The sequence below is a fragment of the Zingiber officinale genome, chromosome 9A (genome assembly GCF_018446385.1).
Source record: "Zingiber officinale cultivar Zhangliang chromosome 9A, Zo_v1.1, whole genome shotgun sequence".
NCBI lineage: Eukaryota > Viridiplantae > Streptophyta > Magnoliopsida > Zingiberales > Zingiberaceae > Zingiber > Zingiber officinale.
In genome coordinates this window covers 59,925,786-59,997,874 of record NC_056002.1, presented here as the reverse complement: position 1 = coordinate 59,997,874, position 72,089 = coordinate 59,925,786, and the positions used below count along the sequence as shown (strand labels likewise).

At 38.2% G+C, this 72,089-nt stretch overlaps 1 non-coding gene across 1 annotated transcript; it reads left to right on the top strand.

Moving 5' to 3' along the window:
• Positions 1 to 38,499: 38,499 nt before the first annotated feature.
• LOC122022020 lies at positions 38,500 to 38,605 on the top strand. The gene has a single exon (XR_006122769.1). It is a non-coding gene; the product is annotated as a small nucleolar RNA R71 (small nucleolar RNA).
• The last annotated feature ends 33,484 nt before the right edge of the window (positions 38,606 to 72,089 follow it).

Below are 72,089 nucleotides of genomic sequence, written 5' to 3'. Positions count from 1 at the left end.
ACTAAACACATACGATCACCAACATAGGTATTATCGACATGATCCTCCAAAAGTACACATCAAACACATGTACACATAACAGAGATACAAACAATATGAAACCTCCAATAGATAAGACTGGACATGTGTACACAAACAATATATAAATGCACGGTCAACATGATAACTCCTATGACATAAACCAAATATGTGTACACATAACACCATTTGTATAATCAGCATGTTAACTCAGTCAACAAGACATATCCCACCATACATACTCTACATGTAAATATATAACAGAGTATAAATATTCAAAAGCTAAGACTGCATTTCAAATAAATAGATCATTTTAAAGGTCAAGCACAAGTATCAAGCAGGATAACAATACAGATAGATTTAAGGTAAAACAACCTAATCCATCAATCAAAATAACCATGCACTAAGTTTAAAGAACTAAAGAGACTAATGAAGAAATACCTGCCTTTAATGTGTAGCTCATGCCAAATAATTCCCAAGACGAGATACTCGTCCTAAATCAAAGTCTTGCGATCATTACATATGATTTAGCTAATTTAATATGGATTATATAACTAAATCAAATCCCCAAAACTAAGAAAAACCTTAATCTAATAATCATTAATTAACTGTAATTAATGATTAACTTTGATTAACCTAATTTATTGATCAAATTAGGGTTAACCCGATTCTTAACCCTAATTAATCTATCATATTGACTAAATTAGATTTAAGCCCTTGTTGACCCTAATTAATTATATACACCAATACATTAAGGTTTACAACAATTCATCACCCAAAACTCATCCAAGCTTAATTGCACAGTTGGTGGCTCATGACCGGAGTTATGGATCACCATCACATAGTAATTGTTGGAGTTGTGTTGGCTGGAACCCAACAATTGCACACCAATCTTCCACTGCCAATTGGAAAACAATCCCAAATCCAACCAATTAAGAATCCTAATAGTAGTTTACCTAAATCCACATCGTTGTTGAAGTTAACCAGGATCTTTACCTAACTTCCCTCTTCTCCGGTGATGATGGTAGCAAGTAAATAGAGGTTGATGGAGGCAGTAGGTCAAGAGATGCCAGCACACAGTGAGCTGGTGCCAGATTGGAAAGAGGAAGTGGCTAGGATATGAGAGATGGCTAATAGAGTGTGGCATCGAGCAGTGGGCGTTGGGGTAATGCGACACCAACAATGATCCTGTGGCACCGGCGAAATGAGCAACGACGTCACATAAAGATCTAGCATAATCAAGCAACCACGTTAAGCAGAGATCCGACGCCAGGGAATAGTGTTGGGCAGAGGAGAACTCTCGATCGATGGTGGAGCTAACAATGCCAATGAAATTAGGTGGTAGTGAGGTGAGATCACGAGGGAGGAGGGGCTGCATGGTGTCAGCCGAGTTGAAAGTGCACAACATCGTGAGAGGGAGAGGCAGCTAGTGTCGGCGATCGGGTGAGCTCAGTTGTTGGTGATGCACGATCAGTGGCGATACAGGGTGAGGATTCTTGGGCAATCGAGCGATGTAATCAGGAGCTTGCATCTGACGAAAGCTTGGTGTTTGCGGACAAAGGTGGGAAGGCGATGGCCGACATCAACGATTGGGTTCGGCAACGGTGACTGCGATGAGTTGGGGAGAAGAGACCAGCGGTGGAATTAGGGATCGAGGGGAGAGATAAGGGAGAATGGAAATAAAACCTAGGTTTTTAATAGGAAACTTAGGTTTATTAATTCAATCAACTCTCAGCTTAATTGGATAATCCAAACAGGTTTTCTCCTAACCCAGTATATTCATCCATTTAAAACGTATCATACGGACTTCATTTAAATTCCGAAAAATTTATAAAAATTCTAGAAAAATCCAATAAGATTATTTCTCAAATAATATTATTATTTAATTATTATTTAGGTGTCGTATTTTACAATTATTATCTTTTGTTACCTTTGAAGCATGGGGTTCATTATGAATTTAGACCAATTTATCCCAAAGCTCTTTGGCGTTGTTGGAATAGCCAACTCGATCAAATTTTTCATTTGATAGACCACATTGGAGGGTGTATGTGGCCCAAGCATTGAGTTGAGCTTTCCTTTTTATATTCAGATTTCATTTCTCCTAATCTAGTTGTTCTCCGAGTTTGTTCACTGGTGTTTTATACTCTTTCTTGATGGTGAACCATAAGTAGATGTCTGATTAAAGGTTAGCACTCCATTCTTCATTTCCAGTTGTTAAAATTTCTCTGTTGAAGATGTTGGGTTTTTCGGGTCGCAAAAACCGCTTTTTACGTTGCGGAAACCCCGAATCCCATGCCACCGGATCCGTGCGAAGTTTAAAATTTCATATACATGTTTTCTACTCCTAGATCTACACTAGATCTACAAGATCAAAATGTATACCTTTGAAGTGAAGCCCTTCGCGTAATCCCGCTCGTTCAAGGTTCGCCGGATCTCGAAAGTATCAAAGTAGATACTTCTTTATGTGTATCCACACGAACAAATGATGGAGAAACCTAACAAAAGGTGTGCTAGCACCCTTTGAAAGATTCGGCCAAAGAGGAGGAGAGGGAGAGAAGAAAGAGCTTAAGGAAGAAGAAGATGGAGTTACCACACAAAATGAAACTCCTCACACACTAAAGTGGCCGGCCACATTCAAGAAGGAGTTTTTAAACCCCATGGGATATCAAGAGTCACAACTCTTGATCTCCCTCATGATGTGGCACACACATGTGCTAATCTTGATGATGTGACACATCATCATTAGCCCACTTAATGTCAACTCACCAATGAGGTGGCAAATGGTCAAGTCAAACTTGACCCTTCATCTTCCTCTCAAGTCAAGTCAAACTTGATCACTTCTCTCCCATGGTTGATCTAATCTGACCATTGGTTCAAGTCAATTTTAATTTAATGAATCTCTATTCATTGAATTAAATTAATTAAATGAGTCTAAGTCCAAATTAGACTCACTTAACATATGAACCAAATTGAGTCCAACTCAATTAGCTCAATTTGGATTACTCTTAATCCAATTTGGTTCATCACATGAACCTAATCCTTTAGGTTCATCAAATGAGCCTAATCTCCATTTAATTGCCCTTTGTGTGTGACCCTATAGGTTCTTATAACGTTGGCAATGCTCCTAAACCCATTTAGAAGCATAAATAATGAGCGGTATCTAGCAACACATCATTACTACCCAAGTTAAAAGGATGTTGAGATCCAACATCACCTTGTGACTACTAATTGTGACTCCTCACAATATATGACATTGTCCTTCTATCCTAGACATCTAGATTGATCAATATGAGGCATAGACCGTGTCATCCTCTAATCAATCTAAATCTTGAACTCCAAGTAGACTCACTCAATCAAATGAGCTCAATATCTCATATTGACTCATTTGGGCATGGCCATGCACTTCGTGGTCTCACTCTATCAAGAATATCGATGTCACTCCCGTCATATAGGAGGGATAGATCCATCTACATCACTCACATCCCTCCGCATAATTTGTTACATACCCAGTAATCACCTTTATAGTCCACCCAATTACGGGAGACGTTTGACGAAGCCAAAGTACGTAACTCCTTATGTAGGGGACCATGGTGACTTCAGGTCCAAGGACTAGTAGTCATACTAATAGCCACATGAGAAAGTATATGACACTCATATAACGATTCATGATACATTCTCATGGCGGGCCTTTCAGTATACATTCTCCAATGCATACCCATGTGTCAACTTGATATCTCCATATCCATGACTTGTGAGATCAAGTCATCGAGTTGACTTACATGCTAGTCTCGTCGCATTAACATTGTCCTTGAATGTTAATACTCGACTAGGAATGATTATGAGTAGTGTTCCCTATATCATCTCACAATCGATTCAACCAATCGATTGATATAGGTAAGAACCTTCTACTCAAGGACGCTATTATACTTAGTTATTTGACACCAATACAAGTAAGTATAATAACTAAAAACAAATACCTTTATTTATATACAAGAATATGATACAACGAGTCTATACAATAATCATCAAATGATTAGCTCTAGGGCTCTAACTAACAATCTCCTACTAGCACTAGTGCCAATCAGTGTAGGCTCTAAGGCCTAATGACCTAGTGTGACCATCATGCTTTCTCTGTGCCTAAGCCTTGGTCAAGGGATCTGCGATGTTAGCCTCTGTGGGTACTCTGCAAATCTTCACATCTCCTCTCTCGATAATCTCTCGAATGAGATGGAAGCACCGTAGTATATGTTTGGTCCGTTGGTGTGAGCGAGGTTCCTTAGCTTGTGCTATTGCTCCATTGTTGTTACAATAGAGCTCTATGGGATCAGCTATGCTAGGAACCACCCCAAGCTCAGTAATGAACTTGCAGATCCAAACTGCCTCCTTTGCTGCTTCTGATGCAGCAATATAGTCGGCCTCTGTTGTAGAATCAGAAACTATGTCCTTCTTCGAACTCTTCCAGCTCACAGCACCACCATTTATGCAAAACACGAACCCTGACTGCGATTGATAATCATCCTGGTCGGTCTGGAAGCTGGCATCACTGTAACCCTTTACAGCTAGCTTGTCATCGCCTCCATATATCAAGAAATATTATTTAGTCCTTCTCAAGTACTTAAGAATATTCTTGACCGCTATCCAGTGACTTTCACCTGGATCTGACTGGTATATGCTCGTTATGCTCAAAACATACGAGACATCAGGTCGAGTACATAGCATGACGTACATGACAGATCCTATGACTGAGGCATAAGAGATCTGATCCATGCGGTCTCTTTCCTCTCTAGAAGAGGGATCTTGAGTCTTCAAAAGACTCACGCCATGTGACATCAGCAGAAATCCCTTCTTGGAGTTCTGCATGGCAAACCGAAGGAGTACCTTGTCAATATATGTACTCTGACTTAGGCCAAGCAATCTCTTAGATCTATCTCTATAGATCTATATCCCTAGAATGCAGAATGCTTCACCTAAGTCCTTCATTGAGAAACATGTCCCTAGCCAAGTCTTTACAGACTGTAGCAAAGGGATGTCTTTCCCAATGAGTAGTATGTCATCCACATACAATATGTGGAAGACAACTATGTCCCCTACAACCTTCTTGTAGACACAAGGTTCATCTTCATTCTTGATGAAACCAAACTATTTGATTGCATCATCGAATCGAAGATTCCAGCTCCGAGAAGCTTACTTTAGTCCATAAATGGACCTATGCAGCTTGCATACTCTACTAGTATGTTGTGGATCTACAAAACCCTCAGGGTGTGTCATGTACACATCCTCGAGCAGGTTTCCATTCAGAAACACGGTTTTGACATCCATCTGCCATATCTCATAGTCATGATATGCTGTAATAGCAAGCATGATCCGAATGGACTTAAACATCGCTACTGGAGAAAAGGTTTCATCATAGTCAATACCATGAATCTGCTTGAAACCTTTAGCTACCAAGCATCCATTAAAGATAAGTCCATCCATGTCAGTCTTTCTCTTAAAGAGCCACTTACACCCAATGGGTTTGACCCCTTCAGGTAGATCAACCAAAGTCTATACTTGGTTAGTGTACATGGATTCCATCTCGGATCTCATGGCCTCTAGCCATTTCTCGGAATCTGGTCTCATCACAGCTTCCTGATAGGAGGTAGGCTCATCCTCAATGAGCACAACGTCATTATGGTCAGACAAGAGAAATGAGTATCTTTTAGGCTGACGATGTACCCTATCAGATCTGCTAAGAGGTAGGTATACTTGAACTAGTTGTGGTTCCTCAACTCCTTGTGGAACAACATCATCCACAACACTTTGTGGTTCCAGTTCAACTTCCATCGAGGCTTCAGTGCTATAGTCCACATCTTGAACTTCTTCAAGATCGAACGTACTCCCACTAGTCTTTCTAGAAACAAAGTCCCTTTCTAGAAATACCCCAGTCTTAGCCACAACTACCTTGTGTTGATTGGGAACGTAGAAGTAATATCCCTTCGTTTCCTTGGGATATCCAATAAAATAGCACTTATCGGATTTGAGTCCCAGTTTGTCTGAGACTTGACGTCTAACGTAAGCCTCACAACCCCAAATCCTCATAAAAGATACCTGGGCATCTCTCCCAGTCCATATCCTATATGGTGTCTTTATTATAACCTTGGATGGAACTCGGTTGAGTATGAAGGCTGCTGTGTCTAGAGCATAGCCCCAAAGAGATGTAGGAAGATCTGTGTGACTCATCATAGACCGTACCATATCTAATAGGGTGTGATTCCTCCTTTCGGACACACCATTCCACTGTGGTATTCCAGGAGGAGTGAGTTGAGATAGAATCCCACACTCAGCTAGATAGTCATGAAACTCATGGCTAAGGTATTCACCACCTCGATCTGATCGAAGTATCTTAATACTCTTGCCAAGCTGGTTTTGTACTTCATTCTTGAATTCTTTGAACTTCTCAAAGGATTCTAACTTATGTGTCATCAGGTACACATAACCATATCTACTAAAGTCATCAGTAAATGTAATGAAGTACCTATAACCACCTCTAGCAGTGACATTGGAAGGGCCACATATATCACTATGTATAAGACCTAACAAGTCAGTCACTCTCTCACTGTGTCCACTAAAGGGAGTCTTGGTCATCTTGCCTAGAAGGCATGACTCGCATGTCTCATATGATTCAAAATCAAATGAGTCCAGCAAACCATCTTTATGGAACTGGGATAAGCATTTGTCATTTATATGACCTAAGCGACAGTGCCAGAGATAGGTTTGGTTCATGTCATTTGACTTGAACCTCTTGGTACTTATGTTATAGATAGGGTTCTCAAGGTCTAGAATATAGAGTCCGTTCATCAGAGGTGCACTACAATAGAACATATCATTCAAATAAATTGAACAACATTTGTTCTTTATTATAGATGAAAAACCTTTCTTGTTCAAACAAGAAACTGAAATTATGTTCTTAGTTAAAGCAGACACATAACAACATTCATCTAATTCTAGTACAAGCCCAGAGGGTAGAGATAGATAGTAAGTTCCTACAGCAACAGCAGCAACCCATGCTCCATTGCCTACTCGTAGGTCTATCTCGCCCTTCGTCAATGCTCTACTATTTCTCAACGCTTGTATATTAGTACAAATGTGAGAAGCACATCCGGTATCTAATACCCACAATGAAGAAATAGAGAGGTTGACTTCTATAACATTTATACCTGAAGTAGAAATCGTATTTCTCTTCTTCTTAAGATCTTCCAGGTATCCTGTGCAGTTCCTCTTCCAGTGCCCTGCTTGTCCTTGATACAGTTGACGAAGATGTTCAACCATATCATAAGCACCCATCAACTCGTGTTGTTTCTGAAGCTCAGAGTTCATGGTTGCGAGCATGAGACATGACACATCTAATGCGTCATCTTGATGCTTCTTGTAAGCATCTCGGTCAGCTCGCGTGGCAGTGGCAGGAGGTGCCTCCGGAATGGGCTGCTCCAGAACGTACAGTTTACGTTCCTGTGTGAGAACAATTCTCAGATTCCCGTACCAGTCCAAGAAATTAGCTCCGTTGAGCTTGTCCTTCTCAAGGACGGAACGCAAGGAGAAAGAGTTCGTATTTGACGTCATGGTAATCTACAACAGAAAATACAGAAAATAAATAAACATCATATTCTAGTAATCATTTAATTAGGCCTTTTAATTAAATGATGCTCCCACTAAATTCTATAATTCATGTGGGACAAGATCCACATCATACTATGCATTGAGTTAGCTTTGGCTAAATCACCCAAGACTTAGTATGATCGGTAGGTAACTAATTACCAATTACATCTCTATGCAACTCTTGTTTATAGGATCAAGATCCACATTTATATTAAAACTCGAGTTAGCTTTAGCTAATACACCCAAGAGTTAATATAAATGTGATTTTGACCTATCTACCAACCATTGGAAAATGCCTATAGTTAAACTCGATCTAATTGAGTTAACTAGTTACTCAATGTAATTGAGTTGTACTCACCCATACATTGATAGGCGGGACCAAGATTGTCCCTCCGCACCCTACCAAGATAGTATGCATTGCTCTGCTTTGGCAGATTCAACAACAACATGCGATCGAGGTAGTGATGGGTATCACAGCATGGTAGGCATTTCGAGTTGACGCGATTGAGATCTAATCTAATCGACGAGGTGTATTATATACGCGATTTAGATCTAATCTAATCGTTAGGGCGCATCATGTACATGATTTAGATCTAATCTAATTGTCAATGCGCATCATGTACTCAATTTAGATCTAATCTAATTGTCGAGGTGTATCATATACGCGATTGATCGAATTGAATCATTAAGGTGCTAATTAATTACTATTTTAGCATGCATCACATATACACACACAAGCAATTGATTAGATATATTTTTTTTGTGATTAGTCATGGCCCTACTACGATCTTCTTAAGCCAATGAGAAGATCGGATGGTCAACCTAAGGTCAACAGCTTCTCAAGCTCCTTCCTTTGACCACATTGTGTTGCTCGCGCCCTCCTCGTAACTCCGTCTTAAGTGGACCTTCCACCACTCTAATTTTGTACATTACAATTTTGAAGCTCGAGTTACATTCGAGTCTAAAAACTATTTTACAATAGGAATATAAAATAGAGGAAGGCACGACGCGCAGGTCGCGAATCAAGTACAACACGCACAAACACAAAATGGCACGCAGGCCATATTATGAATTACAACACAATTTTTTTTTTCAATCTAATTAGGTCTTTTGGACCATGACTATCACAAAATAATAAATAATTCTAAATTATGTTATTTCTATAAATTTCTGTAAATTTTCCATAATTTTTACAATTTTTATGAGTAAAAATTCTCGACGATCTCGTTTAGCGATTTTCGGGCGCAATCGCGGAATGAATCCCCTTGTGGGGTCAGGGGTAGCACCCCTACCCACGATACAACTATCGCGAGTATTCCTTAGTGATCCTACAACGCCTTAGCCCGCTGTCCCAAAATGATTTGGGGTGAAACCTTACCGTTTCGGAAAAATCTTCTCGGTAGTCGAAGCCTACAAGTGTCTAAACACTTGTGCTTCACTTCTATGAGAAAAATACCCATAAAAACTATAAAAATCATAAAATCACAGAAAGTTACAGATCTGTAATTTTCATAAAAATACAAATTAAAACATGTATACGCTTCGCACGTGGCTCTGATACCACTGTTGGGGTTTTCGGGCCGCAAAAATTACTTTTTGCGTTGCGAAAACCCCGAATCCCATGCCACCGGATCCGTGCGAAGTTTAAAATTTCATATACATGTTTTCTACTCCTAGATCTACACTAGATCTTCAAGGTTAGAAGGTATACCTTTGAAGTGAAGCCCTTCGCGTAATCCCACTCGTACAAGGTTCGCCGGATCTCGAAAGTATCAAAGTAGATACTTCTCTATGTGTATCCACACAAACAAATGATGGAGAAACCTAACAAAAGGTGTGCTAGCACCCTTTGAAAAATTCAGCCAAAGAGGAGGAGAGGGAGAGAAGAAAGAGCTTGAGGAAGAAGAAGATGGAGTTACCTCACAAAATGAAACTCCTCACACACTAAAGTGGCCGGCCACATCCAAGAACGGGTTTTTAAACCCCATGGGATATCAAGAGTCACAACTCTTGATCTCCCTCATGATGTGGCACACACATGTGCTAATCTTGATGATGTGGCACATCATCATTAGCCCACTTAATGTCAACTTACCAATGAGGTGGCAAATGGTCAAGACAAACTTGACCCTTCATCTTCCTCTCAAGTCAAGTCAAACTTGACAACTTCTCTCCCATGGCTGATCTAATCTAACCATTGGTTTAAGTTAATTTTAATTTAATAAATCTCTATTCATTGAATTAAATTAATTAAATGAGTCTAACTCCAAATTAGACTCACTTAACACATGAACCAAATTGAGTCCAACTCAATTAGCTCAATTTGGATTACTCTTAATCCAATTTGGTTCATCACATGAACCTAATCCTTTAGGTTCATCAAATGAACCTAATCTCCATCTAATTTCCCTTTGTGTGTGACCTTATAGGTTCTTATAATGTTGGCAATGCTTCTAAACTCATTTAGAAGTATAAGTAATGAGCGGTATCTAGCAACACATCATTACTACCGAAGTTATAAGAATGTTGAGATCCAACATCATATTGTGACTACTAATTGTGACTCCTCACAATATATGACATTGTCCTTCTATCCTAGACATCTAGATTTATCAATATGAGGCATAGACCGTTTCATCCTCTAATCAATCTAAATCTTGAACTCCAAGTAGACTCACTCAATCAAATGAGCTCAATTTCTCATATTGACTCATTTGGGCATGGCCATGCACTTCGTGGTCTCACTCTATCAAGAATATCGATGTCACTCCCGTCATATAGGAGGGATAGATCCCATCTACATTACTTACATCCCTCCGCATAATTTGTTACATACCCATTAATCGCTTTTATAGTCCACCCAGTTACGGGTAATGTTTGACGAAGCCAAAGTACGTAACTCCTTATATAGGGAACCATGGTGACTTTAGGTCCAAGGACTAGTAGTCATACTAATAGCCACATAAGAAAGTATATGACACTCATATAACGATCCATGATACTTTTTCATGGCGGGTCATTCAGTATACATTCTCCAATGCATACCCATGTGTCAACTTGATATCTCCATATCCATGACTTGTGAGATCAAGTCATCGAGTTGACCTACATGCTAGTCTCGTCGCATTAACATTGTTCCTGAATGTTAATACTCGACTAGGAATGATTAAGAGTAGTGTTCCCTATATCATCTCACTATCGATTCAACCAATCGATTGATATAGGTAAGAACCTTCTACTTAAGGACGCTATTATACTTAGTTATTTGGCACCAATACAAGTAAGTATAATAACCAAAAATAAATGCCTTTATTTATATACAAGAATATGATACAACGAGTCCATACAACAATCATCAAATGATTGGCTCTAGGGCTCTAACTAACAGAAGAGCCATGGACGGACAATATTATAAACTTCTTTATGGAACTCATCATTCTTACACAACAAGATAAACTAAAAAGAGATTTCCAAGACTTTGTCTTGGGATAAATAGTGAGAGATAAAGAATATGAAAACAAATAATGTAAAGAAAAGATTAAAAGAAAAAAAAGATAGAAAGACTATTAAGTCTTTTCAGAATAGCCTTACTCTGATACCAATTGTAGAATTGTAGAAGATGAAAGAGAGGAGGGGGGTGAGTCTCATTCATTTTAAATATTTTATTTGAAAACATAAATCAAAGTGCAATAGAAAAAAGAAACAAAAACAAGAACACTGATCCCTTTTTTACTTGGTTCGTAGCCCAACGGCTATTACTCTGAGGCCCGCGATCCTTGATCACATTCATTGGGTAATCCACTAAATGAATGAATCATACAAGTAAAAGATGAGCAGTTACAATATTATACAAGCATAATGAATTACCGATAACAAAGAATTGAATTTTAGGTATAGGTTGTCGAATGGACTCTCAGCGTAGTAGTAGAAGTAGTAGTAGTAGTAGTAGTAGTGGTAGTGGTAGTAGTAGTGGTAGTGGTAGTGGTAGTGGTAGTGGTAGTCGTAGTCGTAGTAGTGGTAGTAGTGGTAGTGGTAGTAGTAGTCGTAGTAGTGGTAGTAGTAGTAGTAGTAGTAGTGGTAGTGGTAGTGGTAGTGGTAGTGGTAGTGGTAGCGGCAGTAGCGGCGGTAGCGGCGACAGCGGCAGCTAGTAGCAGTAGTAGCAGTAGTAGCAGTAGTAGTAGTAGTAGTAGTAGTAGTAGTAGTAGTAGTAGTAGTAGGAACAGAATGAAGCACATTAGATAGTTCTTTTGAATATAGAAGTTCTATTGAGCTTGGACCCTAGGGCTTCTTTTATAGGCTATGTTCGGTCGACTGAACACCCGTTCTATTAACTGATCCTTTTGGTTGATCGAACATCCTATTTGTCGACTGAACCCCATGTCTTTCCTTGTTTGCTCTGATCTAATGAATTTGATCGCATGATTTTCACTGTTTAGTCGACTAATAAAGCTTATCGGTCAATGGAACCTAAAGACTTTCCTTCTCTGCTTAATTCGATCTAATTACCTGCTCTTTCCTTATTTTGATTGGTCGACTGATCCAACTTATTAGTCTACAGAACAAGGTGTATATCATATTTGCTGATCTTCAATCTGATCTTTGCCACACTAGCCTGATTGATCAACTGATCCTACTGATCGATAGACTAAAAACATTATGTACCATATTTGCTAGACTTCGATCTGATCTGTGCTAGGCTAGTTGGATCGGTTGACTAATCTAAACTATTGGTGGACTGAACCTTCAGTCAATTCCAAAATTTATTTAACTACAAAACAAAGTTAACATAGGCAATCTATAATAATAGAGGTCCTGCAAAACAGAGTTAGTAAAATAGATAGTAATGATGCATGAGTATGACAATTAGGACTTTCTTGATCTTAACTTAGAAACCTCTGTTGGTTTCTTCAATCAGATCAACACCTAAGGTTTGTCCCTATAGGGACACAACCTCACTGCACTCCCTCTAGGAGTTTGCCTCACTCACTTGCCAAACATTAGATCCTCCATACCTGTTTAGACTTAAACCAATCAGTATCAGATCGGCCTGCCAGGGTTTTCTCTCGATTTAATATTGGGGGGTTCCAGATCTATCAAATCCATTTTCTATATGTTAGGTCCACTTGACCCATCTAGACGTCCTGCCTGGTTTCCATTATTTATTGAGACTTTCCTTGTCTAGCTACAAGTAGGGGTTTCCCTTGCCTAGCCTCAACTAGGACTTTCCAAGTTGAGCATCCTGCACACTTGTTCAATTTATCATATAACAACAAAACTTAAATTGAACCTTGGACAACATCAAAATATATTTTGATTCTAGTGCACCCTTCACCAATAGTTATGACATCATACTTTGTATTCATATTATTATGAAAAATGTTATATATCATGTTATACTTACATCATTTAGCTAAGATAGTTTTTTTTGTGAAAAAAAATACTCATTTGATGTATGTCATAATCATGATTATGGATTGATTTAAATTTTTTGTGATTAAGGGTAATATCATAAATTGACATCCTAAGTAAGATGATCAAAGTTAAAATACCTAGATAGAGATGCATGATCCCTTAGTTTAGGGAAAACCTACTTTATATCTCACAAAAATTATAGAGTTGACTTGTATGTGTATTGAGACACATTAGATACATGTGAGATGTTAGGAGGATAAACAAGACTCAAGATGTTGATTTAGTCCATCTAACTGAGTTTCAGTTTCATCAAAATAAATGATTATGTAAAGTCCAAACATGGGGAAAGCTAATGTGCAAGTCATGTTTATTTACCCCAAAGATCGTAATTAGAAATTAATTTTGAAAATGATTTCAAAGATATTTTGAAAAACCTTGGTGAAGTCTATTTGTTGATAGAAATCACCATTGATTAATTAGATACAAAGTAGAGTGAAACATTGAAGTTTTTAATGATTTCTAATTTTGTGTCATTCTTTTAAAATGAGATCTATTTTCATAAAAAACTATTTTTCTATAGTAGCATATGACATAAGTAATATCCACGTGAATTTTCATAATTTTATGAAATTATAAAGTTATTTATGGATATCCAAAATTTGGTCTAAAATTTATTTTGGAAATCAGAAACCCCAATCAATCAGGCACTATTGTCAATCTATTAGGACATGCTATAATCCATTAGTAGTGGGTGTCAATCAATTCAGACAAAATATAATCAATTGGAAGCTGAAACCAATTGATTAACATGACTATTTTAGTTGAAATTGACTTATTTCAGTCCATTAAGTCATGTTTAATCAATTTAACTATTCCTAATCTTTTGAAGTGCTTAGGTGAATATATAAGGAAAATTTTCTTGATGAAAATGAGAAAGGAATGTTTAAAGGGGATCAAATTGGAGTTAAGAATGAGGTTTAGATTAAAGGTTGAATTTTTAACCTCATAACTTTAATTTTGAAATTTCCTAAGGTTTAGGAACTCTAAATCATGGTTGATGCAATGATAGGAGTTGGAGCATGTTTTGAGAGGGAGGACCACCTTAATGACATGACTTATGTATGGAAGGAGAAATCTTGAAGGATATTGGATGGATGATCAAAGTTGAGCATTAGAGACAATGGAAGGGTATGAGACCTTCATTGTAAAGTTTGAATGATAAGAGGGTGAATCTTGGGGAGAAATTTGTTAATGTGTGTTAAAGGTAGAGAAAAATGTAGGGTTCAAGTTAGAAAACCCTTATTTATACTTTAGTATGGGATGGAGAAGGGAGTTGGGTTAATATGGGTTAGTCTAACTTAAATATATTATCAAATATCTTAAAGGGGGAGATTATTGGTATAATCGTCCTTGGGTTAAGGTTGACCAGTTTGACTAAGTTCGAGTTGGCTCGAACTTGAGTTTCAATATTTGACAATATGTGAGAGAGAAGTCAAATATGTCAAGGGAGGACTAGATACTTATCTGGGGAGTCCTAACTAGAGGTTAGACAACAAAAAAAAAACTAGTAAGTGAAGCTAGGCAATAGAAGTTCTAACTGGAAGTTAAACAACAAAAAAATCCTAGTGAGTGAAGTTAAACAGTAGAAGTCTTAACTAGAGGTTAGGTAACAAAAAAATCCTAGTGAGTGAAGCTAGGAAGTGGAAGTCCTAGCAGGGTTAGACAGTGAAGACCTAGTTGGGAACTAGGTAGTAGAAGTCCTAGCGAGGATAGGTAGTGAAGACCTAGTTGGGAACTATTAAATGGAAGTCCTAGCAGGGCTAGGAAGTGAAGACCTAGTTGAGAATTATGCAATGGAAGTCCTAGCGGGGTTAGGTAAGGAAAAAGTTCAAATGGGTCAAAGGTTAACCGAACATTTGGTGATCGAAAGTCCAACAGGAAGTTGACATGAGATGAAAAGTTCAAGTGGGTCAAGGGTTGACTAGACACTTGGTGTAAAAGCCCTGACAGGTTAGGGTTGACCGGATACTAAGCAATGGAAAGTTCCAACGAGTCACAGGTGACTTAAGAGTTGGGCAAAATAACCCTAAACTTAGATTAAGGGAGTTAGGGTTAGGTAATCGATTAGGGCAATAGATTTGCCCAAAGCAATTTATTAGGATAATCGATTGAGAGAGTGTCTCACGAATAGAAGTTACTAAATCGATTAGGAAGATTACCTAATTGATTGGAAACTGTTCTAATCGATTAGGATGCTTATTTAATTGATTGGGGTTATTTTCATGGAGCATAAAAAGGTGTTGTATCGATTAGGCTAATCGATTTAGCATGACCCAATCAATTAGGATAATCAATTGGGAGATTTGTTGCGACAACACAGAAGGTGTTCGAATTGATTGGATAATCGATTAAGGCCAAATCAATTAATTAAAGTAATCGATTGAGAGCCTTTTCGTGACAGCAAAGAAAGCCTTGTGATCAATTGAAGCAATCAATTAGAGGCTTCTTAATCGATTGGTATGACTCATCAATCAATTATGATTCGAAAAAGAGTCGTTCCACATGTTTTTAAACAGTTGTCTAACGTGTTAATCGATTAGACGCAAGTCTAATCAATTAGGAGACGTCGAAGGAACCCTAAAAAAGGGGTTTCATAGAAATTTAAAGCAATAGTTGTTCAAGTCGGCTCTTGGTGATTCTAGAGCAAAGTGCTGCTGTATTTCTCAGTCAACAAGAGATATTTCCGAGCAACAAGAGATCAAGAGTAAAGTGTTCATTGTATTTCTATTTACTTCATTGTTCTCATTGTGTTCTCGTATTCTCTTTTTGTATTCTCATGCTTGACCTTGTATGAGACTTTTCCGTCTTCGGGAATGAGGTTTTCATAGTGTATATATGAGAGTGAGAAGTAAATCCTTAGATTAGTTACTTTGAGGAGGTGGATACCAAGTAAAACGAAGATGTTAACATTGTTTCAAGTTTTTCATTACAAATCAAATTCAAAGAAGTGAAAGAAACTATTCATCCCGCTCTAACTCTCTATATATCCTAACAAACGATATCTTGAATCGATTATTACACTGTACCAATCAATTGAGAACAGAAAGAAACAGAGGCAAAAATTAGTATTGGGTATATCATTTGATAATTTTGAAATTAGGATACCTAATTTAGATATTTTAAAAATTTGTGATTCGGTAATTTGCCAAAGAGAATAAGTTGTCATTCGATCGGATTGGATCGGTTTGGCGGGAATAGATCGGAATGATAATAGGCAGGTTTTATTTCATGCTGGGCTAATTGCCCACGAGGATATTCTGTTTTTCTCTGCCAAAAATATAGAAAAGAAGGGAAAAAAAAAAATTAAGTAGCGCATGGACTTATTTCTTGTTTAATAGTATTATTTTAATAAGCTGGTTATGTAAAAATAACGAGAAAATTTAATCTTGCTCCACATAATTCACTGCTGGCTACAAATGGTCCTACCTCTTTATTCATCATTTCTCCAAATGATTTTAAGAGGGCCAGCACAATATTGATTAAATCGATTTAATCAATCAAATCGATCTAATTCATTTATTTAAATTTTTTTATAAAAACTCTTGATTATTTTGATTTATTCGTTTCAATCTCATTTTAAAATTTAAAAATTGATTAAATCGAACCACCTCAATCGATTGTTATATGGTCAGAGTTGACTGATATTATTCAATCGGTGTTTAAAAAAAAAACTTTAAAATCTCAATTCTTGACTCTACTGTCCAACCGTAATCGACTCATATGCAACATCAATCGAATTAATTGATTTTTTTTTATCAACTTGTTCGATTTTCATAGCAAACTTTGATGGGCTCTAATTATCTTAACAAATTGATTTCAGTCAATTAATTTATTAACCGATTGCTCCCACTAGCCATTAGAGCCACGTATTTGAGCTTGTGGACTAACATCCATGACCAATTACTCTCATCTCCTACCTCTAACATATGAAGAGTTCTTATTCAATCAACGAAAGATGAGGATGAAGAATTACATCTTGAATGACTTCTAATGTTGGATTATCATCAAAACGGGACTTCAAGTACCAGAAGACAAAGAGGGGAAAGTGATTGAGAAAAAGAGGTAGAACAAGTAACAAACTCAAAATTTTGAGTGAGGAAAACGCAACAAAACTTTCGATCGACATTTTGTCTAATGAGATGTTATATAGAATAGGCAAATATCAAGACGTGATCGAAGGAGTTGTTGGACAAATTAACATTACTTCACGAAGATTAACTCCATGCATTTGCCAATTTAGTTTTGGTAAATTCCTTTTTAATGGTGTGAGATGGTGGTAGGGGACTGCTAATGTAGCGATACCACGATTTTAAAGAGGTGTTGCAAAATGAAAAAAAAAATAGTGAAGGTTTGACAAAGGATGAAGGACCATCAACTCTCTTATGCATACCTCTAAAGATGAAATTCAAGTCCTCACGTGGTGTCTAGTTGGTTAGAGGGTAAGTCTAGTTGGCTAGAGGGTAACAGATTTACTATAAAGGTAATGAATCAATTCTCGACAGGCGCATGTCCTTGGGAAAAAAAAATCTTTTCACCCCTTAATTACTTGACTAAAAAAATAGGACTTCAAAGACAGAATATTTCATCTAAAAAAAATCATTAGTGAAAGTCTCGTGACTAATTTTAAGATAAAAGTATTCTATCTCTAATTTCAAATACAAATACGAATTAAAAAATGGTTTATAAATCTATTTTTAATTTGACTAAAAAAATTAATTTTAATATAAATTTTATTTTAAATATGTGATTAATCTGTCTCAAATTACTTAATAAATAAAATTTTAATCGGTTTATCAATCTATTTATAATTTTGTTTATAAATCCACATATAAATTTATTTTCAAATTTATTAATAATTTTATCTATATTTCATTTCTACATATTACTTTGCAATAAATAATTACAAATTTCAAATAAATTTAAAATAACTAATTTTTAAATCCAAAAGTACACAATAATTACCATTGACAAAAATAAATATTCACATTGTCTTAATAAGATAAAAACAATTACACATTATGATTCCAATTTTCTTTTCCTTTAAATAATTTCTTCCTCTATATTATTGCTAGTAGCATGTATATTTTCAACTTCTTATGATAATTCTATGTTCTTCTTATTAGAGCAAATCTGTTGAAACTTTAATTGTTTGATTTTCCAAAGTATCAATCCCGTTGAAATTAATACACCATCCCCTTATATGAATCACCCACCATATCACATCTTGTAGCAAATCTGCCACCCACCATAGCACATCATGATTGAAGATTAAATGAAAAATGAGTAGAGTGATCATCAACATTTTGTTTCTCTCTATATTGTTCATGTTCATATTACAATATGCCACATGTTCATATTACAATAACTTATATTAGTCTAATAAATATAAAAATAAATAAATAAGATACACATACGATATTATAAAAAAATAATGAACAATTAATTATTTTGACTTACATTAACTCAGGTCGATTTGTTGTCCACGAACTCTTTGATACCGTCACTAAAAATTAAAAGAGGAATACTGACAGATTTTTCAATAATAGAAGCAAATATTTTGAATCTTTGTACAGACTTCACATGGAACTTGAAGATTATGCCAAATATTTAGAAAAATTGGAAGTATCATTTACACATGTGAAAGTGTTGTCAGAAAGGTCAAAGAAAAATAATAAGTTATTGGCCAAGTGAAGGAAGTTAAAAATATTAATGCATAACTTTCCTCGAACACCATGTATGTTATTGTATAAACTAGGATGCAAGGAAGTTTGATAGGAAATCAAATCCTTTTAAAACTATAGGTTATGGCAAGGAAAACCCAGTTGAACAAAAAAAATTTATTAAAATGAGCTTTAAAGTAGCCAAGTGTAATACAATACATCAATACTAACAATAACATGGAAAGGAACTATAGTAAAGAAATAGCTTCTTTTGGTGATGAGAGAGATTTAAAGAAGATAGGCTCATCTTTGAAAGTTGAAAAGAAACCCTTTGCAATACGTACAAAACCCTAGATCTTAACCTCATCTTGAGTACTGCAACCATTGGAAATTTTATGAATTACTGAAGAGATGAAAAATAGGAAGTGAAATGGTTTGACAAAACATTATTGTTTTTACAATGCATCATGAGCTTATGAAGATAAATGAATGTTGAATGATGAAAGAAAAATTTGGGAGTATTTTTTTTGTGATGATCAACTCTGATAATGAAATTCTTCAACTATTCGCAACAACTCTGCAAAGGAACCAAACAAAATAGAGACACATTCAATGAGTTCATCTTGAATAGTGTTGAAATATTACTCATACTTGAAGCAGGAGAGAACAAAGCCACACACTTGGCACAGGAAAGGAACAAAACTAAAGATAAGGACTACACAACTCAAGAGAAATATAATCATAAGTGAGAGATTGCAATTGCATAATGATTTGTAAGTAACCTATGCCCACTATAGGGCATTGATACATGTAAGTAACTTATGCCCACTATGGGGTATTGATACATGTAAGTAACCTATGCCACTATGGGGCATTTATACATGTAAATAATTGACAACCAAAACTTGTGTCGTAATAATCTTGGTTTCAAATACTGCCTAAAATCTCTCTCAAACTAGGTTAGTAGAGTAGACCCTAGGATCGGTACTGTTAACTCCCTTAGATCGATTCACTTCTCAAATTTATATAGAGATTTTCTTGTAGTTCAGATCCTAACTAACTATACCACCTAGCTAAGACTCACAGGTTTTATCATCTAATGTTCTCTTTCATGAATGCAAACTAACAAGAACAAATTCTGGAAATTGTTCACCTAACTATGAGCACCACTAATTGGATTCAGCCTCAGAACATAAATGAATCTAACAAGTTATGAGTTAAAGAATGGAAATCTTGATCATATAGTAATTGCAAGAACTTAATTCAAAACCAAACTAAATCAAGACTTAGGAGCTTGAGTCCAAAATCAATCTCAATGTTCACATGCAATCAAAAACAAGAACAGAGTCATTTGCATCAGTGCGCATATGGTCCATTAGAATCTAAACAGTAAGACTCAAGCAAGAAAATACTACCAGATTTGATAGCAAAAAGATAGAAATCCGGTGAGCTGGGAACTCCCAAGCACTCACTACACTAAAAGGAACGTTATTGAGCTCTAAGCAAAGAGAAATGAGCCTAGATCTAGAGTCTTGACAACTCGACGATGATTGCCGCAACCGTTGAGTTTTGGAAAAGAATTGGTCAAGATGTTTCTCTCAACCCAGTGACTCTAGGAAAAAGTCGTTGTAGGTGAAAGCTAGCCCTAACTCAAATCTCCATCAACTTCCTTCCTCCTTGCTCCCCTTCTCCACCAGAGAAAAACGCTGATCCCCCAAACTGTAGCTTCCCTCCAAATTTTATTTTCTCCTCCAGATCTGAGATCTAAACTATATGGTTCAGATCCTCCCCGAATAGATCTAACGATCCACATTCTTCAAGTAGCAGATCTGAGCAACACTTCATCCATGGTCCATATTAAATCCCAAAACTGATGTAGAGTTCAGATTATTCTTCCTTGTCTACCTTCAAAGATGAATCAACATATTGTTAACAAATAACTCCACATTTGATACAAAATTCATCAGAGCCCAACTAGTAATTAAACTCATTTATCATGGGTGAAAGTATGATTGAAGCTCAATAAGCAACTGAAAATCTAGAAAATCAAACCAAAATATAAAACTGAAATAAACAATTTCCTGACCTATGCCTATGCATTAATATATGTAAGTAGCCTATGCCCATTATGGGGCATTAATATGAAGGTAAGTAACTCCCTAATGTAAGTAACCCCCCATTCTTATCTTTTCCTATAAATACATACTTCTTATGTGAAGTATGTAGGAGAGAAAGAAAGAAAAGGGAAGGGAGTCTAAGAAAGAAGAGAGTGATAGTCTCTATCTTATTGAGAAGAATAAAAGAGGACTATCGTCACACATATCACCAGGTTAAGGGTTGAAATGTTGTGACATAACGTTGATAGTTCTAGATACGTGACTATCATCTCGACTTTGAGCAGTCCATGGCTAGAGTTCACAACAATTTTGAAGGTTTGCAGTATCGGTAATTGGTGCATCACCAATCAAGGTACAAGATTTAATTTCCGTAAAGTAGAAGTAAATTGTGTGTTTTACTTTTATAAACATCCTACATTGGTATCTAAGCCAAGTTAATTTGATGCACTTCGTTGACCAACTGTTCAATGAATTTACGAGTGAGAAACTCGCAAACCTAGCTAAATATCACGTGCGCAGAGTTTTCTCAGGACGTCTGGGCACGCAGAGATGCTTAGGAAGCTCGAGAAGAAATGCTTGGTGCACATGTTTAACCACACGCAAAACTTCTCATCTGCACTCTTAGCACAGGTGCTCGGGAACGTGACCCAGCCGTGGTGGTCGGGAAGAACTACGATCACTACAACAAAATCCTCATTCAACAACACTGAAACGACAACGATTTTATGCCAAATCGTTGTTGTTTTGCCTTTTAACAACGGTTTTAACAAAAACCGTTGTCTTTTAGCAATTTTTTTTGACCTACGACAACGGTTTTTAAAAATCATTGTCTATTTATATTTTTTTGGGGCTACGATAACGGTTTTTAAAGGCTACGACAACAATTTTTGAAAACTGTTGTCTTTGTGCGCTTTTTGGAATTACGACAATGGTTTTTGAAAACCGTTGTCTATTAAGTGATGTTGAATACCAGTGTTTTTTTCCTTCGCCGTTTTTCCCCTTCGCCATTTTTTATCGTCGTTTTTTTTCTTTCCCTCTCCCCAATTTTTTTTTGCCGCCGCATTCCCCCCTTACCTTCTCTATCCCTAAGCATTTTCGCCCCTCTTTCTCATAATCTCTCGCACACTGGAGCCACGTAGGAGTAGTAACAGCCAGGAAGAGTGATCGCAGGGCGATAGCGAGGGTTCGGATCATGGGAGCATGCGCAACGGAGGCCAGGACGTGATCTGGAGTTCCAAATCTACTGATCTAGGTTACTTTACGTTTCTCGATTTGTTTGTGTTACCAATTCCTTCTTTTATTTTGATTTGTTCACCTTCTTCCACCTACTTGCGTCGCCGATCGAAGAAACTGATGTCATTCTAGGTTTTCTCCCCCATTTTTTTTTTGTCGCATTCACCCTATAGCGATGGGATCTCTTTCCCATGAGAGAAAATATGATACCTTTGCTCCTCCCTCGTTTCCTTGTGCGTTGAAGTACATCGAGCATCATGTATCCAAGTTGGACACACTTGCAGGCGTCACCATAAAGTACGGTGTTGAGGTAATTCGATTTTTTCTTTACTAAATGTTGATCTTGTTTCAGAAATGAGGGGGGAAAAGTTTCTTTTGATGAGTATTGCGAAAAAAATCTTGGTTTTACTTATTTCTCTTGAATCCTAAATCAGTAAATGTGTGATAGCTATTAGATGATGCTATTCTTTCTCTCCATTATGTAGTCCTTTTATTAATATTTGTCAATTTCCCATAGTTTTTCACTTTTAGATCTTTCAAGCATCTAGTGACAAGTGCAGATTGGTTAGCACTGAGTGTGTTCTCTTTTGTTTATGAAAGATTGCAGATATCAAGAGAACTAATGGTCTAACAACATATCTTCAATTGTTTGCTGACAAAATATTACTTATTCCTCTTCCTGGAAGACATCCACCATCTACTCCAATTCAATGTAATGGTTCTCTCGATGATAGGTACTTTTTACCATCATATTTTATGATGATTAGTTTAAAGGCAAATTAATTATTTTTAGGTAGTAATCAACAATTGATGAATTCCCCTAGGATTAATAAAAGGTATCTTGCAATGAGCAAAAGGATCATGATTCCACACCATAATATCTGGTCTGCTATTCCTGATATTTGCAATGAGCAAAAGGATTATGAATTTTGGAGAGAGGAATGATCCTCCACACAAAGGAGGGAAGGTAATTGGTAAATAATGATTTTATTCACTTTAATAAATCTATCAAGTTTCCATGCTTTAGTCTTGTTTCTCTGGTTAAGTAGGAAGTTCCAGAAGGTGCTCCTTACTATTTAGCTGGTCAGGGATTCGTCATAAGTGGCACACTTGACAAGTAATCTAGTATCATTGCAAAAAATTTATATTTAATATGACACTATAAGTTGTATCTCTTGGCATATTTGTTTGTTTTGGATTAAGATCCTATCTAGAAATATTATGGAGTCATAGGATGTTAAGATCCCAATGCTTAACAAAATATTTATTGGAAAATTATATTTTGGGCTGGAGCATCAGAAATTCATGAGACAAATTCTGATTAACAACCATGCCTGAATTATATAATTCTTGTTTCAATTTTTTTATTCCTATTCATGGATGTATTTTCTTTTATCTATATTAGTATTTTAGGTTTTGGAAGCTTGCCTTACCAATTCCTATTTCCATTACAATGACTTTCCTTATATGCAGCTCAATGGCATCATCTCCTGAGCATTGGCCGGATTCGGAGGCTTTAAAGATTGTAAGAACATTTTTCTTTTAGCTCCTTTTTTTCCTACTAGAACACCTTTGAATGCATGGTGATTCTAACAAAAAAAAAATAAACATGAAACGATGTAATATGAAATATGAAATCCCAAACAAGGAGACTGTGAACCACCATTTGGTAGATCACTATATTAATTTTTAAATTGTTCTATTCAATATACTCTTTCTTAATTACATTTCTCTTGCTAGTGTTTGATCTAGATTTGAGATAGTACTGAAGATGAAATTTCTAATCTTAAGTAGCTATAGTGATGGAATTCTTTAAAGGATGAAATTATCATTGTGGCAGGGCTTTGTACCAAAACCGCTTGCACGGTCCTATTCCATAAAGAACTGCACTGAGCTAACAGCATTGTATGCGTTTTCTTCTATTCATATATATATTTTTATTGATTATAGTTATTGGCAATGAGAATTTACTATATATTGTTGCATGAAGTTGTCACATTACTTATTTTTCAAGGTATCTGAGAGCTAATTACCTTCAAGGGAACATTCCACCCGAGATTGGAGAACTTGTGCACCTTACCATCTTCTAGTTTTTACATTCCGTTGTTTTCTTTTGTTATATAGTTGTTTCTTTAATCAATTATCGTGAGCTTGATGTAAAGAAATGTAGGAACTTGTCAAGCAATTTGCTCTCTAAACCAATTACGATTTCTGTGAGTTTTCATGTGATTATTGGTGGCTAGGCAGTTTGTTGTTGCAGAGTTAACTGTTTGACTATGATTTTTTTTAACAACTGTAGGAATTTATCAACAAATTTCTTATCTGGTGAGGTTCCAACCGTTGGAATCCTTGTAACTTTCCAAAGCACTTCATGAGTAACTCTTCTATTCTCTCTGATGCTTCATTGGCTTGCTCCATTAATTGTTACATGTTATCCAATTGTTTTCTACTTGGGGAAGTTTTTTCCCCATTACACAAGCGTTCTCTTCTATCTTTTTATTTGACATATAGTGCATAACTAGCGTTCTGGGTGAAAATATCTTATTAGTTATGCTCAGTGTTAGAATGTGTTATGTTAGCACTTTGCATTTGACCTGTCAGTGTTTGTTGGATAAGTTTTATGGCATTTCCAACCTTAAAGTTTCATGCTTTGATTTGAATATGCCACTAGACTAAATTGAACTCAATGAAGAACCATATGATTTATATGATTGAGATCGTTGCAAATTGCCAAATAGCTGTGGATGTTATGCAATTTCATTTCCTTCTATACTAGTTGCTAATTTCCAATAACATGCTACACAAATAAGACAACAGTAGTGCAAAGCTTAATTGTATCATCAATCCATATGTGTTTCAGCAGGTTAAGATAATTCCTATTCTCTTACATGTATATTTTATCTTTTAATGTCTTTATAATTTGTTTATTTTTATCAGCTCCTACAACTTAATTCTGCAGATTTGATTGCCAAGGGAAATTTGTATACTCGGTCACGTGAAGATGCAACTAGTAAATTGCTGGAAAAGGCTTTAAAGATTCAGTTTGGAAGAGGAATTTAGCTGGCATATTTTGGATTTCGATTACACAGCTATTATTTTCTCATTTTGATGTGTGTAGTTAATTTTTGAAATTTGAAGATAACATTTTCATGGATTGGATGTGGTAAATATTTAGTTTTGTATTGGTGGTTTCTTTATATTAAATAAAGATTGGTTGTTTGTTATTATCATGTTACAACATGAACATTAAAGACAACGATCAGAAATGTTGTAAAAAGTACGTAACCACAATGGATTTTTTTTTTTGTGAAAAGTGATAAAAGACAACGGTTTTATCTCTTGTAAAACATATTAAAATTATATACCACAATAGTTTATATCTATTGTAAAAAGAGTCTACCACAACAGTTTATATCTGTTGTCGAAATTATCTATCACAATGATTTTAAAATGTTGTCATATCTTTTGTAAACAAATTTTGAGCATATAAACAACAACGGATAAAAACCGTTGTCGAATGTCTACAAAGACAATGGATTCAAAACCGTTGTCGTAGGGCAATACATTTTACAACGCCCTCAATTACAATGGTTTTTTTGACCCTACGACAATGGATAATATCCGTTGTCGTTTGCAGTTTTTGTTGTAGTGGATGCTTGGGTTCTCGACACACAAATTTGGTTCTTGGGAGGAGAGGTCTGCAATGCTCAACATGCAAAGGTGCTCAGCACGAAGTGCTATATAGCATACGCATTGCTTGACACTTGTCCGAATTACACTAAGTTTATAACTCAAAGCGGGAGACAACCACTTGACATTGACTTGAATCGAGTGTCTCAGGATAAGACAAAGAGATCCAACTCTAAGATGTGTGACATAATGCTGTCGGTGTTTGGTGGCATGTGGATTCACAGCGTCATATAGGTTAGCTTTGAGAGTATAATGTGACTACTTGTGTACAACATCTTATTTCGAATGGTGAGAGGCAATTTTAGATTGTGGTGTATGACATCTATTGACTCATACTCTTGTCTTGAAATTTATATTCGAGTCATTTAAATTAAGATGATTTGTAGGGTACATAAAGTTAAGATATTAAGCATCAAATGCCACTAATGTTTCGCTATTATGTGTAACAAAAATATGGCTGAGACAAAGAATGTCATACTAGATCTCGCGAAGGGAGACAAGCTGAATGGTGATAACAATGAAATATCTCATCGGAAGGTTTAGTTTGTTTTCAAGGAACAAGAACTCAAGGAGATTCTTAAGTACGAGATGGTGGACCCTGAGGAAGGTACCACAACACAGGCAAGACGGGATCAGGAGGTATATCATGCTTGGAGAAAGAAGGATGGCCATGGTAGGGTAATTCTTCTCAGTAGCATGTATGATGAACTAATCCCAATTTATGAGTAGTATACTGCAGCTGTGTCAGTCTGGAATGCTCTTAAAGAGCATTATGGCACCCTGTCAGCTCCTAAGTTGAGAATGTTGACCTATAAGTTTATTACTCATAAGAAGAGGTTTAATCATACTATGAAGCAACATTTAATGCATATGTCAAACATGATTGCCTCTTTAAAGAATATGGGGGAGCCTATGTCAAATGAGCTTCAAGTATTAGGAGTGATATAGTCCTTGCCTGACTCCTGGGATACTTTTAAGACCTATCTCACACACACTGAAAGTATCCGTACTTTCATGGATGTGAGCAGGCATTGTGAACTCGAGGAGGAGTGCCAAGAAGTGACCAGGTCAGGTTATGCTCTCTTTACAAAGTCAAGTAAGGGCTCCCGGGGTACAAAGTGTAAGTGGCACAAGCATGAGAAGAAGACCAAAGGTTGTGGCAAGAAGAAGCCATTTGTAGAGATCGATGAAAAAGGATAGGGATAGAAAGGCAAGAAAAATGAGCTTGTAAAGAGCAATGTCTGATACTACGCATGTAGTAAGCAAGGGCATTTTGTACGTGAGTGTAGCGAGTGAAAGGTATATCCTTCTTCTTTACATGGTATGAGTTATGTGTCATCTAGTGTGATGTTTGCTAACTCATAGATTGTAGACTCAGGAGCCATAGACCATGTAGCTCATGATAGCAGTGCATATGTGGAATTCCGTCATTTAAGCATACATGCGAGAAGACTGTATGTGAGAAATGGGACATTTGTGGAGGTGAGAGGGATTGGCACTTGCAAGCTGTTGTTATAAAATAATCAAATCATGTATCTCCATGACGTGTTATATGCTCCGTAAATAAGGTTGAATCTAGTTTCTATTTGTAGTCTAGACCAGTTACGATATTGTGTTGTAATTGAAAAGTCTAAGGTTTCTATATCATATGACAAGACTTTAATATGTTCCAATTTAGTACATGAGGGACTATATGCACTGAACTTGATTTATTTTTATGAGTTTTATCCTACATCTACTATTACCTTTACATCTGATAGTGTAGTGGATGATGCTAATGTTTGGCATAACAAACTTGGTCATATAGGGCAAGAGAAGATGGGCCGATTAGCAACATGTGTCCTGTTAGGCTAGCTAGCTAAAGTCGAGTTACCCTTGTGTGAGTTTTGTCTAGAAGGAAAAGCTACAAGAAAACCATTTGGAAAAGCAATAAAGGTTGAGACTCCATTATAGTTAGTTCATTCCGACATTTGTGGACCCATGAATGTGAGAGCTCGAAACAGAGCCACATACTTTATTACCTTTATAGATGATTTCACGCATTTTGCTTATGTCTACCTGATCTCACACAAGTCTAAGGCACTAGAGTGCTTTAGAAGGTTTATTAGCGAGATAGAAAATCAGCTTGATCAGGGGCATGAGTATCTATCTGAGTAGTTTAGAGAGCTCTATTTTGAAAAAGGCATTACATGGAAGTTGACTATTCCTGCTACTTTTCAACAGAATGGAGTCACTGAGAGAAGGAATAGGACTCTATTGGAAATGGTGAGGTTCATGATGACACAGGCCAATTTACCAATCTCTCATTGGGGGGATGTGTTATTGACTGCAGTCTCTGTCCTTAATTGTGTTCCAACAAAGTCCGTGGTTAGCACCCTATGTTGAGTTTTTCGAGCCGCAAAAACTGCTTTTTACATTGCGGAAACCCCGAAACCCCGCCGCCGGATCCGTGCGAAGAAATAAAATTTACGTAAAACTTCGAGTACGAGTTTCTAGCCTAGATCTAAACTAGATCTACAAAGGAGAAGAGTTTTACCCTTGATGCGGTGCCCTTCGCAATCCCGCTCATCCAAGGTTCGCCGGATCTCAAGATTATCAAAGTAGATACTCCTCTATGTGTATCCACACAAGCAAGAGATGGAGAAACTAAACAAAAGGTGTGCTAGCACCTTTGAAAGGCTCGGCCAAGGTGGAGGAGAGGGAGAGAAGAGAGAGCTTGAGGAAGAAGATGAGAGTTACACAAAAGAAATGAAACTCACACAAGCACTAAAGTGGCTGGCCACTTCCAAGAAAGGCTTTTAAACCTCCATGGGATATCAAGAGTCACAACTCTTGATCTCCCTCATGAGGTGGCACACACATGTGCTAGCCTTGTTGAAGTGGCACATCATAATTGGCCCACTTAATGCTAACTCACAAATGAGGTGGCAAATGGTCAAGTCAAACTTAACTCTTCATCTTTCTCTCAAGTCAAGTCAAACTTGATCACTTCTCTCCCATGGTTGATCAAATCTAACCATTGGTTCAAGTCAATTTTAATTTAATGAATCTCTATTCATTGAATTGAATTAACTCAATGAGTCTAAGTCCAAATTAGACTCATCTAGCACATGAACCAAATTGAGTCCAACTCAATTAGCCTAATTTGGATTACTCTTAATCTAATTTGGTTCATCACATAGACCTAATCCTTTAGGTTCATCAAATGAATCTAATCTCCATCTAATTACCCTTTGTGTGTAACCCTATAGGTTCTTATAACATTGGCAATGCTCCTAAACCCATTTAGAAGCATAAGTAATGAGCGGTATCTAGAAACACATCATTACTACCCAAGTTATAAGAATGTTGAGATCCAACATCACCTTGCGACTACTAATTGTGACTCTTCACAATATATGACAAGTGTCCTTCTATCCTTGACATCTAGATTGATTAATGTGAGGTATAGACCGTGTCATCCTCTAATCAATCTAAATCTTGAATCCCAAGTAGACTCACTCAATCAAATGAGCTCAACATCTCATATTGACTCATTTGGGCATGACCATGCACTTAGTGGTCTCACTCTATCAAGAATATCATTGTCTCTCCCGTCATATAGGAGGGATAGATCCCATCTACATCACTCATATCCCTCCGCATAATTTGTTACATACCCAGTAATCGCCTTTATAGTCCACCCAGTTACGGGTGACGTTTGACGAAGCCAAAGTATGTAACTCCTTATGTAGGGAACCATGGTGACTTGAGGTCCAAGGACTAATAGTCATACTAATAGCCACATGAGAAAGTATATGACACTCATATAATGATCCATGATACTTTCTCATGGCAGATCATTCAGTATACATTCTCCAATGCATACCCATGTGTCAACTTGATATCTCCATATCCATGACTTGTGAGATCAAGTCATTGAGTTGACCTACATACTAGTCTCGTCGCATTAACATTGTCCCTGAATGTTAATACTTGACTAGGAATGATTAAGAGTAGTGCTCCCTATATCATCTCACTATCGATTCAACTAAGCGATTGATATAGGTAAGAACCTTCTACTCAAGGACGCTATTATACTTAGTTATTTGGCACCAATACAAGTAAGCATAATAACCATAAACAAATGCCTTTATATATATAAGAATATGATACAATGAGTTCATATAACAATCATCAAATGATTGGCTCTAGGGCTCTAACTAACACCCCATACGAACTTTGGACAGTGAGGTAGCCTGTCCTTAGCCATCTTAGGCCATGGGGTTGTGCTACGTATGTTAGAGATGTTGGATCGAGTCGCACGTGAGAAGGGGTGAATTATGTGATTTTTAAAAACTTATTCTTTCAGTTTTGAAATCAAAGTACACACAGCAAAGATTAAGTATGAAAGAGAACACAAGAAAACACGATCATTTTTACTTGGTTCGGAGCCTTTGGCGACTCCTACTCCAAGACCCAGGTCCCGCGGGCCTATCGATGGATAGTCTACTAAAATACCTCTTCTAATACATCTAAAAGAGAGAATCGAGTACAAAGAAAGTTAAAACAAGTATAACACCCTGCACTTGTTCTTTTGCAGTACCTAATTACAAAGAAATAACTTTGTTACTAACACATAGGGATCGAAGTGAGAGCGCTCGTGTGTTGGTGTCAATCTAGCAGTCGTGATCGGAAGTCCTTGGAGCAATAGTCGGACACAACAGCTTCATAGCAGAGTCACAACAAGTAGTTGGAGCAGTATGAACCTCAACTGGTCGCGCAGTAGCTCGTATATTAGTTGTGTTTAGAAGCTTGGGCGAGACTACCTTATAAAGGGCATGGAAGGTGTCTTCCATAGCCATTGAAGATGCCTTCAACATGGTAAATCTGATCTTGACTTCGCTGCGCCTTATCCGAGATGGGGTCTAAAATTTATCCCTTGGAAGGCGCTTTCAAGCCATTGAAGGCGCCTTCTATGAATAGTGTGAAGGCGCCATCCAATGATTAAAGGTGCCTTCGGATACTATTCATCCAAAGAATTTTTGCTCTATTTACCCTGCAAGTTGTGTTAGTACAAAAATAAAACATCTAACCTATAAAATAAAGTTAGCACAGTGACAATATGAAGTAGTAATTAGCTTCTATCCTCCCAGGACCAGGAACTAGTCAAGGTCTCATATTAGGGATCCAAAATGGACCTAATTTGGACCGACGCCTACTGCCCCTCAACCGGGACGCATTCTCATGGAGTTACTCTTCTCCAATGACTTACCTTTGCTTACCAACTTGCTGTCAGTTGACTAGCCTTTTGACCCACTAGGTCTTCATGCCAGTTGTCCAATCCGTAGACTCAACTAGATTTCTTCCGATTGTCCGGTCCCACAGACCCAATCAGACTTCCTGCCAGATATCCGGTCGGCCTGTTGACCAATCTAAACTTTGCACCAACTATTTGATCTCTCGGACCTAGCTAGATTTTAGCATAGTGTCTGGTCCTTCAGATTTGTCAATTCCTGTACACTTGGTATAGCAATTAGATCACAAAACAGCTAACTTATCTCACTTGTTATTCATCAAAATCTGAGTTAGACTGTTAGTGTAAACTACACCAATAAGAGATTTCTTGTACAAGTACGGCAAGTTAGGCCTGCGAGGAAAGATGTATATCTTTATCAGATACTCTGAACACTCCAAAGGATATGTGTTCCTAGGAGAACATCCAGATGCCACAATAATTGAGCTTGAATCTCATGATGCCATGTTTCTTGAGAATAATTTTCCTAAGAGAGGAGAAATCAATCGAGACTACTGTTAACTCTCCGCAAGTGTACGGATATGTTGTAAGTAATAATAAAAGATATCGAATCCACAGGGACTGGAGTAAGCACTAAAGATGTCTCAATGCGAATTAGCTAAACAACTTATCAAATGGTTTTCAAAAGCTAAGTATGACTATGAAATGTAAACAAAGAAATGAAAGAATAAGAAACAAGAATAAGGGTGACGATAAAGGGTATGTTCTAGGGGTTTTGGTTTCTTTGTAAGGATTGTTCAATGTAAATGATCTACCAAATCTTATTTCTCAATTGTCCATCATTTGTAGAAGGTTGCCGGTTCTCTCTTGAAATAGACAACTGGCCTAGGATTGAAATATATACCTAAACGTGATCAATTAGGAATGAACCTATGTTGTCCTTACACAGGCTTGCCTGTCACGTGCATCCCTCGGATAATCAACATAGAATTCATCACTCCTCAACTACATCAAGATATAATATATAAACACATACAATCTATACCCTCTTGAAATACCTAATTTTCCTTTCAAGATTACCCCTCAAACGTCCTTACACAGGCATGTTCCTATCACGAATGTCCCTCAGAAAATCGAATGAGGAATTACCTCTACAAGATCCACAAGATATCCAAACATTTAATTAAGCATGGTAATTAAGCCCCAATCACAATAATCCACACAAGAAAGAATAGATACAAACATGGCAAAATCATAGAAATAGGAAATTGACATATCCACAAGAGTTTTACATCAAATCATTCTTACAATTACTCCCTCAATCCTAGAACAAAAAATATACTCCATAAAATAAAGAAAGAAACCCGAAGAGATGAAGATTCCAAGCATTCTTGATCCCCCAAATCCAAGAAAAGAGAGAAAGAAAAATTATCTACAAAGAAGAACATCTTCGGATCCAATCTTTGCTTTCCCAGAGTCGACTCGGTGAAGATCCGCACTTAGATCGCCGAAAATCCCTCCAAGAATGGTGAGGAACGTCCCAAATCTTGTTTCCCACCCAAAAGGGGAAAGATCCCCTTTGAAATAAAGAAGAAACCTCTATATAGAGGGGGAAAATCGGGCGCCACACGACCCCAGGACTTGGCCGTGTGTGGGACACGGCTTGGCTCACTCCCGTCTCTGCCTGTCTCACACGGTCGTGTGTGAGACACGGCCGTGGCTTGCTTCTGCCAATGCTCCCCTTGCACGGTCGTGTAGATCTACACGACCTGCACTATCTCCGCCTCTGGAAACCTGGCACGGTTGTGTGGTGTACACAGCCAGAGCCCTCTTGCTCACTGTAAACCCTGCACGGTCGTGTGGTGTACACAGCCAAGGCTTCTCTGGTCTCTGGAAATCTTACATGGTCGTGTGGTGTACATGGCCCGGCTCCATTTGACTTTAAATCTTGGCACAACCGTGTGAGGTTCACACGGCCGAGCCATCTTCCTTTCCTGCTACAGCTACACGGCCAAGGATCCTCACACGACCTGGGCAACCCCCATGGCAGGGTCGTGTGAAGTCAAGGAATGGTGCCTTCCTCCTTTGCTTCACTTGCAGATTTGGTCTTGAATATGAATCTTTCACCAAATTCGACTCCTGTGTACAAAAAATGCACAAAAAAAGATCTCCGAACAAAGAGAGTAAATATGCTAAAAGGAAAGCTGGAAGTATGAAAATGCATAGATAAAGCATGCTCAAAGTGTGTGAATGTGCGCCCAAACATGCATAAAAGTGTATATAATCTACGCACATCACACTCCCAGACTTAAACCTTTACTTGTCCTCAAGCAAAATGCTGCAATCTAAATTCATATGTTCTATAATGCACTCATATCCCCAATGCTTTTTCCTAACTCTATCAAAAAGTTTCATTAGTAAGCATGATCATGAAAACAAGTTAAGTATGGCTCAAGCATAAGTACCCTGTGCACAGTGCAAATAAAATAACTCAAAACTCTTCAAGTTTCAATATATGTCCTAGTCAAGTTATCATCAAGTTTGAATTCCTAATGTTTCTAGTGATAGACAAGTAACCAGTGATAGACACCTACTTGCCACACACTTGGTTCATATTTCTCAATCAACCCAAGGTCTCAAAGGCGTGCTCAATCTCAAGAGAAGCTAAACAGTCATTTCCCCAATAACCTAACTCGGTCTCAAAGGGGTGACTTGCTAGATTCCACTCATGACAACTGTTTTTTATATCCCTTATTCACTTTTTTTTTTTGTTTTTGACACTTTTTTTTCATCATAAGTATTTGCATTGTGCAAATCTTATTTACAAATGTACTTTTAGCATAAATGTTGGGATATTTTGATTTTTTTCAAATGAGCTTACATGAGTTGAGCCTCATCTAGTAACCAAAATGAAGTTTGAGAAATCACCATGGAAACCAAGTACTAAACAAGCAAGATGAATCATGACTATTTCAATGATATCAACCATTCAAGCATCAAGTATAGGTGTAGTGAAGATAAGATCCTTAAGGTCAAGCCAAGACTAAAACTCATCTCCATATGATACTTAGCTTATTTCATGCTACCTAAGATAGAGAAAAGAAGTTAATTAAGCATACTACTAGCATCATTTAAAACATCATGAATCAAGATAATGAACGTGCTAACATTTAATCTTGAAGACAAGAAAGCATATAAGTAAAGTTTTGATGTACTCAAGATGTATGCCAAAAGATTTTCAAAAGATAGTCAAGTGACTATCAAAAATCAAGCAATCAAAGCAAGAACAAATGCAAAACAAAACTAAACATGCAGAAAACAAGCAAAAACTGAAAACTAGAATGCATAAAGAAAAAGAAAAATCAGGTTCGACACCCTCCCAGACTTAAACTTTTCATCGTCCCGATGAAATCAATATGGTGGAGGAGGTGGATGAGGAAAAGGATGCCTACGACGTGGTTGGCCAATGGGAAAACTAGGAAAACCTGGAGTTTCGCTTAGAATTATATGATACTCAAACAAAGCATCAACTTGTTGGCTAGTGACACTCATGCTCTGTATAAAATCTCTCATTCTAGCTTGACCCGTATCATAATCCTGGACAAATTCAGCCACTTGACCTTGAAAATTTCTCGTGAACTGAAAATGATTTTGTACTTCTCTAAACTGGTCATCTGATAAAGAGAAACGACCTTCCAACATTTCTCGTTGGGAATTTTGTTTCTCATGAAGTGATTCTAGAAATGCATGAAAATCTGAGAAGTCAAATCTGGAGGGACCCGTACCATAGGCAAAATAATGCCTGGCAGGATCCGGATGACCGGAGGGCTACGGGTATCCAGATGTCAAGGGCTCAATGTGTGGCTCTGTGTCTTCGGATACGGAAGGGACATTTTCGGGGTCTGAATCAATGATTATCCAATTAGCCGGGTTGCGAACGAAAGTTCGTTCGGGATAAGGAAGAGGTAGAGGAAAACCATCCTCCTAGGAAATGCAAAACCATTCTCATCCAGAATAATCATCTTCATAGAAAGACATGCATCCATGTCAATCATATCATTGCCATGAATAACTTCCAACTCATCTAAGTTAAGTTCCAAGTTAATGGCTATTTGAGTAATCAAACCACCAAGAACTAATGATCTCGAAGATGCCCTCGCAGCTCTCACTAAGGTTTGCAAAAAATGAAAACCAGAGTCAAAATCAACTTTATGTAACATAGCTCATAGAGAATAAAGTTCTACTTTCTTAACGACTCCATCACTCTCCCCTCTACCAAAAATAGTTTTACTCATGACTCGATGTAGGTATCTAAAAATAGGATTTTGCATGTGAGAAGCCTTGGCTCTAGAGGGCTCATAGTGTTGATCCAATCCGGTGATTGAATTCCAAAAATTGTTCCAATTAAACCTAGAATCAAACCTCCGAGAACTACCAGAAGACAATCCAAAACAAGTGTTAAAATCACTAAATGTCCATTGAAATTCTTGACTCGTCAATCTAAAAGTTATCTTGCCAACATAATCATCCTTGTTGGCAAAATGGACATCTAGTGAACTTAGAAACTCCAAAACAAGGCGAGGATAAGTAGGTAGATGTGTGTACAAAATATCACTCCAATCCAGGAACCCAATCATCCAATCTATATCATCTCTAATTCCAATCATATCTAAAATGGTTGGGTCCATATACCTAGTACACACGATCTTTCTATTGACAAGAATTGCAAATCTAGTTATTTGATCATCATTTCTAAACACGATATTGAATTCGTTGTTGTTACCTTCGTCGCATAATGTCCTCTTTCCTTTGCCCTTCACCGGTTGTTTCCCTTTGTCTTTGGTTGGCTCCTTCCCTTTGTCTCCACTAGATCCACCACCACCCTTGTGAAGTCTCTTCAGAAGGTTGGATATATTATCAAGCTTGAGTGGGGAAGGGGACTGTTTGTGGTTGGAGAAACTAGATCTTGAAGAACAAGATCTTAGGTTAAGAAAATGGAGATCTTGAGTCCAAGAGGAGAGAAAAATCTAGATCTAGATAAAGGTTGTGGAAAAGAAAGGGTTTTAGATCTAGATCTGAAAAGATTTGAAAGAAAGGTTGAAGAGGAGAGGAATTTAGGAGAGAAGAAGGTGTTGAGATGAAGAGGGTGTGTGGGGGACATGGCTTGAATCTGGCCATGTATAGGAGACACGGCCTGAATAGTTGTCTCCACACGGGCCGTGTAGATCTACACGGGCCCTCCCTTCTTCCTCTCGGGTTGGCTCACACGGTCGTGCCAATTGGCACGACCATAACCTTCTTCTCCTAGGCTATCCTTGCACGACCGTGTCTGGGACACGGCTTCACCAGCTTCCTTCTCTGGAATCAGCACACGGGCATGTCGGATGACACGGCCAGTGCATGCTTCTGCACTGGTTCCTTCACACGGCCGTGTGTGAGACATGGCCGAACACCTTTCCTTCTCTGGATTCTTCACACGGTCGTGTCTGGGACACGACCATGCACCTTTCCTTCTCTGGAGACTCAACATGACCGTGTCATGTAGACATGGCCTAAGCATCTCCCTTTTCTGTTGCACATGCCTGCCCGTGTATAGCACACGACCATGCTCTGTTTTGCTCCGATTGAAGGTTCTTCTCCTTCCTTGCTTCTCCAATACTTCAATGCCCATAAAGAAATCATGGCACCCTCATGGAAGTGAAATTTTAACCTGAAAACAAAGCAAAAACAAAGTAAAAACACCACTAATGAAAATAGAAACATGGAATGAAACTAACTAAAAAGAACCCTTGGGTTGCCTCCCAAGAAGCACTTGTTTAAGGTCATTAGCTCGACCACCTCATTAGATTTATCGAAATCTCGCTCTTGGAGGGGTAAGATATTTCAACACCCTCCTACCAAGGGCTCTTATTATGGAGGGAGGTTTCAATATAGGAATTACAAAATGAAGTATTGCTCTCTCCATCTTCGTCTTCTTTGAAGTTCTTTCAGGTGGTCGAAGACGGTTCAGTGTGAGCTTCCAATTATTAGCCCAAGTGAAATCTGCACATGCAAAGAAAATACAAATCTCCCACAAACATATTAGATAAGATAGAGCCATAACCATTTTAAGATAAGCAGAATAAGAAATAAAAACTGAATCACATCCAACAAAGTCAATAATAGGTACCTCAATAAAATTTTCCAAAAGATCACAAGAAATACTCACCTTGCTTTGCTGAGAAATACCTGATATTTCTAAACATTTGGATGTGATTTCCTCTGAATCAAATGATGGTTCTGGCTCTGGCTAAGGTGTTGGCGATATCAAAGATGGTGATTCTTGAGACTCAACCATATCTACATGAGTCCCTACACATTGGTCCACAACATGCTCAATCCTTGTAACTCTTACAACATCTAAGGATTGTGTGGACAAAGGAGGTGATTCTTGAAATGCTGCTTCGACAACACAGCTCCCTACACATTGTTCCATATCAACATCATCAACACAAACATCAAAAAATAAACCCATATCAATATCCTCAATAGGAGAATCAACTATAGGAGGATCAATAACTTCACTTGCAGTTTTAAATTGATCTACCACATCATCATCATCTGAAAATTTAATGTCACTACAACACCCTATAAAATTTGGAGGTAGATCTGAAAACTTATTTACCACTGCTTTATCTTCACAATCCTCATCTAAAGAGTCTTCATCTTTATACAAATTCAAAAATATGCACTCAACCTTACCAGTGTCACAGAATTTTTTAAAGTCATAGTTCTCATTGACCCCAACTAATCTTTGTAGAAAAGGAACCCTTAGTGAAGGTCTTGGGAAAGGTACTTCTAATTTCCCATATTCCCTTTTAGCTTGTGGAGGAGATTCAACTTGCTTATCTAGTGTTGGTATGATCAATCGTTGAGGGAAAGGTACTTGCGACATTTGGGAACCTCCTAGAATAATGGAACTGAGTTTATGTGGTCTTCTATTATTCTTCTCCTCAATTATAAACATGTCCTTCTTCAGAAGTTCTTCATGATTTTTTCAATTCTCAACCCAACATCATCACACTTTTCACTAGATCTTGTCTGCGAAGGAGGGGGATCTTCTTTAAACCAATTTGAAACAATACTTTCAATCTTTGCCCCTAAATGTTTGAACTCCCCGTTCTGTGACTTGTGATTTTTAAAACTCATAGATGGTTGAGTTACAATTTGTTTGATAGGATCTATAACATTTATGGCTTGCACTTCTTGAATGTTTGAGGGAGATTTCATCCAACTTATGTTCGACCATTCATGAAGGTTCAATGTCACTTGATCAATTAACATATATGCTTCATCTACACTTTTGTCCATAAAAGAACCTCTAGCTGATGAATCTAATAAACTCTTGTTTGAGAAAGAAATTCCCCCATAGAATATGTGCAAAATCAATCATTTTTCAAAACCATGATGAGGGCACTGTCTTTGAAGACTCTTGAATCTATCCCATGCTTCAAACAATGATTCTCCATATGCTTGAGCAAAAGTTGTTATGCGATTTCTCATATACACTGTTCTGCTTGGAGGAAAAAATGATTCAGAAATTACTTCTCCAATTGCTCCCAACTTGTGATACTTTGAGGATGGAGAGAATATAACCAAGTCCTTGCTTTATCCTTGATACGGAAAGGAAATGTCATCAATTGAACTGCATCTGGTGACACTCCTTCACATTTCACCATATCATAAATCTCTAAAAATGTTTCAAGATGCAGATAAGGACTTTCTGATACTTCTCCTCCAAATTTGTGACCTTGTATCATAAAAATTAACTTTGGGTCTAGTTGGAAACTTTTTGCTTCAATTTAAGGTTGCACAATGGGAGATAAAAATCTTGCAGAAAAGGGTGTAGAAAGATTTCTCATGGGCCTGCTTGACATGTTAGTGCTCATGGATATTCAAGAAAAAAATTATAAAATGAAGAATCAAAGACAAGAAATAAAATGCAATATGAAAAGAAAGAAAGAAAATGCAGAATTTAAATTGCAAGAAAGAAAGTGCATAATGAAAACAAGAAAAAAAAGACAAAAGGAAAAAAGAAAAATGTCTAGATTAATTTATATGCTAAAGATTGCAAGATATGTTTACAAAAGAAAAGAAGAAAGAAACTAAATCAAAAGAGAAAACAAAGAAAAGTTAGATTAGAGTGCTAGAAATCAAGAATGCAAAGTTAGAATTAGAATTAGAATTGCAACAAAAAGAATTGTCAAGAATTAGAAAGATATGCAAATGATGAAAACAGAATTCTAAAGATTAGTTTCAATTATGCTAATGAAAATAAAAGAAGAGTTATGTTTAGTATAACTCAATTGATAATTTCTAATGTTATAGCACAGTCCTCGGTAATGACGCCAAAAACTTGTTGACTCTCCGCAAGTGTACGGATATGTCGTAAGTAATAATAAAAGATATCGAATCTATAAGGACTGGAGTAAGCACTAAAGATAACTCAATGCGAATTAGCTAAACAACTTATCAAATGGTTTTCAAAAGCTAAGTATGACTATGAAATGTAAACAAAGAAATGAAAGAATAAAAAACAAGAATAAGGGTGACGATAAAGGGTATGTTCTAGGGGTTTTGGTTTCATTATAAGGATTGTTCAATGTAAATGATCTACCAAATCTTATTCCTCAATTGTCCATCATTTGTAGAAAGTTGTCGGTTCTCTCTTGCAATAGACAACCGACCTAGGATTGAAATATATACCAAAACATGATCAATTAGGAATGAACCTATGTTGTCCTTACACGGGCTTGCCTGTCACGTGCATCCCTCGGATAATCAACATAGAATTCATCACTCCTCAACTACATCAAGATATAATATATAAACACATACAATCTATCCTACCCTCTTGAAATACCTAATTTCCCTTTCAAGATTACCTCTCAAACGTCCTTACACGGGCATGTTCCTGTCATGAACGCCCCTCGGAAAATCGAATGAGGAATTACCTCTACAAGATCCACAAGATATCCAAACATTCAATCAAGCATGGTAATTAAGCCTCAATCACAATAATCCACACAAGAAAGAATAGATACAAACATGGCAAAATCATAGAAATAGGAAATTGACACATCCACAAGAGTTTTACATCAAATCATCCTTACAATTACTCCCTCCATCCTAGAACAAGAAATATACTCCATAAAACACAAAAAGATACCCGAAGAGATGAAGATTCCAAGCATTCTTGATCCCCCAAATCCAAGAAAAGAGAGAAAGAAAACTTATCTACAAAGAAGAACGTCTTCAAATCCAATCTTTGCTTTCCCGGGGTCGACTCGGTGAAGATCTGCCCTTAGATCACCAAATATCTCTCCAAGAACGGTGAGGAACGCCCTAAATCTTGTTTCCCCCCAAAAGGGGAAAGATCCCATTTGAAATGAATAAGAAACCTTTATATAGAATGGGAAAATTGGGCGCCACACGACCCCAGGACCTGACCGTGTGTGGGACACGGCCTGACTCACTCCCCTCTCTGCCTATCTCATACGACCATGTGTGAGACACGACCGTGGCTTGCTTCTGCCAATGCTCCCCTTGCACGGCCGTGTAGATCTACACGGTCTGCACTGCCTCTGCCTCTGGAAACCTAGCACGACCGTGTGGTGTACATGGCCAGAGCCCTCTTGCTCACTGGAACCCCTGCACGACCGTGTGTTGTACACGGCCAGGGCTTCTCTGGTCTCTGGAAATCTTACATGGTCGTGTGGTGTACACGACCCGGCTCCATTTGGCTTTAAATCTTGGCACGACCGTGTGAGGTTCACACGGCTGAGCCATCTTCCTTTCTTGCTACAGCTACACGGCCAAGGATCCTCACACGGCCTAGGTAGCCCCCCATGGTAGGGTCGTGTGAAGTCAAGGAATGGTGCCTTCCTCCTTTGCTTCACTTGTAGATTTGGCCTTGAACACGAATCCTTCACCAAATTTGACTCCTGTGTACATAAAATGCACAAAAGTAGATCTCCGAACAAAGAGAGTAAATATGATAAAAGGAAAGCTGGAAGTATGAAAATGCATAGATAAAGCATGCTCAAAGTGTGTGAATGTGCGTCCAAACATGCATAAAAGTGTATATAATCTATGCATATCAACTACACCTTCTATGAGATGGATGAGCCTAATGGTACAGTCGAGCCCACTAGCGAGATTCAAGACCGGGTTATGGATCTTGGTTCTAGTGGGAGTGGTCCATCTAAAGGTGGGGAGACTCTCTTTCCTCGTAGGAGTGGTCGAGAAAATATACCTCATCGTTATTTCCCGATTGAAAATGAGATTCTCATTGTGACTCCAGAGGATGATGATGAACCGAGGACCTTTGGAGAGGCTCTCGAAGGTTCTAAAAAGGTCCAATTGTTAATGGCTATGAAAGAAGAAATGGAATCAATGAAAGTCAACAAGGTCTAGACTCAGTTGACTTACTTGAGGGTTGAAAGGCCATTGGGAACAAGTGGGTTCTAAAAATCAAGAGGAAGGCCGATGGATCGATCGAGAGATAGAAAGCTCGTTTGGTAGCCAAGGGTTATACACAAACAAAGGACATTAACTATAAGGAGACTTTCTCCCCAATAGTCAAATTTACATCGATCTGTTTACTTTTAGTGATTGTCGCTAGTTTAGATCTAGGGTTACATCAGATGGGCGTTAAAACTGCTTTCCTTAAGGAAGTTTGAATGAGGAGATTTACATGGAACAACCTTATGGGTTCATTTTAATAGGTCAAGAAGATAAGCTTTGTCGACTTCAAAAGTCGATATATGGCCTAAAGTAATCATCTAGGCGGTGGTACCTAAGATTTCATGAGGAGGTAATAAATTATAGTTTTACAATGGTCGAGGAGGATCATTGTGTCTATTTAAAAAGGTTAGATGACTCTTTTATGATTCTATCATTATATGTGGATGGCATAATGTTGGCTGGGGATAATATTGAGTATCTTATAACTATTAAAACATGGTTATCATCTAACTTTGACATGAAAGACATGAGTGAAATTGAGTTCATCCTTGGAGTAAAGATCTAGAGGGATTGCTCGAGAAGAGTGTTGGATCTTTTACAAGAGACCTACATTAAGAAAATTCTTGAGCGCTTTGGTATAAGTGATAGTAATCCCATTAATACTCCAATCACTAAAGGTGAAGGTCTGAGCTTGGATATGTGTCCTAAAACTCAAGTAGAAATAAGGGAAATGAGTAAAGTACCTTATTCTAGTGCAGTAGAAAGTCTAATGTATGCAATGTTATATACATGACCAAATATAGGTTATGCAGTCGGTTTGGTATGTAGATATCAAGCAAATCCTAGAAGGGCTCACTGGAGAGTAGTAAAGAGGATTTTTTTTCATATCTAAAAGGAATTGCAAACTTCTCTTTGTGTTATAGAGGAGGTGATTCATGACTTATGGGATACTCAGATGTCGGTTGGGGAGGTGATTTGGATAAACGTAAATCTACATAAGGTTTTGCTTTCTTGCTCAATGGCAGAGCCATTTGCTCGAGTAGTAAGAAGCAAACATGTGTTGCTCTATCTAAGATGAAGGCTGAGCTTGTGGCTTGTTCATTAGTAGTTTAAGAGAGTATTTAGCTTTGAAGACTATTAGATGACTTAGGGATTATAGCAGATAGTAGGAGGTCAGTAATAATTTATTGTGATAATCAGGTCATTATCGCTTACACTCGAGACCCTAAGTTTTATAATAGAACCAAACATATAGATACTAGATATCATTATATGAGAGACATCATTGAGATGAATGATGTGACTATCAAGTACATTTCAACACACAATATGGTTGCCAACCCTTTAACCAAACCTATTAGTAGAGACTCTTTTATGGGACAGAGAGTCATTGAGTGTGTTCTTTATAACATGTCTTAGTTTGTATTGACTTGACTATAAGATGCTTAATGGTATATATAACTTCTTGTGCATTGCTTGGTCACACTTATATATATAATGTCTTTGCAATGCACTTGTTATATATATGTTCTGTGATATAATTGATATGTCAGGCAGACAAGGTTGACTCTATCACATGAGTGATCACCTCCAAGAGTGGGGATAAGACAATTTCTAACTATAAGAGGTTCTTATAGTATCCCTTCTAGAACTTAAGTCACCCTGATATGTGTTTAAGATGAGGTCATACGTGACATGATTGATATGGGCGTAGTCACATCCATATTGCCAGTAAGAAGTCAAGTTTGAGATCTCAGATATCACCTACTAATTGTAATGTCTTTGAGGTACTCTTTCATAGATCTCTAGGTAGAGTCTTATGTGTAGACTGAGTCCAATACTTACACAATGATAGAGAAAACTGACATATGCCCTTCTAAGAGATGAGGGATTAATATTGTGGAATGTGTTTCATACCACGTGTGATATATCGACTGGGATAGTAGGAGCCATATTATAAGAGACAATAACTTTATATTCTCGAGCCCCACTGTGTGAGATTTGAAATCCTCGAGGTTGGATTTCTTATGCCCTTATTATTTTGACTATTTCTTGATGTCATGATTCAGTGTTTGCTACTTTAGTCTGTTTATCGATGGCCTAGAAGATAAATTAAGGTTTGAGGGACAAGTCTAGGAAAGCAGCTAAGTTAATATTGATAGATTCAAGTTTGGAAAAAGAAAAACTAATTGACAATACGTCATAATATAATATTTTCTGACTAATCTTTTATGTTTATCTATGTAGAGATTAAAACATATTAGTGAATATAAAATCAAGCATCGTCTGGGGATTATTTTTGATGAGGAAAGTAGCTCGATGGATGTATTAAGTCTTTGATCTAGGGCACAGTGAGATTTTATATCTTATGATACAATGATGACTGCTCAATCATCCTAACAAGTGCAATGAGTAGTTTTGTATGTAGGTGTGCTTGCAAGTCGCATAATGTTCAACCTTGTATGGAAGCCTAGTATGGTGATATGATGGGTCACATGGTGATAGAATTTTATCCACGTCGTACTAGATAACAACAGGTGTCTTTCCGATAAACTTTCTGGGTCGAGCGGCTGGACCCACTCTGAGCGCCCGGACCCGCTTAAACCTGATCCGCATTCGAGGGTGCCTCCGGGGCGCCCTCGACACTTGAGGTGGTCCGGACGTCCGAACCAAATCCGGGCACCCGGACTCCAAGCGCCTGGAATTGCTCTAAGCGGTTGGACCACAGTTAACATCCAGTTGACTTTTCGTCTAGGTCTTCCGCTCCAGCTTCACTCGCTTGAGTGATTTTAGCCATCGGAATAGGGCTCACCCGCACCCATTTTCTAACCTTCTCGAGCGTCCTTCCACTCCAGCTTCTCGTTCCTTAGAACTGCCCCGCACTTCCTTCTCATCCACCAATGTACTCTTTCATATTGCCTCATCCCTCAGATGCACCGAGTCCGTCGGCTCTCTCCCGTGTCATCCTTCTCGCTAGCTACGTCTTTCGCTCGACCACCTGCACTCCTAAGTTCCTGTACACATAGATACAAGGCATCAAAACATAACAGGACATAAATTGATTTGGTTGATAACATCAAAACTACCATGGGGTATTTACAATCTCCCCCTTTTTGATGTGAGCAACCCCAAGTTAAGTTAGGATAAACCACAAACAAATAATAGTTATAAAATTACAAGTACAAACCACAAACAAATAACAGTTATAAAATTACAAGTACAAAATAAAAATGTACCCATCCCCTAGACTTAATCTCTAATTCTCTCCCTTTGATCACATTAAAATAGGGTAATATATGCAAATAATTGGAAATAAATTGAAGCAAAGTCTAAGGGATAAAATATAGTGACTATCATTTAAAAAAATTCAAAAAGTTTTAAGTTTCAAAGATCTTGATTTTTCTAATTTTAAGCAGAAATAAATTCTTTTTGACAAAAAAATATATTTGAAAAAAACTACTTAAAAATAGTAATTAAGCTTAAAAAATCTTAAAATATTTTCTGAAAATGCATTATAGCAAGTAACTTGGCAGAAAAAATAAATTTTCAAAAATTAAATTTTTGATAATGTTTAATATTAAAAATTCTTATTTGGATAAATAATTTATAAAATTCAATAACGGTCAAAAAATTTCAAAAATATTTTATTAGACTGATGACATAATGATTTTTTACAAAAAAAAAATAAATTTTAAAACAATAACTCTACAAAATAATTTTAAATGGAAAAATATGATTTTTGTTAAACAATTTATAAAAAATAATTTAGTGGTCAAAAAAATTTGAAAGTTTTCCTACAGATGAGTATTAAATTCCTCTTTCTCAAAAAAAATTAGGATCAAATTTATTTCAAACAAAAAATTATATGAAAAACATATTTATCCAATTCTAAGTAATAAAAATATTAAATCAATTCAAATGTAAGGCATGCATAAAAATTCAATCCAGGCATGATTTTGGAATTTAAAATAGATTCCTTCCTACCGGATTAATAAGAATTTTTTTTAGAATATATTTTGGTGATAGTTTTCTGATTTGGTTCTTATGATATCTATAATACCAATTAAGTCGTGAATAATTTTGAGCTGGTTGAACATGTGAGCATGCAAAATTTTTTAAATTTTCTATTTCTATTTTTAGCTTTTCATTTTTAATTTTATCTTGTTGAAATCTTATAATTGACAAGATGTTGGTAAGGTTAGTTTTAATTCATCATTTTAATTTTATATTTTATATTTTTAATTTATAGATATTTTTTGTCAATATTTTTATGAATTTAAATAACTGGTCAGGAGGTAGAGACCGTACTTGACTTACCTTGTCTATTTCTGATGCTCCTCTGTAGAGCTGCTTTCTTCAGATATTGCTCCCCCTTCATTGATATTCTTGATGCTCATTGCAAAAGAGCTTGCTTCATCATCTTCTTGGTGACTTGCCATCAATGCAAGTCCGGCTTGGGCTTCAATCTCTGACTCTGGCGTTGTTCTGTCCCACGTCACTTTCAGATTTTTTATGTTTTGACTGGATTGTCTTCTTGTTCTTCTTCTTGTTCTTCAATTTGGGACAGTTATCTTTGACATGCCTTTCTTCATCATAGTGGTAACATCTTATCTTTCTTCTTCTTCTTTTATCCTGCACTTGACTAACTTATTAATTTTAAATAACTTTTTGAATTTTCTTGCCATGAATGTCATTTCATCATCATCGAGAGACATTTCGGATTCTGGTTCATCCATTTTTGCCTTTAAGGCAATGTTGTGCCTGGGATCCTTTTTCATATCTACACATCTAATTTCATGAACTTCAAATATAGAAACTAACTCTTCTAAAGTATTTACCTCTAAATCCTTAGAGATGTAATATGCATCTACCAAGGATATCCATTCAGAAGTTCTAGGAAAGACATTAAGCAGGTACCTTAGTAAATCTCGGTTGATTACCTTTTTTCCGATATTCATGAGTCTAATGATGAGTTCCTTGATCCTTGAGTGAAGGTGTGCAATGGTTTTACCTTCTTCTAATCGAAATAAATCAAAATTTGTCTTAAAAAATACCTCCATCTTTTTCTTCCAGTTTGCGAATTCCCCCTCAAACTTTGGTGGATAAATGTTCTATTTGGCTATCTCTTGTGCTTCGATCGGTGGTCAATCCTCTTGAAGCATCCTGCCTCTGATACCAATTGTAGGACCCTTGTCAGCCAGTCAAAGGGGGTGAATTTTTCAACACAAATATAAAACAAACAAAACTTTTCTCGAACTTTATAGCTTGATTAACACTTGCATAAAAAGTAATAAGTAGTAAACTAAAGATAAAGGCACAAAAGGAGTTACTTGGTTTACAATCAGATGATTGCTAATCCAAGACAATTAAATCTCACTATAAAAATCTCCTTCAGGCGGAGAAGCATCTTACAGTGTTAATAGCTCACATAGTAGAAGAACGGACAAAGAATTCATTTTACAAGTGTTGCTCTAAGCTACTGGATCAGGGATATATTTATAGCTCTGATTGAGGTGCCTGGAAGGGTTCCAGGTGCCTGGATGTGGATAGAATTTTATCCACATCGTACCAGATCACAATAGGTGTCTTTATGATAAACTTTCTGGTCCGGGCGCCTGGACCCACTCCGGGTGCCCGAGCTTGCTTGAACTCAATCCACATTTGAGAGTGCCTCCGAGGGCACCCTCGGCACTGGAGGTGATCCGGGTGCCCGGACTTCAGGCGCCTAGAATTGCTCAAAGCGGTTGGACCATAGCCAACATCTAGTTGACTTTTTGCTCAAGTCTTCCACTTCAGATTCGCTCGCTTGGGTGATTTTGGCAACCAGAATAGGGCTCACCCGAATCCATTTTCTGGCCTTCTTGAGCGTCCTTCCACTTCAGTTTCTCATCTCTCAGAACTGCCCTGCACTTCTTTCTCGTCCGCCAGCATACTCTTCAGTAGTGCCTCGTCCCTCGGATGCACTGAGCCCGTTGGCTCTCTCCCTTGTCATCCTTCTTGTTAGCTGCGTCTTTCACTCGACCTCCTATGTTCCTAAGTTCTTGCACACTTAGACACAAGGTATCAAAATATAACAGGACCTAATTTGACTTGGTTGATCACATCAAAATTACCACAGGGTACTTACATTAATATGGAGGTAAGTAACTCCCTAATATAAGTAGCCCCCATTCTTATCTTGCCCTATAAATACATACTTCTTGTGTGAAGTATGTAGGAGAGAAAGAAAGAAAAGGGAAGGGAGTCTAAGAAAGAAGAGAGTGATAGTCTCTATCTTGTTGAGAAGAACAAAAGAAGGCTATCATCACACATATCATCAGGTTAAGGGTTGAAAAAATACATGTTGATATTTAGTTGGAAAGCAAGAAGAAATAGAAATGGTAAAGGAAGTAGATGTCGATCATTCAATAGCCAACAAATGCAGCACCAATTGCACCAAAATCAAACCCTAATCCAACACGAAAGGAAACACCGCCTAGCATGATCGCTTCATTTCCAATCTGGCCAACTCACCTATTCTAGCTGTTGCTTCTTCCACTTCCAGGAGGCATTCTAGTGGCACGTCAAAGGTGGAGGCAGCGAAGCACTTGCACTCGACCTAGATGTTAAAGAGGATCATGCCAGAGGAGGGATCGGCGACCATGATCCCTTTGATCAAGAGCCAAAGGATCAACTCCTCTTGCACCCACTCGACCACCTTGCGAAACATGTCGTAGCTGAGGCTCCCCCACACCTCGCTATTGAAGTAGGCGAGCTCGTCTTTGTATTACATGTAGCAGAGGCCATAGAATCGAACCTTCAGGAGATCGGAGGCATCGTCAGGAGAAGCACTCGATGAACTCAAGGATTAGCCCATTGGGGAGGCTGTGGTTTCGGAGGAGGTCATGGATGGTGGTGGAGCATTGGAGGATTTAAAAACTTCGATTCTGTAATGCAATTTTGGGAAAGAAAATGACCTTGATTTGGTTGCTTTCGATCTTGGTGAAGGTGACGATGTTGAGCACTAGAGGCTTACCAATGTTGGCTTTGAAGCGGCCGTGGGAGTCCTTGTCATTGTGGGCATCCTTGTCATTGTGGCCCGAGCGTTGTCACCACCACGCAAGGTGTGCGACCTCGATCGAGGTGGCTCAGTTACAAAAAGGAATTAGGGTAATCGCAACCCTGAACCTATAAACCCAATTTCAATATAGGACCTACTGAAAGTAAAAAATTCATAACTTTTATAAACCTCCTCTCACAATCATAAACCTAAAAAGTAATTTTATATTGGATTCCACTAATTCACAGATCATTATCTATATTTTCTATTTACTATCTTTATTTATAATATCATTTATATCAGAAATATATATTTATAATATAGATATTAATTAATTTATTAATAATATATTAGTTTTATTTAATAATTTATAATAATTTATTAATTTAATAATTAACTCCAATTTTAATTTTCACTTCATATGTAAATTTGTTTATAAAAAAATAATTTTATGAAAATATTTTTGAAAATGTATTAATTTGCAACATTAGAAAATAAAGCATTACAATGAGATCATAAAATAAAACATAACATAATTAAAATAAAATTAATTAATAATTAACGTATTCCTCACTAATCGCATTCATAACGTGTCCAGACGTGTTCAACCAAGTCAGATCGAAGCTAGTGATGTGCTTCTCTATCACGTAGCTCGCTATAATTTTGAAGGTACTCTCAAAATTCTTGGGTAGAGTCCATGACTAATCGTGCTGGTGGAGGAGAGTTTTCATTTGATTAATTGACTAATGCATTTCCTTCATCCTCAATAATCATATTATGCAACATAATGCGTGTATACATGATATCCCTTAAGTTAATTTTGTGCCAAGATCTCACAGGACCTCTAACTATTGCCCAACGAGTTTGGAGCACTCCAAATGCTCACTCCATATTCTTTATTGCAGCCTCTTACCTCTCCTTGAATTTTTTTTCCTCTTGGGATCCTCAAGACATGGAAGCTCTTCACAAATATAGCTCATTCCGGGTATATACCATTTGTCAGATAGTATCCTTTTGTATATGATGTGTCGTTTACCATGAAATTAACATCCGAAGCATTTCTCTGTAGGACGGCGTTGAATAATGGTGATTCGTTAAGAACATTTATATCATAATGTGCTAGGACGCCAAAAAATGTATGTCATATCCATAAGTCTATAGATGTGCCCACTTCAAGAATTATTGTTAAGATGCTATAATCGCCTCTAGTAAATTGCCCTTTCCAAGCAATGGGGCAATTCCTCCACTCCCAATACATGCAATCAAGGCTACCCAACATTCCAAGAAAGTTGTGTATCTGCTCATGCATTTGAAGCAAGTGTTGAGTGTCAGCAGCATTAGGTCTTCACAAGTATCGTGCCCCAAAAACATCGATCATACATCGATCGATGTTGGCCTAGCAATCAAGGGCAGTTCTCCAACCCATCCATACATACTCATCTAGAGAGTCGGCGGGTGCTACATATGCCAATTGATGAATAGATGTCGTGCATTTTTGAAGTGGCGACAAACCTTTTCTTCCAATTGCATCTCTCGTCCACTGAAAATACTCTGGATGATCTGTTAGTGCATCAACTATATGCAAACAAATAACTCTCTTCACATGTGAAATCATTGTCAAAAGACTTCAGCGTGAAATGTTGGAACATCTGAGAAGTAATCTCGAACAAGGGTCCACATATCTCTATTTGTAGATCTTGAAGAACTTCGAGTTTCTTGACATCTCTGCTCTTCCCGCTCAAGTAGCATAATCATCATTCGATCAACATCATCTTCTGCATCTTCCCACATCTAATTTCTCCAAAATTCATGGATATAATGGAATGGAGAATCATAACTTCCACATTGATATATATATATATATATATATATATATATATAGATTAATTTATAATGGCTAGCTTACAATGGCTATTTTACAACGGTAATTTTATAATGGCTATTTTATAATGGTTATTTTTTTGGTGTCGGGAGCACCAAACGATCGAACCTGTGTTTTGATAATGGCAAAGAGATTCAAAGTTAAGTTTTCTTATGATCTAATAAGTTGAACTAAGCGTGTAGGAAAGCCCTAAGTGATCTTAGGCAAAGGAAAGTCCTAGCTGCTGTTAGGCAGGTGAAAGTCCTAGGTGTGATTAGGCAATGAAGTCCTAGTCCGGGGGACTAGGCGAAGTCTTAACAAGCCGAGGACGTCAGGCGAAATCCTAAGATCGCGGATTTTAGGTGGAAGTCATGGGGGTCATGGACACCAGGTGGAAGACTGGATGGGTAATGGATCAGACGTTCAGCATGAAGACCTGAAGTCTCGAGCACTGAGCAAAAATCTAGATGGTCTGGAGGACTAGTCTGACAAAATGTAATTTCTCCTGAGAGAAGTAGGTGAGGATGCATTCCCTGAAGAGAGAACAATAGGCATCGGTCCGACCTCGAGTTTCAGCTAAACTCATAGTTAAGACCGGACAGTCCGAAGGCTGTCAAATCTTATCGTTCTTTATATATTATGTGTCTGGACTAACCTTATTTTACAGGAAGTTAAAAATGGGTAAAATGGGGGTTCGGGCGCCCAAGATGCCTTCACCGAGCAATAGCCCAGGTGAGGGCCAGGCACCCTCGCGATCTGACCGCTCGGAGTTGGTCCGGGTGCCCGAATAACCAAAATATGATATGTTCACTGAGCTGGAGTGCGAGGATTGGTCGGACCTGCGTCATGGTCAGGGCTGGGGTCCAAGCGGCCGGAAGTGGATAACCTTTGCTAGATTGAGTTTCGATGAGAGCACATCATGTCAGCACGGTCCAGGCACTCGGAATAGCATATAAAAGAAGCCTTCGACCAATGGCTTCACAATGACATTCTAAGCAACTTCCACTTCTGTGCACTGCTCTAATAAAACCTCTACGACGCCCAAAAGCTACTCCGATGACAACTGTGTACAAGATCTGATTCTCCAAGTTATTGGTATTATTTGTTATTGTTAAAGTTAAGTGCTTAATTGTAATCATTACTGTAACTATCCAAATTGATAATGATTGCCCAATGAAAGTGATCGACGATTGAGAGCCTTAGGGTAGGAGTCTTCACAAGCTCCGAACCAAGTAAATCGTGGTGTGTTAGTGTTGTTTGCTTTTAGCTTCTATCTTTATTCCGCTGCCCTTATCTCTTCAATTTTTGTTTTAAAATGAACGTGAAAGCCACGAGCGCTATTCAACCCCCCCTTTACCGCGCATCAATCCTATAATTGGTATTAGACCAAGGCCACTCTGAATTAGTGAAACCACCAATCGAGTAAGGGGTTCCTTTCTGAAAAAGAAAACTGTATATCATTTTTTCCCTCCAATTTTTTTTTTTTGAAAAATTCACTTTTATTTTTTCACCATTAGTCAGAGTTGGTAAAATATCACATTTAACAAAAATTTATCATAATATTTTTTATTATTATTTTATTATTTTTTTCAAAATTCATAAGACACCCTTATTTTATTTTTATCTAGCACTACTAATCTAAGACCAAGTCTTGAGATATTTTTCATTTTTCTTATTGTGTGCATGATTTTTCTAAATAGTCGACCAAGAAGGCTACAACACAGCTCGCCCACCTCTTTTATCTGGTGAAGACTTCAGGTATTGGAAAAGCCGCATGGAGTACCATCTCAAGACCCAAGTGGAAATGTGGATCATAATCTAAATCAAATTCACATTTCCCACCGAAGATGGAGTACTTGTCCCCTGCGACAAATGGGACACGCCAACCTGTAAGAAGATTGAAGCTGATGCAAAGACAACCCAGACCCTCCAGTGTGGCTTAACCAAAGAAGAGTTGAACTGGATCAGCCCCTCCAACAGTGCCAAATAATTATATGAAAAGCTAATCGAGTTGCATGAGGGCACCTTCTTAGGTAAGCAAACGAGACTTAATTTTGAATAAGCTATACAATATTAAAATGTAGGATGGTGAGTCAGTGAGGTAACTCCACGCTCAGATTCAAGACCTACTCAACGATCTCCACACAATCGGTTAGAAGGTAGAAAATCACGATATTATAAGGTATGACCTCAATGTGTTTTCCAAGGAACACTTTGTGGACATCCATGGTAGATGCTTACAAAATTTATAAGGATCTCTCTCAAATTAGTTTAGATGAATTATTTTCATAGTTTGAATTGCACGAACAGACTAATGCACTTCCGGCCGAGAAAGATATTGCGTTGGTTGCAGGTACAAGCAAGATGAAGGATACTAAGAAAAAGTACTCAATCGAACCCAAGCCCGAAGACGAATCAAACTCAAAAGAAGACGATGAAATTACTGCCGAACTCGTGAACCTAGTCTAGAAACTATACAAGAAGAACAAGGGATTCACTAAAAGAGAGATCAAGAAGGTGATATAGTCAAAGACAACACAACCAAGTCCAAAATCTAAGTTTGGACCCTCAAGGAAGTGACTAACCCAAGCTCCTTGACCGAATATATTCAAGCTGGAACTTCAACTCAAGTCAAACAACTTGAGGAAGAAAATTCTAACATGAAAAGTCACGTCAAGGAACTTAGGGGCTCATTAGAATATTTTACCTTGGGTTCTAAGAACCTTGACCTAATTCTTGATAAACAAAAGGTCGTATACAACCGATCCGGACTTGGGTATAAGGCTAAACATAAATTCAAATCTTATCTGTCCCTTATTAATCAAAAAATAGTAAAATGGTACAAGCATGGGCCCCCAAGTCTAACTTCATTAATCAATTTGGACTTGATCAATATTGGATCCCCAAGGATCAAATCCACTACCTTAATAGACCTTATCGAGGATATGATCCAGTGGAAAGCAATAGAAAGATAATCTTTATTATTAAATAAATTTGTTTGATATTTGATTTACTGCTTTCCTTATACACGTTTAGACTAGGATAGATAAGGACTTAAGCTTGATCGACACTTGTTTAGTTAGACCAAGGATTCTCAGAAAGAAAATTAAATATTTAATTTTTTAAAAAGATTTTATCTAGAAGTGGTTGTTGTTCCAATATCCAAGAAGACCTAGTGCCTCATCACAGCCTGAAAGCCAATTATTGAAATGAATTTTTAATTGACTAACTGCTAAACCTTAGTCTAACTCAAATATAAATCAATTCTTAGATGTTAATCTAAATTGAAGATTAAAATTAGCTATCTCACAAAACCCATAAATGAAATTCCCTAATTGATAATACAAAAAAGGCTGCGATGGATTTAGATTAAAATAAAAATTAGTAAAATAAAAACTAAATTAAATCTAACCTAAATCAAAACTAAATTAAATCTAACCTAAATCAAAACTAAATTAAATCTAACTTAAATTAAGTTTAACTTAAATTAAATCTAACATAAATTAAATCTAACCTAAATTAAATCTAACTTAAATCAAATTTAACTTAAATCTAACTTAAATTAAATCTAATCAAATAAAATTAAAATCAACTAATTAAATCAAATAAAATTAAAATCAACTAATTAAATCAAATCGAATTAACCTTAAATCTAATTAATTAAATCAATTTAAAACTTTAATCTAATTAAACTTAAGTTAAACTCAATTAACCATCTCACGATCACCTTTAGGTATAACATGATTGACAATCTAGATTAGGTGAGATGGAAAAATAAGGGGTTGAATTTAATCAATCTATCTTATAATCAGTCAAAATTGGATCCAAATCAAATACTTTATGTGTAGAAACATAATGATTTGGACCAATAGATGTTGGATAGTGGATGATCTAGACACATAACTAGAGACTGATTGAATTTCACCGAGCTAAAACTTAAGAACTTAGGATCAGTTGCATTTGGCAACAATGGAAAATTTAAGATAATCAGAACAGGTAATATTGAACTGAGTTTCGAGTTCATTATTCAAAAAGTATTATTAGTCTATAAATTGAATTTTAACTTACTTAGCATAAGTCAACTATGTGACTCTAGATACATACTTTTTCTAAATTTGAATGTTTAATTAAAAATATTAAAAACCTTGATATTACACTTAAGGGAATTAAGAAAAATAATAATTACATAATTGTCCTACCAACCTCCTCACTAAAGTATCTTTTAACATAAAAAGAGGAAACCAAGTTGTAGTATAGAAGACCGAGCCACACTCATATCAGACTCATTTCAAAAGTGAGTTAAAATGACGTAGTTAGAGGTCTACCTAAATTAAAAAATTTAGAAAATACAATTTGTAATGCTTGTCAACAAGGTAAATAAACTAAGTTAACTCACAAATCAACAAACCTAAATTGAACCAACTCAATACTTGAGCTCCTATACTTAGACCTATTTGATTTACACGAAGCCAAGTCACAAAGCATAAATCAATACTGCTTAGCTATAATTGATGATTACTCAAGATTTACTTGGGTAAAATTTTTATAAAAACCAAAGATGAATCTTTTGAAATCTTTAACAATTTTTGCAAACTAATAGAAAATGAAAAAGATACCAAGATTAAAAGAATTAGAAGTGATTATAGGGGGAATTTAAAAATTATAGGTTTAATGAATTTTGTCAAACTAATGGATATAATTATGAATTTTCATGTCCTAGAACCCCCCCCACACACAACAAAATAGTCTAGTAGAACGAAAAAATAGAACATTACAAGAGGGCACTAGAACCATGTTAAACGAATATAACCTAAGTAACCAATTTTGGGTCGAAGCAATAAATACAGCATGCTATATTCAAAATAGAATATTAATCAATAACTTTCACAATAAAACCCCTAATGAAATTCATTACAATAAAATACCCAATATAAATTATCTAAAAGTTTTTGGATGTCATGTACATATATATATTAAACACTAAGGATTATTTAGGCAAGTTTACATTAAAATCTTCAACTGACATCTTTTTAGGGTACACCACAACTAATACAGTTTATAGAGTCTTTAACAAAAATACTCTAAAAGTTGAAGAAATAACAAATATAATTTTTGATGAAGAAAATAACCTACCAAATTTAATCAATGAAAATAGTAATCAAATTACAAGAAATATAGAAGATGATGAAGATAATCAAATTAAACCTAAACCTAGTGAATTAGAAGAATCAATTGTTGACCCTAACATAAGACCATCTAGGTTCAGATCCAACCACCCAACTGATCAAATTTTGGGTGACCCAACCCTAGGAGTTCGAACTCAATCATCTTATAAAAACCTAAGTCAAATACCTCTTATTTCTAAAATTAAACCTAAAACTATAGAAGAAGCCATACCTGACCCAGATTGGATAATTGTGGTGAAAGAAAAACTAGCTCAATTTGAAAGAAACTATATCTGGGAACTAGTACCTAAATCCACAAATAAATCTATAATTGATAACAAGTGGGTCTTTAGAGATAAATTAGACGGTAAAGGTGAAATAGCTAGAAATAAAGCTAGACTAGTGGTGAAGGGGTTCAACCAAGAAGAAGGGTTAGATTATAATGAAACCTATGCACCTGTAACCATACTTGACTCCATCAGGATGCTGCTAGTGTCACGCCCCAGAGGAGTCCCTGTCCGAGAAAATTTCGGCAGCATCTCCCCTGTACGGTGGACAATATGAAACTTTTCTACATCCTCATATACCTCAGCCACAGGCGGCTGGAATAATAAAAATAATAAAATACAACCACACATACATCCACGTAGTTTATATATAAGTACACAGATCAGTAATATCATGACTCGAAAACAACCCTACTCCACTACACTCGTAAAGCTCAAATCCGACAATAAAACCAACTTACCTCTTCTGCCATCTAAGCAGGCATGTAGTAAAAGCAAATCCAAAACCAAATCCATCGACATCACAAAATCCATACAATGTCCAAGTATCATCAAACAAGAACAGAATCTGAAACAAATTTAGCATAGTCTATGTAAGAAAAATCAAAAGTCCAATAATATTCTCGAGGTCTGCAGGGGACTAGCGACTGGAACTCTCTCCTGACAGCATCAACCTGAAAATATCAATAATAGAGGCGGGGTTAGTCCAACACTCAGCAGGTACAACTGATATACAAAGTAAGGAATAACACCTAACACTATTCATGCGTTCAGTCTCCTGATGTAATAAAGGTAAATGCAAACTGAAGTAAACAGGAGAATACTGTACTAACCAGGACTTGGGTATAAAGACAAGCAGTCCGAGAGATATGAAAATCTTGTATGCATGTCAAACATAGGTATCCAAACAATATGCAGCATATAAATGCAGCAAACACAAACACAAGCAATAAATGCATCATGCATATGATGCCAATGATGCGTCTTGGTCACCCCTGACGCCAGTCGATCATCTCACGCAATAGAGAGGCCGAGTGGGTAGGGCTGTGACAACCGTGCACTCTGTCGTCACTACTCCTAATGAGTGACCGAGTGGACGGGATGCTGTCAGAGTACACCTATCCTCCTACCCCAAATCATAAATGGGGGAGCGCAATGCTCTCATCTCCCGGTACACGATGACGGGGAGGAATCCCTGCCGGATAACACGTTGTGTCCACTACCCATGAGCGGACCAACGGTGCCTAACAGAGTCCCTGCTGCAACACACGCTGCCTGAATCGACCACTAACCCATGAGTGGTGGTGTGTGCAGATCCATGTAACTGGCGATGTGCTCAACAATAATGGAGCGAACTATCGCACAACATGCAATCATGCAAATGGTGCATGACACTAACCACAAAATATCCTGACCTAATCCACATATATATAAACATGCGTCATAGGTCAACGAATCAAATCAAATCAAAGGTACACAGAAGGTATAAAACCTAGGTTTTGAACATGGTGAAGCATGGTATATCACTACCCCTATAAGCATGTATCAACAGATAAGGAATACATGAGATGCAAAACAAACAATCAATCAATCATGTAACAATTATCGGGTAGTGATTAACCGGAATAAATAAGAAACATAATTAATGCAACTTGTTATATTCACTACTATGTATATCAAATGACATGAGTCAAAAGTACCCGCCTCCAAATCGAAAAGGTCCAATCTGGTCCAAATACAACGTTGAGATACTCGTCTCGCGTCAAAGTCCTGTATCACCAACATATATATATTTTATTTAGCTAAAATTCACATAAATAGCTAAATAAAACCTCTAACTCTAGATTAGGATAAACCCTAATCATACCATTAAAATAAATTCCAAACCTAATTCATTTACTCATAACAACTTAGACTTAAATAGATTTCTGTGCTATTCATTTCTTGTCCTTTCCTACAAATTGGTGCACACTACAACAAAAGAAACTATTGCACTACACCTTACCTAAATTCTCACAGTACAGATGTTGATCCACAACTAGGGATAGTGCTGACAAAAGGAATAGCTGCTGCTGGAAACCAAAACTTTACTACTAGCAAAGATTGATTGCTGTTGTAAATCAAAGGGTTACTGCCCAAACAATATAGGTTAGGCTCGTACACTATCTCAATATCTCAAGATTACAAGATGAATCAAAATAAAGCCTTACATCTCATACCCCTGTAATCTGAGCCCCAAAATCAACACTTAGTGGCCAAGATTCAACAGGTTCTGGTGTCACTGCTTGGATCTGTATTCCAACACAGATCAAAAGAGTACTACTTACAAGGAGGAACAACAAGGATCCATTGCTCACCTCACTCACCTGTGAGCGGAGAAAGAAGAACGACAGATCGGCAGTGGAATCTAAGCCGTGGGAGGGAGAGCCTCTGGTCCAGAAAGCCGATCACCACAGATTTTGAGGAGGAGCCAAGGCTCGGAACTAGGGCACGAATAAAACCCGGCCGCCGACGCTAGGGCATAGGCAATAGCGACACTGGTTTGGGTCAAGAGACGGCAGCAGCACCGGCAGGGTACAACGGTGGCAGTCGGCGTTAGTTGTGATTGGCGGCGGCGGCTTTAATGCTAGGGCAGAGAAAAGGTGGCACCGTGAGATGGTTGTCGCGGCTGAGGCTAGGGCAAAGAGGCGACGTCGCTGGACTGCTTCGTGCGGAAAGAAAGAAATCGGGGCAGAGGCTAAGGCTTGCGCGCTCGGAAAGAAAGAAGAAGATGTAAGGGCCGAGGCTTATACGCGAGGGAGGGGAATGAACCGCCGCTTGTGGCGGTTAGGGCAAGCCGTCGGCGCCGGTTAGGAGGAGGAGACGGCGTCGAAGAGCTTAGGGCACGACACGGCTCGCGAGAGGGAAAAAGAAAATGGGAAAAAGAAAAATAAGGAAAAAGAAAAAGAATTAAATATATAAACTTTTTCTCACTTAAATGGGGTAGCCTAAACAGACTTTTCTGGACCCCGTTTTTATCCCTGTCAACTCGTCCGTACGAGCTGCGAAAAATTCCCAAAAACTTTCCAAAAATTCTAGAAAATTCCCTTATTAATATTCGCATATTTTCCGGTATTTTACATTCTCCCCCACTAATAAAAATTTGGTCCCCAAATTTCGTTATCTACCATCAGCAAGTACTAACAACAGATATAGAGTATAAATGCTGAACGGTAAATAAATCACATACCTCAAGTGAAAAGATGGGGATATCGAGCTCGGATAGTATCCTCGAGCTCCCAAGTAGCCTTCTCGTCCGAATGATGCTGCCATCCGACTTTAACCAGCCGGATAGTCTTGTTCCGCAACTGACGCTCTTTCCGGTCGAGAATCCGTACCGAAACCTCTTCATAAGAAATGTCAGGCTGAACTGGAACTGGAATATCTGCCAGCACATGTGTCGGGTCATGTACGTATCTCCTCAACATCGATACGTGGAATACATCGTGAACGCCTGCCAGGGACGGTGGTAGTGCCAGTCGGTAAGCTACCGCTCCGATCCTCTCCAAGATCTCGAAAGGGCCAATGTACCGCGGAGCTAGCTTACCTCTGAGGCCAAACCTCTTCACCCATTTCGTGGGTGAAACTCGCAGAAATACATGGTTGCCAATAGAGAACTCTAGTGGTCTGCGTCTCCGATCAGCGTAACTCTTCTGGCGATCCTGCGCCTCTGACATCCTCCATCTGATAGTACAGACCAACTCTGCATCTTGCTGAACTCTATGAGGTCCCAACAACTGGGCCTCTCCAACCTCATCCCAGAGGACGGGTGTCCGACAAGGTCTACCATACAACACCTCAAACGGTGCCATCTGGATAGCCGAATGGAAGCTGTTGTTGTAAGCAAACTCTACCAACGGCAGATGGTCCTCCCAACTGCCTCCGAAATCCATAACACATGACCTCAGCAGATCCTCTAAAGTCTGAATGGTCCGCTCTGACTGTCCATCTGTCTGTGGATGGAAAGCTGTACTGAAACGGAGCTGTGTGCCCAAGGCCTGTTGCAGACTCTGCCAGAAACGAGACGTAAACCGTGGATCTCTATCCGAAATGATACTCAAAGGAACACCATGTAGTCTGATAATCTCCCGACAATACAGATTTGCCAATCGATCTAGGGGATCAGTCCTCCGGATTGCTAAGAAGTGCGTGGATTTGGTTAATCGATCAACGATTACCCAAATCGCATCATGGCCTCGTCGTGTCCTCGGCAACCCCACCACAAAGTCCATGGTAATGTGATCCCACTTCCACTCAGGAATAGGAATCCGCTGAAGTAATCTTGCAGGTCTCTGGTGTTCAGCCTTCACATGCTAACAGATAAGACATCTAGCTACGAAATCCGCGATGTCTTTCTTCATGCCGTTCCACCAGTAGGAACGCCTCAAGTCTCGATACATCCGGGTCCTGCCTGGATGGATCACAAATCGAGAACGGTGTGCCTCCTGAAGTAGCTCCTGTAAGACCGGATGAGACTGAGGTACGCATAATCTGCCCCAGAAGTATATAACACCCTCCTCGTCTCGTGTAAACTCAGTCTGCTGCTCAGAAGCTATCTGACTGCTAATGAACTGCAAATGCTGATCACCAGCCTGAGCCTCTCGAATCCTCGTCCTGATCGACAACTGAGCAACCATAGTAACAAGAATACCCTGCTCTGTCGGTCCCTGCTCCTCAAGGTCTAACTCAGAGAAACCCTGAATCAAGTCCATGACTGAAGTCCGGTGGCAAGCCAAAGTCGCTCTGGACTTCCTGCTGAGTGCATCGGCAACCACATTAGCTTTCCCCGGGTGGTAGCTAATGGTACAATCGTAGTCCTTCAGGAACTCCATCCATCTCCTCTGTCGGAGATTAAGCTCCTTCTTAGTGAAAATATATTTGAGACTCTTATGATCAGTGAGAATCTCAAATGTGACACCGTATAAATGATGTCGCCAAAGCTTCAGAGCAAAAATGATGGCAGATAACTCCAAGTCATGAACTTGGTAGTTCTTCTCATGCTCCTTCAGCTGATGAGAAGCATAAGAGACTACTCTGCCGTGCTGCATCAGAACAGTGCCCAAACCCTGAAGAGACGCGTCGGTGTAGAGTACAAATCCATCCTCTCCAGAAGGCAAAACTAAAACTAGAGCCGACACTAATCTCCGCTTCAGCTCCTGAAAGCTGGTATCGCAATCCTCGGACCACATGAACTTCATGCCTTTTCTGGTAAGGCGTGTCAGCGACATAGCAATACATGAGAAACCCTCGACAAAACGTCGGTAATATCCGGCCAATCCCAGAAAACTGCGGACCTCCTGAACTGACTTCGGCTGCTCCCAACTGGTGACAGCCTCGATCTTCTGAGGATCAACTGAAATACCTCTGCTAGAAACCACGTGTCCCAGAAAACCGACTGAGGATAACCAGAATGCACACTTGCTGAACTTTGCGTAGAGCTGATGTCGTCTAAGAGTCTCCAAGACTATGCGAAGATGATGTGCATGCTCCTCCTCGGAATGCGAATAGACCAATATGTCATCAATGAAAATGATAACGAACTGATCCAGATACTCCAGAAAAATGTGGTTCATCAAATCCATAAACACTGCTGGAGCATTGGTAAGCCCAAATGGCATTACCAAAAACTCATAATGTCCGTATCTGATACGGAATGCTGTCTTCTAGGTATCAGAATCTCTGACCCTCAATTGATGATATCCGGATCGCAGATCAATCTTAGAATACACTGATGTACCTCTGAGCTGATCAAACAAATCCTCGATCCGTGGTAAAGGATATTTATTTCTGACGGTAACTGCATTCAGCTGCCTGTAGTCAATACATAACCTCATAGTACCATCCTTTTTCTTGACAAACAGAACTGGAGAACCCCATGGTGAAACACTAGGGCGAATAAATCCCCTGTCTAAAAGCTCCTGGAGTTGAACCTTCAGCTCGTTCAACTCTTTTGGTGCCATACGATAAGGAGCTTTCGATGTCGGCGCGGTTCCTGGAATCAGCTCAATAGCGAACCCCACTGGTCTTCTGGGAGGCAAACCTGACAGCTCCTCTGGAAATACATCTAGGTACTCCCGGACTACAGGAACGTCGGAGAGCTGTGAACTACTGCTGTCCTCAGTACTAATCAAAGATAATAGAAAACCATGATAGCCGTGAGACAGCAGCTTCTGCGCCTGAATCGCTGAAATAATCGAGATGTCATCATCTCTAATGCCAGTGAAACTCCACGAGGGTTGGTTTGGAGGCTGGAAGGTGACCACCCTCGTCTGGAAATCAACGGTAGCATGATATACTGACAGCCAATCCATGCCAAGAATGATATCAAACTCGACCATCTCCAGTACTAAAAGATCTACTGTAAGTATCATGTTGCCAAAGTCTAACGGGCAACCTCTGACCTCCTGGGTGACGTCTAAAGTATCACCGGACGGTAGGGAGACGGTCAATCGCTGCAGTCTAAAAGTAGGTAATCTACCAATCTCCCGCATAAAGGTACGGGATATAAAAGAATGCGAGCTACCAGTATCAATCAATATATCAGCGAAAAATGCATAAATGGAAATCATACCACGGAAAACAGATCCGTCGGCCCGCTGTGCATCCTCCCTGGTAATCGCATGTACACGTCCAGTCTCTGGCAGAGGAGGAGGTGGTAACGCTGCCAGCGGCTGCTGCGGCTGGGCAGACGCCTGCCACTGAGGCGGTACTGGATAAGGTGCCAGAGAAGACTAAGAGGACGGTGACTGATACTGTGCAGCTGGCTGGGACTGAGTCTGGTACTGGCCTAAAGGCTGAGGCTGCATCTGATACTGCCCCTGCGTCGGATAATAAGGCCCTGGAATAGAACTCTGGGGTGCTATGGAAGCACTGGAGTACTCCTGTCCAAGCATGCCAAATGCTGCTGCTGTAGGTGAAACTGTCCCCTACTGACGATGTGAAGACTGGGCTTTCTGCCCTTCTCGATATGCCCCTGACTGACTAGACTGTCCCCTCTGACCTGACCCTCCTGAAATCGTGTGCTGAGCCTTCAGCTGACAATCTCGGCTCTGGTACCCAGGCAGTTTGCAATAAAAGCTAACTGGCTGTCCCAGAGAGCAAGCTGGGGTGAGATGATCTCTCGACCCACATCGAAAACAGTGAGTATCGCCGCCGGTTGTTTCCAGCTCTGCTGGGAAGACCGGAAACGTCCTGAAGAAGACTGCCCTGATTTCTGAGGTTTACGTGATACCCCAGATGTACCCTGATCTGATTGACTACGCCTGCTCTGCTGTGGTGTAGTCTGAGGCTGCTGGATCTGTCCAGATGTCTGACTCGGCTGTTTCCTTTTCCTTTCCAGAAAAACTCTCTGCTGAGCTGACTCAATAATGAGGGCTCTGTCCAACATCTCCGCATAAGATGTGATACCAAGACCGACAAGTCTTAGTTGAAAATGTCCATCCAACCCCTGAATGAACTGCTGCATACGTGAACTGTCCTCAGCAACTAGCTCTGGACAAAATCTGGCCAATCTATCAAACTCTGCATTATACTCAGTCACTGTCCGATTGTTCTGTCGTAAACTCAGGAAATCCTGCCGGCGAGCCATCTGATAAGCTCGTGGAAAGAAACGGCTCTCAAAAGCCTCTCTGAATCTGGCCCAAGTGATGTTCTGCTCACCGATGATGGAACGCTGGGTAAGCCACCAAGTGTCGGCCGTGTCCCGTAAGTGAAAAGTAGCCAACTCTGCTTTCTCCCACTCGGAGCAAGCTATATAGAAGAAGGTCCGCTCCATAGTCTCAATCCAAGACAAGGCCACACTCGGATCTCGGTCTCCTCGGAAGAGTGTGAATCGACTCTTCATCGACTCTGCCAACACTGGAATCCTGGCTCGTGCCGCGACAAAATCAGTGAGGTGTGTCGGAACGGCTGTCGGAACTGGCGGAACCACTGGAGATGGTGCTACAGGTGGTACTGCTGCATAACCTGGAGGAGGTACTCCCGGTGCTGCTGGGAAAACTGGATCATATGTCGTCGGTGGCACTGTAGGGTGAACATAGGTGGCCGCGACTGGAGGTACAGCAGGTAATGGTACTAGATGTTGAGCAGCCGGTATCCCTAACACAGGTGCTACTAGGTACACTGTATGTACTGGGAGCACAAGTGTTGCTGGTGTCGGGTACAATGTAGGCCCAGGTGGCTGTGGTGCCGCGTACGCCATAAGCTGGGCTGGAGCTGGTGTCGGGAATGTCAACGGTACCCCTGATGGTACCGGAAATACAGTAGGAGTAGATACTGTCGGTGCAGCTGAGGTAGGTACCTATAAGGGAGCCATCGGAGTCTGAGATCCCGACGCGCCCGCAATATGCTGAGTCTGTCCCTGATTGACAGGCTCATCAACAGTAGGCATCTATGGCATATCCTGAGATCCCGTGGTCCTCGCACGTGGTTGTCCAGCACCACGTCTCGCCGCAATACGTGTAGACCTCCTCATATCTGTTAAGTTATATTACAGATATTATTACCAATCTAACAATCATAAAATAAACATCATACCTATTTGCTGTTTGGAGATGTTCCGTCGCTGTCCAGTCCCCAATTTGACCTCAAAATTCCGAACGAGAAAATCGTCGGAAATCCATATAAATCAGAAACGGAAATCCGAAACATAACCACAATAGAAATTCGTATAAATCTAAAATAAACATCCAAAAATCCAGAACACCAAAAGTAGGTATCCATAACCTGCTCTGATACCAATAAATTGGTATCAGATACATCTCCAAAATCTAACAAGTATCGCCAAACTTGGCGCTCTAATACCAAGTAAATAAATTGGTATCAGGTTATCCCAAACATAAAAAATACGAAAACAAAAGATCGTATACCTGTGCTCTGATACCACTAAATTGTCACACCCCAAAGGAGTCCCTGTCCGAGAATATTTCGGCAGCATCTCCCCTGTACGGTGGACAATCTGAAACTTTTCTACATCCTCATATACCTCAGCCACAGGCGGCTGGAATAATAAAAACAATAAAATACAACCACACATACATCCACGCAGTTTATATATAAGTACACAGATCAGTAATATCATGACTCGAAAATAACGCTAGTCCACTACACTCGTAAAGCTCAAATCCGACAATAAAACCAACTTACCTCTTCTGCCATCTAAGCAGGCATGTAGTAAAAGCAAATCCAAAACCAAATCCATCGACATCACAAAATCCATACAATGTCCAAGTATCATCAAACAAGAACAAAATCTGAAACAAATTTAGCATAGTCTATGTAAGAAAAGCCAAAAGTCCAACAATATCCTCGAGGTCTGTAGGGGACTAGCGACTAGAACTCTCTCCTGACAGAATCAACCTGAAAATATCAACAATGGAGGCGGGGTGAGTCCAACACTCAGCAGGTACAACTGATATACAAAGTAAGGAAATAACACCTAACACTAATCATGCGTACAGTCTCCTGATGTAATAAAGGTAAATGCAAACTGAAGTAAACAGGAGAATACTGTACTAACCAGGACCTGGGTATAAAGACAAGCAGTCCGAGAGATATGGAAATCCTGTATGCATGTCAAACATAGGTATCCAAACAATATGCTGCATATAAATGCAGCAAACACAAACACAAGCAATAAATGCATCATGCATATGATGCCAATGATGCGTCCTGGTCACCCCTGACGCCAGTCGATCATCTCACGCAATAAAGAGCCCGAGTGGGTAGGGCTGTGATAACCGTGCACTCTGTCGTCACTACTCCTGATGAGTGACCGAGTGGACGAGATGCTGTCGGAGTACACCTATCCTCCTACCCCAAATCATAAATGGGGGAGCGCAATGCTCTCATCTCCCGGTACACGATGACGGGGAGGAATCCCTGCCGGATAACACGTTGTGTCACACTACCCATGAGCGGACCAACGGTGCCTAACAGAGTCCCTGCTGCAACACATGCTGCCTGAATTGACCACTAACCCATGAGTGGTGGTGTGTGCAGATCCATGTAACTGGCGATGTGCTCAACAATAATGGAGCGAACTATCGCACAACATGCAATCATGCAAATGGTGCATGGCACTAACCACAAAATATCCTGACCTAATCCACATATATATAAACGTGCGTCATAGGTTAACGAATCAAATCAAATCAAAGGTACACAGAAGGTATAAAACCTAGGTCCTGAACATGGTGAAGCATGGTATATCACTACCCCTATAAGCATGTATCAACAGATAAGGAATACATGAGATGCAAAACAAACAATCAATCAATCATGTAACAATTATCGGGTAGTGATTAACCGGAATAAATAAGAAACATAATTAATGCAACTTGTTATATTCACTACTATGTATATCAAATGACATAAGTCAAAAGTACCCGCCTCCAAATCGAAAAGGTCCAATCTGGTCCAAATACAACGTCGAGATACTCGTCTCGCGTCAAAGTCCTGTATCACCAACATAAATATATTTTATTTAGCTAAAATTCACATAAATAGCTAAATAAAACCTCTAACTCTAGATTAGGATAAACCCTAATCATACCATTAAAATAAATTCCAAACCTAATCCATTTACTCATAACAACTTAGACTTAAATAGATTTCTGTGCTATTATCAAGGAAATCACGAAAGTTTGCATAGACACTATATATGTCCCATATTATCAAGGAAAAATAAAGTTTAATAAAAATAAACTCGTCTTAGTGAAAAATTACACAAAACCACAAATTATTGAAAACTTCAAAGATATGAGGAAGTTTGTATCTATCTTTTATAATAATCCCCATCCAATAACACACTTCAACCAATGTTTCAGAAGTGAGTTGTTACATGGTCAATTGGAAATTTCCAATCATAATCGTAGGGCAACGGGCACATGAGTTGTACACTTGCTTTCCCTATGATTGGACAAATGAATGTTTCATGTGAAAATCATTTTTCTTGGCCAACTTAATGCATCATAAAAAGCATTATGACCAAGATAAATGTTCCTAACCTCTCACCCCCATCTAAATCACACAAAGAAGATAACCCTATGTGTTTGTGAGAGGCAAAAATTAAGGTGAAGAACCCAAAGGCTCTACCTATAAAGTGACCATGGAGGATTTGATTTAATCAATACAACACATTCCCAATTCTCTTCTAAGAAAGCTAAATTCAACTTCGGGAAGAGGTTTGGTGAAGATATCGGCTAAGTTAGATTTTGATCCACCATAATTTAAAATGATATCACCTCGAGTTACATGATCACGGATAAAATGATGTTTAACCTCTATGTGTTTCGTTCTTGAATGATGAACGGGATTTTTTGTTAAATTGATTGTACTCACATTATCACAAAGTACTTGAACATTGTTATAGGTAAGTTTATAGTCTTCTAGAGTATGAGTCATCCACAATAATTGCGATACACACTCTCCCATGGCAATATATTCCGCTTCGGTTGTGGAGAGAGCTACACAATGTTGTTTTCTACTTGACCAACTTACTAAAGAGGACCCTAGAAATTGACAGCTACCACTAGTGCTTTTGCGATCCAACTTGCATCCGACATAATCGGAATCGGTATAGCCCACTAGGTCAAAAGTTTCGGTTCTAGGATACCAAAGACCAACATTTTGAGTCCCCTTGAGATAACGAAGAATTCGCTTAACGGCACTCAAATGTGACTCCTTGGCACAAGATTGATACCTAGCACATATACCTACGGTGAAAAGTATATCCGGTCTACTAGCCGTGAGATAGAGATGACTTCCTATAGCACTACGATACACTTTGGAGTCAACTTCTTTCCCCTCAATGTCTTTATCTAACTTAGTATTTGTGGCCATGGGGGTAGATATTTCCTTTGCATTTTCCATTCCAAATTTCTTAAATAGCTCTTTGACATATTTGGATTGATGAATGTAAATGCCCTCTTTTGTTTGCTTAATTTTTAATCCTAGGAAAAATGTCAACTCACCAACCAAACTCATTTCGAATTCACTCTCTATGTGATTAATGAATTCATTTAAAAAATCTTTATTTGTGGAACCACAAATAATGTCATCTACATATACTTGGGCCACAAACAAATCATTACCATTATTTTTCAAGAATAAAGTAGGATCAATTTTTCCTCTATGAAGCCCTTTTGATACTAGAAATGTTGACAATCGTTCATACCAAGTCCGAGGAGCTTGTTTTTGTCCATATAAGGCCTTTTTAAGTTTATATACATGGGTTGGACACTCCAAATTTTCAAATCCCGGTGGTTGCTCAACATATACTTCTTCTTTTATTACACCATTTAAAAATGCTGATTTTACATCCATTTGGTACAATTTGAAGCCCTTGTGGGCGGCAAAGGCCAACATCATTCAAATTGACTCCAATCTTACTACGGGTGCATAAGTTTCATCATAGTCCAACCCTTCTACTTGATTGAAACCCCTAGCGACCAATCTAACTTTGTTTCTCACCACTATCCCTTTATCATCAAGTTTGTTCCTATAAACCCATTTTGTATCAATAATTGATTTGTTGTTAGGCCTAGGAACTAAATCCCAAACTTGACTTCTCTCAAATTGAGATAATTCATCTTGCATTGCTAAAATCCAATCCGGATCAAACAAGGCATCATCAATGGTTTTTGGTTCTATTTGAGATATTAAGGCAACTTGACCTCCTTCATTTCTATAGTAAGATCGAGTTCTCACTCCTTGAGTAATGTCTCCTACTACTTGATCTAAGGGATGATTTACATGAGTCCTAGTAGGTCTTGAGTCTTGATTTGTTATAATTTCGGGTTCAAGTGGCAAAGGTTCATTTTTCTCACCATCACTTTCTTGATATTCTTCTCCTTGATGATTTACCTCATTAAGTGTTAGTTTTTCTAACTCAAATTGTAATTCTTCATCGTTTGTTCTTATAGAGTTTAAAGAGGGATTTTCTTCAAATACAACATTTAGTGATTCTTCAACTAGTTTTGATCTTTTGTTGTAATTTCAGTATGCCTTGCTATGACTTGAGTAACCTACAAGAATCCCCTCATCCGCCTTAGCGGAAAACTTTCCCAAGTGATCCTTGATGTTTAGAATATAGACCTTACACCCAAATACTCTAAGATGCTTAATTGTAGGTTGTTTACCAAACCACAATTCATGAGGTGTTTTTCCTAGAAACCTATGTATTAAAGTTCGATTTTGGACATAACAAGCTGTATTGATTGCTTCGGCCCATAGGAAACTATGTAGTGAATATTCATTTAACATGCTCCTAGCGGCCTCTTGTAACACCCTATTTTTCCTCTCAACAACTCCATTTTGTTGAGGTGTTCTAGGGGTTGAAAACTCATGTTTGTAGCCTTTTTCAATACAAAAACTTGTGAATCTATCATTTTCAAACTCACCTCCATGATCACTTCTTATTTTGTTTATCTTATGAGCCTTTTCATTTTCTACCCTATTACAAAAAGCAATCAAGGTATCTAGAGTTTGATCCTTATGTTTCAAGAAAAACACCCATGTATATCTAGTGTAATCATCCACAATCACAAAGCAATATCTACTACCATTTAAAGAAATATATTTGCTACTATCAAATAAATCCATGTGAATGAGATCTAAAGCATTTGAAGTACTTACAACATTTTTACCTTTATGAGTAGCTTTGGTTTGCTTACCCATTTGACATGCATCACATATTTTGTCCTTTTGAAACTTCAACTTTGGCAATCCGTGCACCAACTCCTTCCTTGAGAGATTTTTGATATTCTTCATGTTGGTGTGAGCGAGTCTCCGGTGCCAAAGCCACGTCTCCTCTTCTTTGGACATGAGACACTTAGCAAACACATTAGTAGCACCAAATAGTTCAACTTGATAAATATTTTCTTTTCTATGGCCTATGAGAACATTGGTGTTTAGTTCACTATGTTTGACTAGGCATTGAGATGAGTTGAACTCAACTCTATACCCCGAGTCACATAGTTGACTAACACTCAAGAGATTAAAAGCCATGCCTTTGACTAGTAGCACATTTTTTATTACAAATTTCTCAGAAATTCTAATATCTCTAATTCCTATAACTTTTAGCTCACCATTATTACCAAAAGAAACGGTACCTTTACTTTTGTGTCTAAATGATGAAAATTTTGATGAGTCTCCCGTCATATGCTTAGAGCATCCACTATCTACGAACCATGTTGTTGGATGCTCCCCCTTTGCGCATGCCTGTTTAAACACGATGAACCAAATGTTTTGGTACCCACACTTTGGGTCCGGTAGCATCAATAACAAATTGCTTGGGTACCCAAGCTTGAACAACCTTAACCCTTGAAGCATGGTTTCTACTAATTAGGGACATGAATTTAACTTCTTTATCTTGAGATTTAAAACCTAGTCCCGCTTTATTGTACACGCCTCTTTGAGCTCCTAGAATCATGTCTAAGTATTTTGAGCTTGAAGTAAATTTTACTAGAGCACATCTAAGATCATCAACTTGTGATTTCAATGATACATTTTCTTTTTCAAGATCATCAACATCATTTTTGTCATTTTCATGAAGCATGCAACTTTCACATGGCACAATTTCATTTTTGATTGATTTCAATTCATTTTGCAATCTTTTGACCTTCCCTTTTGATTTAGCTAGTGCATTGGTTAAGCATGCAATGGTGGCATACATCTTATCAAGCTTGGGAGAAATTACCTCATCATCACTAGAAGATGACTCACTTGAAGACTCCACATCTTCTTCATGACTATCTTCATCTTCACTATCTTCTACATGACTTAAGGCCATGAGAGCCATGTGCTTTGAGCTCTTCCTTTCATCTTCTTCCGATGAGCTTGATGATGAGTCATCCCATGTGGCTTTCAACGCCTTCTTCTTTTTCTTGATCTTTTCCTCTTGCTTCTTCAAATTTGGACACTCCGTTTTGTAGTGCCCCTTTTTCTTACATTCATAGCAAATTTCATCAGTTTTATTCTTAGAATTCACAAGAGATTTACCTTTTCTTTTCCCATCATTGAAGATTTTCTTAACATCCTTTTTGTCAAACTTCCTTGAATGTCTCATCATTCTTCGAACGAAGTTTACCATTTCACTTGATGATAGCTCTTCATCACTATCACTATCACTATCTTGTTCAGATTCTGAAGATGACTCCTTCTTCTCCTTTTTCTTATCCTTGTGCTTCTTTTTGCTCTTTTCACCTGCAACCAAGGCTATACCTTTCTCGTTATGGCTTGTGTTAGCTTGCTCATGCAATTCAAGTTCACAAAATAATTCATCCAATTTCACTATTGACAAATCCCTTGAAACCTTATAAGCATCCACATGGATGACCATAAAGAGTTTCTTGGGAAAGATTTTAAAGCATACCTTATGAGATCTCGGTTCTCCACACTCTCTCCAACTGAATGAAGACCATTTAGGAGTTCCTTGAATCTCCCATGTAGTGAGCTTACCGTTTCTCCATCCTTCATGGTGAAGTTTTGAAGTTGATTTATCAACAAATCCCTCTTCGTAATTCTTGAATCCTTGGTGCCTTCATTTAGTTCAATAAGCTTATCCCACAAATCCTTGGCACTCTTAAAGGGTCCAACTTTGTTGAGTTGTTCCGAGCTTAATCCACATTGAAGAGTCACAATTGCCTTTGCATTTGCTTGAGCCTTCATTTTTTGTTCAACAGTCCACTTGGATGACTCAAGCATTTTTCCATTTTCAGTTGGCGCCATGAATCCCTCCGTGATTGAGAACCACATATCAATTTCGGTCATGAGATAATGTTCCATGCGGCTCTTCCAATAAGCAAAATTGCTTCCTTCATAGAATGGTGGTCGTGAAGTACTATGTCCCTCCTTCATTGACATCTTGTAGCTCTTTAACTTGTGCTTTCTTGACGATGAATCCTCAAAAGCAAATCAATGCTCTGATACCACTTGTTAGGATCGATTGAGCTAGAGGGGGGGGGGGGTGAATGGCTCACTTCTTTTGCTGACCAACTTTATTTTGCACAGCGGAAATCTGAAGGCAATGCTAACACCATTATTTACTTGGTATCCACCTCCTCAAGGAGGTGACTAGTCCAAGGATCCACACCACACACACTCTTTCACTATCAAAAACCCTCCTTCTCG